Source organism: Cyrtonyx montezumae, unplaced genomic scaffold, assembly GCF_038088225.1.
Source record: "Cyrtonyx montezumae isolate F1298 unplaced genomic scaffold, pur_monq_1.0 scaffold_10, whole genome shotgun sequence".
NCBI lineage: Eukaryota > Metazoa > Chordata > Aves > Galliformes > Odontophoridae > Cyrtonyx > Cyrtonyx montezumae.
This window is the reverse complement of record NW_027071826.1, coordinates 12,672,938-12,745,026: the sequence shown is the minus strand read 5'-3', so window position 1 is coordinate 12,745,026 and position 72,089 is coordinate 12,672,938. Positions and strand designations below refer to the sequence as shown.

The 72,089-nt window shown below is 37.7% G+C and overlaps 1 protein-coding gene across 1 annotated transcript; it reads left to right on the top strand.

Moving 5' to 3' along the window:
* The first annotated feature begins 30,280 nt into the window (after window positions 1-30,280).
* On the top strand, window positions 30,281-59,889 carry VRK1 (VRK serine/threonine kinase 1). The gene is made up of 13 exons (XM_065750601.1): window positions 30,281-30,372; window positions 34,838-34,999; window positions 36,451-36,506; window positions 40,876-40,945; window positions 41,355-41,442; window positions 42,553-42,661; window positions 42,830-42,922; window positions 43,903-44,035; window positions 45,220-45,340; window positions 46,379-46,437; window positions 46,623-46,801; window positions 51,976-52,069; window positions 59,523-59,889. The coding sequence occupies exons 2-13, from the start codon at window positions 34,843-34,845 to the stop codon at window positions 59,603-59,605; spliced, it is 1,242 nt and encodes a 413-aa protein (XP_065606673.1). The 5' UTR covers window positions 30,281-30,372; window positions 34,838-34,842; the 3' UTR covers window positions 59,606-59,889.
* Window positions 59,890-72,089: the final 12,200 nt, after the last annotated feature.

Sequence of the window (72,089 nt, the reverse complement as noted above, 5' to 3'; positions counted from 1 at the left end):
ACACCTTAAGGAGTGCTACAAGCCTTAATAGGCCCTTACATGAGAGCATCTTCTTCAGCCTGGAGGAAAATCTACACAGCTCAACCGTGGTTTGTATTTTTACCTATGTTGGATTAAAGCTGAAAAGCAATGAATTAACCAAGGCAGAGTTTAGTCAAAGTGGTCAGAACTGTAAAATGTCCAGTCAGGCTGGAATTCCCTATCGTTTGTGTCCTTTTTTTATGCCTGGCCCCGTCACCATGGTATTATTAGCCTTTTTGGGATGGTGCTGATGATAGGTCCATATCAACATCAGCCACTTCCTTGTCTTTAGTTATGGCTTTTATGATACAACAACTTTATGATACAATTACCTTACCTTAAGTTATGACTTCATTGGTAAAATATTTTGTGATAGATTTAAGATTTACATGCTGTAAGGCTCCAAAAAAGGCCAGTACTAGAGTTTGGATACAAGTCTAATCCTGAGATACTCATGCTTGGCTATAAATTACATAGGCTAAACTCAATAAATGGTAAGCTTCTTCTGGAAGCATTCAAAATTCAAATGCCTATCACCGGTGGTGTTCTCTGCTTACAGTGAACTAAGGATTTCTGTGTTTGTGGGAAGCATTTAGTCAACCTCATAAGTATCTTTTACTGATTATGTGCCAGTAGAAGACCAACTTACCAAGCTCTATCTTTCACTGTCATCAGTCTTCACAGCTGCTAAAATTCATTCTGGCAAAAGAAATTTGGCTTGACATAATGTAGACATGTAAAGTGGTCATGCAAACTCTGAGAGGCACTTTTAGTGGTTACTAGAAAGCTTTTGGAGGTGAGGTATGTCCTGCTTTGAAAAGAGAGATGATTCCATGTACTACTTGTGGACTCTTGTCTGTAGCATTCAATTCAGTGAAGCAACAATCCATGTGAATTAAACATATCCTGCTCCCTCTCCAGAAAGAACATGTGATAGTGAGAAAAGGGCATCTTTTAATTTTCTCATATCCAAGTAAACATACCCTTTGGAATGATATCCAGTCCAGTGTAAATCCTGAATACGCACAAGGTAAGTCATCATAACTATAGCTGCATGGGCAGTATTTCCTGTTTCTCATTTTGTTGGACTTGTCAGATTTGTGTCTGAAATGATTAGTACAAATCTTAATTGCCTTTTTAAAGAGCAAACAATAGCCTAATGTGCTCTGCAGCAAGAGCTTATAAATAGGGTACAGTAATAATAATAAAAAAATTGTATTAATAAAAAAAATTCACACAGGAAAACATTCCACATAGCTATGTATAGACTTTATGTACACTGCTTTGTGGTTTTGGGGTTAAATGTGAGAACTTGAAGGCACCTTCTTTTAATATGTTCTTAAGTCTGCGTTATTTAAGCCTTGTGTGATTCCCCCTAACAATGTCTCTCCCTTCCCCCCTCCTTTTTCCTTTATACAATAAAAATAAGGTCTTTGCATTAAGAATAAGATTGACCACAGGCTATTTTAACATGCCTCAGCAGCCACTGTCTCTCCCCTTTACTTCCTGTCACGTATCCATTTCTGCTCATGTGAATCAATCACACCTCTCATTTATAAAACATGGCAGCAATGCAGAAGAAATTAATATAACAATTAAAGGCCATATTACTTGAAGATCTAAAGAAATGTAATTCTCACATTTCAAGTGTTCAGTCCAGTTAAAAAATTGACATCAAGGATTGTGCATGTTCCTTAGAGAGGGTCTTCAATACTACGTATCTCATGGGTGTCATTGGATGTAATTGTTGCCATGCTAAATATTCATGTATGAATAGTCTGGAATAAATTCTCTCGTAAATTGACAGAGGGCAAGTTAGAACTGTCCTTGAATCTCTCATCTGCATCCTCGTTTTTGAAAAACTGTCTATTTTGTGTGTGTGTGCATGTGTGTACTTGGTTAATTTAAGTGGTGAAAGCTTCTCTCTTTTTGAAATAGGCTGTGACTTCATATCACCTGTTACCAGCACTGGTTATTTATATCAACACAGTTGTGGTAAGGTAGAAACTGGTTAAGTAGTATTTATTAATGATGGTTGCTCTTTATTTCCTGTACCTGCTGGCCCCACCTGATGGTGGAGTCCATTCTCCTAGTTAGTATTACAAACACGTACAACAGAACCATTTCTGCTGTGTGGTACTTGACATCTGAATAAGTGGAATGGCGAGACAGAAAACTAACTTGGCAAGGGCAGCATGGGAAAATTGTAAGGAAAAGCAGAAACAGAATCTGTATCTCCTACTCAGTGCTTTCACTACAAAGTCATCTGGTTCTCTTTTTGGTTCAGTAATGCCTTGATGGCACAAATATTGGCAGTCAAGGCAGAGTATTAGCCTTTAGGCTAGGAAGGCTTCTCTTCTGAGTGTTGGCAGTCCTTGTTAGTGCATTTGGAGGCCTGGATTCATCTATCCTCTATCTGGTGTCACACAACTTTACTCCACCTACTTTCTCTCAGGGATCTGTGTATTTGGGTGTGTTGTTCTTCAGGCACCAATTTTATTAACTTTGCTAATTTTGCTCAACTTTTGAGAAGAATCTGTATTACGCTCCTGTGTGATTCTGTGTTTCAGTCTTCCCCAGGTCACTTCACTTGCCCACATTTCTTCCCGTCTTACGCTGTGCCCCATGCACATCCCAACCCTTCTTGTGTCACTGTGCCTGCACACAGAACCTGTGTTAGGTGTGTTTGCTGGGGACAGGTGGCATCAGTTTGGCATCATCTTGACTACCAAGTTCTGATGCTATGGGATTCTGTTCATCATTACTTTCTGTGTGAGTTTGGTGTTCGGAGTATTGTGTCATATTGTTTCAGATTGCATTGAGTGAAAAAAGAAAAGCAAGCTTTGGTCTTGTTGTGCCAAGTCTTACCTCTTTGCTGAAATAAACTGAGTACTTTTCAGTATCTCCCTCACCTGTGCACCCTCCTGGCTCTGCTTCCAGCCACGGAGCCAGGAAGTCTGGCAGCCAGTGCTTTCATAGTAGATACAGTCCTCAGTGGACCTTAAATTACTGTTGCTGTTTTGGCAAAAAGCAACAAGTACTTGTGCTGTTGTGGAGAAGCACAGTCAAACAATTGAGATAACTGTAAATGCTATCTTCCTGGACAGTGAGCTATATGGTTTAAGGGCAGAGCCCACTTCAGCAAAAGAGCTTACGCAGAGCTTTTGTCTATTTTGTAGATCTGGGAATGAAACCAAGGGATTTTCTGTGGAGATGCCATGTATTTTGACTGACATCCACAAGGAGGAAGAAAAGAAATGATACTATACTATGCTTTCTTATGCTTTTGGACTCCTTGCAGGTTACAGTTCTAGCATGACTGATGGAATTGGGTAAAACGTACTACATCAAATTGGAGGGCATGTATCTGGAAGGATACTGCTATGAACTTTGGCTGGTGAACTTCTAGACAGCTGAGAGGACATGTTGGGAAGCCTAGCTGTGCTGCAAGGTGCCTAGACTGGACCAAGTTGTGTACAGGGCACACTGATCACCTGGAAAGGCATCTGTGCCAACATAAACTGTTTCTTCCTTTCCACCCTCCATACTATCAAATTGTTTTATTACAGAAGTGTACTTTGCCAGTGAGAGGAAAAATATCTGCTATTGAACACATGAAACCCTGTGTGGGACCAGAGATGCCCTAGCTGGCCACAGGCTGGGTCTAAGTGTCCTAGCTTTACTGTGAGTTCAGGGCCTTGCAGAGGAAGAGGGAAGCATAAGAGGTGGAAGCATAGCAAAAACTACTCTGGAAGCCTCTTAGAGCAGGTTTTCTCTGCACTGTGTTTCTCAAGGCCATACTGGAGACAGCCAGCTTTTGGGGCTGTTTGTATTAGGGCTTTTGGATGGCTGGAGATGAACTAGGACAGGGTGTGCAGTTAGCAGTGTAAACAAGCTTGGCTCTGGTGGCGAAGTGGCAAGATGTATTTTTTTAATTATTGAGCTGTGTACACATTATGAAACCATTACAGAACCAAAGTATATAACATTCCAAATTACAAATACCAGCTTATACAAAGGGGTAATAAAATAAATAATACATTAACTAGCTCAAGTACTCTGTATTCATAGACAGTAATGGAACCATATACATCAGAGACCATAAAAATACATACATTAAACAGGGTGCACAGTGGTAACTGAGGGTTCATCTTGATGCTTCCTGACCACATGAGGGTCTATTAGTGCTGGAGGATGGGAACTATATTTGCCACTTAAGCAGTTATTGATTGAGAGAGGGAAACACAAACCTTGTGGACCAGCAGGAAAACGGGGGAGAGCTTAGCTTGACATAACACATCAGTGCTGGCAACAAAGTGGGCTTCGAAGGTGATCACTATGTCATGCAGGGTCTGCCTTGGTGTGGGACAGCAACAAGGAGAACTACTTTTTTTTTGCAGTCCATCATGTATGGAGGAGGTGTTTTCATCCATCCACAGTTACTCTGCAGATTTTATTAGGGGGGTAAATTTATTGTAGGAGTAACCTGACCCAGTAAAAATCAAGTGCAAAACTCTTACTCCTATAGCATGTAGCAGCATGGATATAGCTTAGGTATCCTGGAGGCAAAGAGAGCTGTGCAGTAACTTTTAATGTGCCAGTCTGCTCTGCGTGGACTTGAACTAGCATCCTGTTCTCCCATTGCTGTGGATGTGTTCAGTTATACCTCACTGAGTTATGAGAGATTTCCTTGGTTCCTGAACAACCCCATGCGAACAAGGGGAGCCTATGAATTTGTGATGATGGAGGACAGGATGCTTAGTCAGGGACCTAAAAGCCAACTCTACCTTCTTCAAATTAATAGTCCTTTACTCTCACTCTTGTTCCACCTGCCAAAGCCCCTACATTAACTTTTCTGTGCATATTCTGTGGTGACCACAAGAATTAAGTGTACCTGTGCTCTGTTGATGAGCACATCTTTAAGAAGCTCGTCAGTGGGAGAGTGCCATGCTAGGGTCTGTATCGTATAGCATAAAGAATCAATCTGTTGTGAAAACTTTGGGGATTCTTAAAAATGCTGGGGAAAAAAACAAAAACTGTAAGTCTGTCTCAGTGGGCAAAAAAAGCATGTATGTATATTAATATATTATGATAGCCATTTGACAACATCAGATTAGTTCAAATAAAAAAAATGAAGCTTATTTCTTTATTCTTGCTGGGTTTTTTTTTTTCTTTTTTCTTTTTTCCCCTTCTGAATATGGCATACAGATGCATGCCCAGAAATGTGTTTTCACCAGATCAGGAGGCCATTCTGAAGCAGGATCTCTTTGTCTACTTGACTTGAGTGATATGAATGTCATTATCCACTTGTTAGCACTACAAATCCATAGGGAGGGAGGGGAGAAGGGGAGTATATTAAAACCTCCTAATCTTTTGCTTTAAAATTTCTAATCTTCCGATGGAAAAGAAGGGAAGGGAAAAAGTAAGGCAAAGAGGAAGGCAGGTTTGGATGCTTCTCGGTGTACTTTCTACTTTCTCTTTGGTAAGACCTTCATCTGATGTGAGTAAACATCATTCCATTGATTTTACTGACTTATAATGGGATAAGGATAGAGCACTGTAATCGATTAATGCCGTGTGAAGCACACTTTACATCCTCATTTCTGTTCTGTGTACATACAGAATGTGTGTTTGATACCTAAACACCACTAAATGTAATGATGCTTCTCTCCCTTGCTCTGCTTCTGGGTCAGGCTCTCATGTCACTTACTCTGATACAAAGTTAATGAGTTTATGTTAACTTCTGGAGCATAATCTGTTCACACTGATGTAGCAAACACTGGAACTTCTGTCTCCTCCTTCTTCACTCACACAAACACTGATATAATCCATATGGGAATCTGTGTGTTTTAATAACTAATGGAAAAAAAGCTTCAGTAATAATTTATTTTTAAAAGTATGTACAGGACAGATGCAATGCTATTGTAAGTATACTGAGCTACTGTGCATCCTTTTCAAAAATTCTGTATGATTTCAGCTCAGAAGGATTTGGAAAGTCTTTTTTTACCCTTAACAATCACCCATATTGCAATTAAAGCTCATGATGTAGGTTTCTTATTCCCCCAAGAAGACAATAAGATTTGCTGTGTAACTTGAAAAGCATTTATAATACTGCTACCCATGTTGTAAGCTCATTATAAATAAAGTTCAGCACAATTGCTTCCATCAGAAAATCAGAATTCACAGTCAGATAAAGTGTACAACCCTGATGTGTAGTTGCTTCTAACTGCTACTGTACATAAATCAGATTCTGCTTAGCAACTGCTGCATATCATGTTTATTAAACACCTTCTGCTTATTACAGCAGAGGGTAATAAAAATTCTTCATGAAGATTTCTCAAATATATTTTCACATCTTGGATATTTTTAAAGGTCTCATTTCAGTGAACAGAATCCTTCTGCGGAAATGGTACTTGGGGGCTCTCAACATGTGCTTCCTGTTCAAGCAAGTCACATGGAAACTGTTCTCAGTTTACAAACCAGACAAATTGTTTTGTGTTGTTGCTTTGGTCCTCAAGCTCAACTCAGCATAAGGAGAGTTAAGTTTCCCACTTGAGATAGCACTGAGTATTTTATTTGGAGCAGTGCTATTTATGAGTCCTAGGAAGCACTCGAAAGACAATTATTTCATAAGGAAGTACATATGCTACAGAAGCATGCTGGAGCAAGTGGTAGTTCATCAGAGAGAACAATCTTTCATTGATCAATGATTATTTGGCACAAGCCACAGTAATCAAATAATTTCTCAGGGCTAGTTCACTATTTCATAAGTGAGATATGTTCATCACACGTTGGGTTTCACATTTACTAGCTACAGCGAGCCTCTTAAAATAGTCTCAGATGCTTCCAAGGTCTAATAGACTGAAAGCAGTCAGCTGAATACCCTGCCAATCATTAGTGTCACAGCATGAGGAACATATTCTAAAATGTCAGGCTCCATTTCATTGAGTACCTCACAAAAATAAAATAGCAATAGAAATACTCATATTTGAAATAGCTTTCAGTCTGTCTCTCATTCTCTGCTTCGAACCCAAGTTTTTCTTGTCTGCTGTATGTTTCTCACTTCTTGATCTTCATATCTGTATTTCAGACATGGTACAAATGTCACATCTCAGTCCTTGCATTACACTCTGTATCTTATGTCAAGCTGGCCACCAAGTGCTGTTGACTTGGTCCTGCAGTTAGCTAAGGTGGGAGAGTGTGAGGGTTGGCAAATCCCTCCCAGAGGAAGTCAGGACCATCAAGGCCATACACTCACATGGACTTTAGAGGTCACATTTAGAGGTTCCTGGACTTCTATACAATTATTTTTTTTAAAACACAGATTCATGGAATTATCTAGGTTGGAAAAGACTTTCAAGATCATCACATCCAATGACCAAGTTCACTTAACAAGTTTCATCATACGTTCCTCAGTTCTACGTCCAGAAGTCTCTTAAATACTGTGAGAGGTGGTCTCTTACTGAGTTAGTATCTCATGTGCTGGACTGTGCTGCTGCTGGAACCCAGAGGTTTTTATTGTAGTGTGTGTGCTATATGAATATACCCAAAATGCACTTTTTCCATCATGGACAGTACAGCCACTGAAATTAATCACGTCTCAAATGAATTTCCATGAAACATTGCGTGCAGAGCTAAATTGATTATCACTATAGAGATGATGGCTCTGCAGAACAGAGTGGTCAGCTCTTCCTCAGTACAGCCAAAACAAGTAGCAGTGCTGTGTGTCACCGCTCCTTCCAAGGTCACGGATGGTACTAGCTCAGGCCTCAGCTCATATTGCAATGTGCCATTGTCACAGATCAATTATATAGCTGGAACCTGAGAGAAACTCTACCTTGTTATCTGTTACACACTACACCTTAAAAGCTCTTTATCATAATCTATAAACTTTCTTTAAGTTGTGCAAGTTTCTTGGAGCTCCTGTCTGTGATACAAGGAATTAAAAATGTTACCTAGATAAGAATATATTTACATTTCCATGAACTAATTACTGTTTGTCATAACTAAAATCAAGGAATTATTACCTGAAACCTTGTTTAATTGTACACTGGTAGTGGAGAACTGCTGCCTTGCCCTATCTCAGAACTGGTTGCATTTGCAATTCAGTGATGTGCAAACAATCACTCAGCTAATGGCCAGATGTACTTTCTGGTTCAAGATCCTTCCCCTTCCCCTCCCCCTTCCCCTTCCCATTTTTCTGAAGTATTCCTCCTGATTTAGTCTAGTGCTCCTGTAGGTGGAATCTACTGCACTAGAATCTATAAAATACATTATACTGCATTAAAGGTGTGTAGACATCAATTAGTAATAATGACATTCTGGCACTTCAGGTGTACTTGAAAACAGTTGGCAGTGCTTGATGTATGCTAGAAATATGAAAGGACTTCTTTTGGGATATCCCTATTAAGTTAAACTGAGCTGCAGGAGTTTGGTTCAGCTGAGGATCTGACCCCTAAGCTCCAGACTTACCCTGACTGCAAGTCAGGACTCAGACACATGTGCACATAACTCCTTCTTTTAATTAAAATGGGGATTCTCTTCTATTCTTGGAAAGTTGTTGGGAATGAGGTACGGTTGACAGCTTGAGAATTCAAATTTTATTACAGACATGACCTGCAAGAAGCAAAAATGTTTTGACTATTATTCTAAGCAAAAGCAGGATAGATGTCACAGATTATCCTTCCTGCACAAATCCATAGTTACATGATTTATGCTGTTCTTGAATAGCTTTATTAACAAAAATTGACTGACTAATTTCAGTGCTTGTTTAGGAAAACTTAACAAGTAAATAGTGGTAAAGAGCACTGTGCTATTTCTCTGCAGTTTATTTTTTATTTTTATTCAGGTATGATCAAATAAAAAAAAATCCAAAAGAATTACAGTTAATTCTTGATTTTCAGAAGTACTGTGTTATGTATAATGCAGTGGAGCATTAACCATGCCAATGTGATTACAATAGAACATATAAAAGGATGATCTCTGAAATTTTCTTAAATCACTGTGCTCATAACTTCACTGCATATTCCACATAGAGAAAGTCAGTATCAGCTGTATATCCAAGTACCTGATGTGTGTTAACCCAACTCTTCTTTTTCTTCCTTTTTTTTTCTTCTCTCCGACCCTGCTCACAAAAGGCAATTTCTTTCCAACCATCTTTAATCTGATATTAGCCTCTTGCCTTCTTTAGTAGATTGTGATTGCTAGAAGCCAACAGCTCTCAATGGTCTTGGTTGTTTTTATGTAGTGTCAGTCTAGTTTGAAATAGGAAATACTGAGACTCCTTTCTAGTTATCTTGATCACTCTAAATGGACAAATTGGGGGTGCTATTCTTATTCCAGTGGAGATGTACAGGAACTGAGATCCACAATTTCAAGAACTATACTAATACAGTTGGAGATTATGCAGCTTACACATCTAGAGGGAATAATACTTCATTGCTGTTATTTCTTCTCGTGTTTTTGTGTTGTAGAAGGAAGGGGATTTTTTGTCCTTGTCAACAAACAAAGACTACAGTCTCGGTTAAGAATTCTCTAATGCTACTAGAAATCATATCAAAGCTACTTTATTAAGTGTGGTAAGAACACTTTTAAAACTAGAAACAAATAGAGATTCAGGCTAGGTGGCTGGGGGTAACATTTTCCATTCAGCTGTGGATTTTGTGCTCCTACAACTTCTTTTCAAGATTGGTCCTTGTGTCGAAGACCTTACAGCGCTCAGGCTGCGTACCTCAGTTTCTTTCTAGATAGAAAGATTATTCCTCATACCACGTACACATATAATATTTCTCTGACATTTTACAAGAAGCAACATTCTTTTGTACTTGCAGAGCAATTATGACAATAAAAGCCTTACTAAGCACAACCGTCCTCAGACTGAATTCACTGTCACAAACAAAAAGGAATCAAAACAGAAGGTATTTATGCAATCAGTGCTAATATATGATCCGATCTGTGCCTCTGTGTTTTTAGGCTTGCACTTGACACTTTTTATGGAACATTAGGATCGCTTGTAATAACATTTTTGCCTAGCCAGATTTGTATTGATATGTATAGAACAGCATGTTGAAACTCCCCTCCAAGAAGATCCCAGAGGTCACATGAAACAAACAAACAGGCAGACTTTCCTTCCCTAAGCTTTGTTGTGATCCTGGAAGATGGGGCATCCTTTTCCTCTTTGGTTATCCCCATTGACTATTAAAATCAAAAGCCTGCTATGTAAGTACACATGGACATTTAACAGTGTTTCTTTTTCTTGTAAGCAAGATGCTTTGGGCAAATTATCCTTTTACTGTTTACGGTTTTCTTTTACTTGGAAGAGATATTGGGGTGAGGGATGGTGGGGAGGGAGAGACAGAACCTTTTTTGTTAATCCTCTGCAGGAAACAACAACAATCAATTCCCCTTTGGCAGCTGTTTTATTCTTCAAATATACCATCACTTTTTAAACTGATGGTGAAGGAAAGAATGCGTTAATTTTCAACCAGATCAGGCGTCAGGAAAAAAGCAAGTTCTGATGCTGAAGAACAACATGGCATAATGTTGTTTTTCAAAACACCCCCACATTTGTCTTTCTTTTTAACGTTCTTCACTTTGCTTCTTAGAAAAGGGGTTAAAATTAGTAGGCACATTTCATATTAGCGTATTTCATGCAATAAAGCATAAATTATTTAAAATAACACGACCTTTTATCTTGCACCTTTTGAAGGAAGCAAATTAAAAATGTAAATTGGGAGCTAATTAATATGCAAATGTATTCATTCGCAGTTAACAATTAGCAATTAAACCTGCAGTGTCTACAAAGAGCACGGACAAAATTAGTAACTTAATTTATCATTAAAAAATGAAAACGTACACAAAATTTTAATTGACTTTCAAAATATTTCCCCTGCTTTTTCCCTTTATTTTTAATACAAAAAATCATATTGAGCTTCAGATATACAGATGAAACTTGCTACCTACAGCTTTCTACTGAAGTTCATTCCAAAAGACCGAGAAGGAATCACGTAAGGAAAAGTTTGTCTTTTACACGAGACGAATTAAAAGGACGATTGATTTCTGCTCGTTACTCTGTACGAAATGCAGTTATTCCAAAGCATACAAACACGTACCCTTAGCATCCAGCTCCCTGCGTAAGCATATAGGAAGTGTGCGTGCGTGTGTGTGTATTAAATATGCAGAGCCAGTGGAAGGTTTGTGCTTTGGTGTTTGATGCTTCAATAGAAAAACAGAAACACAGGAAATTAACAGACAATAAATAGCTGAAAAATCTAAATAAGATACTCTAGATAGATAGTCACGCGTGTTTATATTTAATGCTTGCTTTATTCCCCTTTTACCAGTTTTTCATTCCTTTTACTTCTAGAGGAGTTAAAAAAACCCTCTGCATATATTACTGCATTTTATGTCCATTTTCTCTGTTTTCTCATAATTAGAGCTGCTCTTTCTGCAGATGTGAGCCTGTATTTTTAAATATTCTCTTTCTAATGTCATGCAGCATACTGCAAACAAAATGCGCTTAGTCTCGCAAAGATATTCACAAACATTTGTTTGAAGAAGAGCCACGATGCTGTGATCATTCACATTTTTGCCCTCCTCCATACATCTTTCACAAGCATATTCTCCCCAGCATTTTCCTTGGGAAAAAAAAAAAAAAAAAAAAAAGGATATATCTCCAGAGATACACACATGGAAATTCAGCTCCATCAAGTCGAGGTGCCCAGCTTGTTTTGTGGCCCTTTCTGGAGTTCTTAGTGGCTGAGAACATCTCCAGCTGAGGGGCAGCTCCAGCAGCATATGCCTACACAGCCTTCGGAGCAGGCATTGTCTGCAGGGCCCGGGTTCGTGCTCTTGGGGAAGTACAGCTCTCACGTAATCACACCAGCAATTGCAATAAGTAGTTTGCAAGCAAGTCAAGAGCTAAAATGTGTATGTGCAAATTAATCATCATATCACTTTAAATATCAATCAAAACAGAACTTGGAGTTTGTCATTTGACAATCTGTGTACAACAAAAGAGGCAAAATAATCAAATAAATTAACTGGAGATGTGAAACTTTTCAGTCCCTCTTCACCCCTGCAAGACCCGTTTTTGCTGCCTTTTTGCAACCTTTTAAAAAGTAATTTAAATAGCATCTGCTGAATTCCACTTGCAATCGCTCTCTTGTTTGAATCAGTTCAGCGTTAACTTTTTGCTGAAGTCTCTTTTATCAGCAGAGCTCTTTGGCTGCTCCCTTTTCAGTGTTCTGTTGCTTCTTTTTAAACATTCAGATTACATTGTCTGAACTCGCATGTCTCCTCCTGTTTGAGGAAGCCAGATTTCACCACCACCACGACACCTTTGTGTGCCAGCATAAAGCTGAGAAAGAATTTCTGTTCCTGGGATTTGTTCTGGAGGTGCCCGGTGACTTCTGCCTCCTGAGCTCGGAAGTAACTGCGTCAGTATGGGCAAGAGAAGCCCTCCTCCTTCTTGGCCTCTGCACTCTAAAATATTTCCTAAGCAAGGTAATAACAAAACGGTTAATTTGGTTCGATGGGCAAGGGGATGTCTAATTCCAGGAAGATTTCAGCAGTTCAGTGTGCTGAATATTGTCACAGCTGACTTGAATTTTGAGTTTGTTGTCTTAACCCTTTACTCATTTCTCTGCTGGGATTTTACACATTAGAAGTTGATTGAAGGGAAAGGATTGTTTCACGTCTTGTAATTTATACATACATATACGTAGGCATCTATATATGCATTTGTAAAATAAGAGACTTTCTAGGACATGTGTGGGTGATAACCTTTTGTACAAGATCTGCTTGCTGAACTGGTTTCAGTCCTTTTCATTAAAATGAACAAAACAATGGGATTAGGATATCCTGAAAAATTATCCGTAATGACAAATTATTTCAGAAAGAACTCTTTTTAGCTTATGTTGATTATCTCCCATTTTGTGGGTGATTTTTTTGTTTGTTCTAATGTAAAAATGATCATCTATGTCTATACCTAAGTTGGAACATTGTTAAAAGGAGAAACTGAAATTTAGGAATTACATGGGATGGATTATACACACATGCAATAATAGTTCAGGCACGCAGGAAGATTCCGTGCCTATAGGCACACACCTACCTGTTCATCAGAAATGCATCATAGGTATTTCATGTAATTTCTATTGTCTTTTGAATTATTTTATATTTCTGTGCCAGAAAAATACAAACAATGCCATACTGCTCTCTTTTAAAAACATTTAAATACGTCTGTGTATATCTCCTGGGTCTTAGCTTTGCAGCTTCTCTAACTGTTAAATTAACAGGGATTTTTTCAGCATGCACTTGTAGGATTTTAACACATTTCTCCACTGGAAAAGTTATTTCATGGAAATAAAATCTGAAGATAGCTGCACCTTTTTATCCGGTGCTGTGTTTTAAAGAACTTAATAGCCTCTCAGTATTTTTAATGCCTGTGATATTACACAGCTAACAAACAATTTCAGAATTCAGTTACCACAATTAGGAATTTGAAGCAGGTGGCACAATAATGGGGCTTTTTCATTTCATTTATTAGAAGGGGGAGGAAAAAGCCCAGCAACGCAGAGCTTCATTTATTTTCATCAGCTCCACAGTAAGAGCATGGCAATTTGCAACACCAGAATCATTTCAAGTACAGCTTTGCATACATCATTCATTTCTTTAGTTTTAAAAGCTTCTTATCGCTCAACCAAAATTTGAAAAGATAATTTCCTGTCTAAAGTCCAATACGGTCTGTGCATCCCGCACACTTTTTAACACTGTGTTGGCTCCCTCAGGGAGCAGTTGGAGTGCTGCCTTTGCGTGACCCCAGGAGAGTGTAACTTTGCTTTGTGTGCCCACCTGGAATTGCCCTGAGCAGGGGCTTATCTTGGCAGCTCTCATTTCCAAGTTTGCTTTGGCTTTTGCTTGCTGGGAAGAGAGCTCGAGGTTAATTTTGCTTCAGTCCCAACCTCACTGCAGAAGCAGCACACTTGTAGCAGGAGCACAAGGTGGATGCAGCAATGCAGCCCTTAGCACATCAGTCCTGCACCTGCACAGGCACCGTGCCAGCTACATGTCACCTCTGCATGCAACCCTGCACAGCTTGAATGAGGAGGCAAGGCTGCCTACAGGGCTTTCCATGCATTTTCTGCTATACAGTGTGCTTTCTGTTTTGCGTGGGGTTACGACTGCTTTGTGCCTTGCCATGTACTGGAACAGGCTGCCCAGAGAGGTTGTAGATGTCCTGTCCCTGGAGACATCCAAGGTCAGGCTGCACCAGGTTCTGAGCAATGTGACTGAGATGTGTAGGCGTCCCTGTTCATTGCAGAGGAGTTGGCCTTTAAGGGTCTCTTCCAACTCAAAGGATTCTGTGATGCTCTCACTCAGGCCTAGGCACGGTGCTTATCGCAGGGTTCTGGAGGGCACCGTTGGCACATCTGCTATCCTGAGGGCTTTAAGGATCTTTGGAAGCAGCTAGGCCCTGTTGCTCTTGTGCCAGAATACAGGTGTTTATTACACCACACAGATCTAGTAACAGAATCATAGAATCATAAAGGTTGGAAAAGGCCTCTAAGATCATTTAGTCCAACTCCAGTAGTATGGGGCCAAGAGATTTTTCCTCTGTGTTGTGTTAGAAGGGTGCACAATTTTAAATAAAGCCTTGACACAGTGTCTTGGCACTGCTCACACCCCACCAGCTGCCTCACAGCTCAGAAGTTAATTCTGTACTTCTACAGCAATCCCTGTCAAAGACCATAAGAAAGCTATGGCTTTGCAATGTCTATTTGGAAGTGTGCAGCCCATTCTGTTCAGTGGAAATCCTTGGTAGGAGATGTATGCAGAGTCCTTGTACCCTGCTACAGTTCTGGCTGCACATTGAGCTGGTTTCAGACTTCTCAGATGACTTTGTCCAAACGTGTTCAACATCATGCACAAATTTTGTAATTCATAATCTGCATGCAACTTGCCATACTGAAAAAAAATCTCCTTTTGCCCAGAACTTTCTGCTTCTGAAGAGGAGAGGGAACACTGGTGGTAATATAAAAAAAAGAAAATGCACAAGGCCCTTTGCCCTTAGGAGCCATCTTGTCCAGAGACATGGGAGGATAACTCCGGCAAATAGGAGTTATCTAGGTAATAGATATATACTGCCATGTATATTAATATCATAATCCTCACCATTTTGGAATTAGCAAGTGACTTAGGTGGCTTCTCTGTCTCTTTGTAGCAGTTCTTTGTAGCAGGATCAAGATGACATTCTGAAGACCCAAATGGATTTCTCCTCCAGGACACAGTGCTGTGCAGGAGCACAAGGACAGTAAGGAGGGCTGATGCCTTCCAGCAATGTTTCAGCTGCAGACATCAGCCTTTGCAGGCAGAGATACAGTCTTGGGCAAACTTCAGCCCTAACCTGAAGGAGGACCCCAGGCCTCATTTCATTTCCCATCTATAAAACAGAGATGATTTTACCAGATATCTAATGACATGACGTGTGAGTATCATTGAAATTAAGGGATATGCTTTTAAGATAGACAAATGGACAGACAGCTCACAGTGTCACCCTGCCCACCTGTTGCAGAACATAGCTGAGCTACTACAGCTGGGTTGAATTAGTAGCAAAGTATAAAGCCCTGGTGAAAATGCAATGACACCAGTAATTATGGTACCTCACACATTTGCACAACAGTCGTATTTCTGAGCAGCTCACAACTATTTCAAAAAGCTGTAGGTATATTTAATTGATGGAAAACAGAAGATCAGTTGTAAGAGCTTCTGAAACCCTGACATGCTCTTCTGCATTTGGTTTCCTCCAAACCTTGACTGCCTTCATAAGAAAAAGCAGACTTCAGGATTGCATGTTGTGAGGTGGAGTACACCTACATCACCATCTGCACATTGTATTGATTTGCTGCCTTTACTTTAAAAAGGAATTGTTGATTAGAGATTAGCCAATCTCCAGAACAGAACTATTCATTTTTCTTGTGCGTCTTTCACTCTTTATGATGCCCTGGTTGGAGTCAGATTCTGCAGTGTTCTGTCTCAACACTGAGCACCGAATCAGTACTGGACTCCCATAAAGTCTATGGTCATTATTAATTATTTATATTTTGAAGGCTTCTAATGTTATTAATAGTGTTTGTAGTGATTTCCAAGGTACATTTCAAAGTTTGGTCCTACAAAGTAGATCCTAATGTTATACAAAATATGCTCAGAATAATGCTTTTTAAAGTAAATGTTTTCCCTAAAACTAGTGATCACTGTGTTTTATCAGAGAATAGCTCCTCTTCAACATTTTGAAAATAAATCTATCCTTAGTTCATGGAAAAAATAAGTCTGGATAAGAGAGAGTTTTACCCCCATTGAAAAACACCTCTTCAGAAAAAATTAAGCCTACATGTGTTTTAGGTATGGTCGATTGAGCTTTCATATTCCCTTATATAATGTGTAGGTGAGTAACACTTGTCATTAAGGGTGGGCAAGCTGTTACTGCCGCTTTATCTTCTTTTAGAGGACTTTTACTAGAATGATAGATGGCTTTCATTGTTTTTGTGATCAATGAAGCTTTTCCTTATTAACCATGGATACCAGACACTTTCAACCCTGTCCTTTCCTAGGTTAGTTCAAAATATTGTTCCTTCATACACAGTTTTTATTTGGCACTGTTATTGCATCCAGTACATCCGTGGTAAGTTACAAATCAGAATTAATATTGTTTAACTTAGATTGTTTCTTGTGTTGCTGAACTATGAATCGTCTTTCTGGCTACTTTCTTACGAACTCTCAAAAAGTTCAGAGGAGGAACATTGTTGCAGCCTCACCTTTATCAGTGAGAGCTGACACACCTTGATGTTGTGCAGAGGGGTTGGTTTTATTTAGGAATTCAGAAATTGATATTTAATTAAATTTTGAAATGAAATGTTAAAACCAGTGGGTGACAGACTGTCTGTAGGCGTGTCCCCTGAGGTGCTCCCTGTTTTATTTGCTAATGATCTTTCTTCTTTGCCCATGTTAAGCCAAGCTCAACCCACTACTGCTATAGCACTGTTATTCAGCAATTATTTTGCTCACAGTCTTTTAAAATATAAAACCCACTCACACTACACTTAATTATTGATCTCAGTGGAGTGGTTTTTGCCCCCAATGGCATTAAAGCCATCAGTAGTTGGATCTCTGCTTCTATATATAGATACTTTTGCTATTTAAAATACTTAAGTATTGTTTGGCAGTCACATGAATGCAGCATTGACAAAAGTGAGGTGATCTGAAACAAATTAACCAAATTCAAACCATTATGACAAGAATTTGCAAGAGGTCAAGGACTGACATCTGATATTAATCACTGCAGGTAGAGAAGTATGGGTGTGTAAAGAGATGGCTTGAGGGCAGATGACCTAAACACTGAATCTGAAACTTGGAATTTTTGGAATTTTTCATTCAAAATTTTATTTATATCCATTATTGCGACAAAGATGCCACATCAGGACTACTTACAGATTGGTAATTAGATGGGTATTGATGAAGCTTATAAAAACCTCTGTGACTCTTTTCTGTAGGACTGACCTGAGGGCAGGGCCCTGATGAAGTTAGTACAGATTTGGGTGGAGTAAGGGCATCTTGTGTGAAGCAAAACTGCCATAGAGATTCACTTGATTGGAATTAGATCATGTGCAGGCAGCAGCAAGGACTTAATCATATTATATTATGCTATTTCAACTTGTTTGTTATTTTTTCTTGAATTATACTACGTGTTACCATGATGAAAAAAGTAAGAGACTGCTTTGTAGGTAAGAAAGAATGGGTGACTACAGAAAGATAGATAAAATAAGATTGAATAATGAAGTTGAGATATGCTTCTCTAAAATTAGAGAAGAAAGCACCATTTAATTCTAGATGAGGTGAACTTCAGAGGCGTACAGAAGAGAGACAAACTAAGTCAGAGGATTTCAGAATATTATTTAAGCCTAAATACATTTCATTCTCTTCAGAGGTAACAGAATGGACCAGGATGCTGCCTGCTGTCATTATCATGAGTTAAAAGCCTGTTTTCCTTCTTTTTTTCCAACCTTCTTCTCTATCAAATCAATGTCAGGAGACCACTACTGTTCAACTGTAAATGATCAGAAACGTTTATTCCTTTCAGTTCAGTTTACAAGAATCACTAGACAGGTATATAATTGTTGTGGTTATTTTTTTCTTTCATAGTCACTAATATAAATCTGATATAAGGAAATGACTGCAAAAATGTATTAACAAGCACATGTAGTAGTTTGTTTCAGTCTGTGCCACTGGATGGCTCAATGTGTCGTAAAATAAATCTCTACTAGCACTGTGAGTTAAATTGGGGTTGTGAGGAAGCTGTTTCTCAAGGAGGATTTGAATGTATTCTGCTATGGATATGAAGTGGTTGCAACAGTCATGTTATTGAAATGGTTGAAGTTTTCTCTGGAAACAGGACTATAACATTGACTCCTGTAAAAGATAGAAGTAAACTGTTTGCTGTAGAGAGCAAAAATGGCTTTGGGCAGCACAGTATGCTTCTTGGTGACTGAGAAACTAAAAACAGGGAAACACTGATTTGGTCATTGCCACTACAGAATCTGCCTTCTCACTGTGTTAAGGAGCAGCTATGGACTGTGGCTATTCCTTGCCACTGGCTTAACCAGACCAGGATGTGTGCAGGTGTATGCTGTAGCACATCCCAAAGTGAAATTAAAACAAAAATATGTAGATGCCTGAAATTTCTACCTGCTGTAACTCTTGGAGTTACTCTGGAGTAGTGTTGGGTTCTGAGTCACAAATGTTTGAGAACTGATACAAAAGGCTGTATCATGCCACGGGGGTGTCACAGTTCATCACTGACTGTTTGGCTGCTCTAAAGAGAGGTGGCAATTTTATACACAGTATTGCAAGTCAGACTTAAACTGTATGGTAACAGGCAAAAAACTGCTCTTCTGTGTGGACTGAATTTTATGTGTACAATTCACTCTTTTTTTTTTTTTTCTTCAAGAAATTGCAGCTTCACCATATAACCTTCTAAATTTCATACTGTGTGTAAGCGTCCCAAGATCATCTCATGCAGTGAGAAGGGAAGCAGTGCCATTCTGAACCATCACAAATGGTCAGCTCAGCAGGTGCCAGCCGGCACATGTGTGGCCATGCTAAACAAACTTGGCTGGGAGCTTGAAGCTGGCAAGGATCTTCTACCTGCTGCTTTGTCTGCTTTAGTTTCCCTCCTTCCTCAGCTGGAGAAATCCCTAGTTGCTAGAGTCGTGGAAGATCTCTCAGACAGCTGTATCATATTCTTCTCCTCCTCTCCTGTCTGTCCTTTTCTTCACTAATCAGTGCTGATTTGTAAAGGCTTTCCAGTTGGTCAGCCCTTCTCTCCAGCATTTTCAGCTCAGTTCTCTTTGCCCTTTTCTGTCTGGATTTTCTGCCCTTGCTCGCTGCTTTACCTGCTTCCCACCAACTTGAGTGCCCAGAAACACCAGGTGCAATGCTTCTCTCCCTGCCACCAGACCAAACCCCTCAGCTGCCCACTCCTACCTGCTGTCACTGCTGTCACTCATCTGTTAAATCCACAGGATTCCTGCATTTCTAGGCAAATGTCCCTTCTGGTTCTTTCTTAGAACATCTTCGGTGGGTTTTGTGAATCTTTCTCTGAGATATTTTTCATGATAGTTTTAGGGGTTTTTTTTGTGTGTTATTTTGTCTGTTGGAATACAATAGCAAGTTGAATTATTTTAACGTTCTATTGTGTTTACTCACAATTCACAATGAATGGCAAGGGCATAAACATTATTAGATCACACCTTTAGTGGTTTGTATTCACTCTGCATTCACATTGCATAGTAAAACCAACCACATTAAAGATAGACAAATTGATTTTTACAATGCTAGGTTGTTAATTAAAACACAAAAACAAAAGCTAACTTGCCTAAAAATGGTGTTTTGTAAAAAGCTGTTCCAATGCCTTACAATAAATAGCAACCTTTATATTATGTTTAACTTCACAGTGGTGGAATGGATGATGAAATTGATTGCAATTGATTTCATCTATCTGGTAGAAGTTCTGGTGATGTAAAGAAGTAAGAAACAACATTTGAACGAAAAGGTTTTATACCTTATTTGACAAAATGTATACAGAAAGGAATGGTGGGGTATTGATGAAGACTTAGCAGCAATCTAGCATCTTGTTTGAGAGGTACTCTGTGGCTAATGACTACGAGGGAGCTTTTAGTGCCTGAATGAAGGTCTGTGTAACAGCCTGCACAGGAGGCAGAGAGACGTGATGTCTGCACTTGGGCTAGTTTAGCTATCCCTGTATGCACTGTTGAGTAAGTGGGGCCAACACATCCATGCCTGAAGCAGGCAGACCTGGCCCCTTGCTCTGAAAACCATAGAAATCCAAGTCAACGGCAAACACTTAGGAAATATTTTCAGCTTTAAAGAAATAACATAGTAAAAGGTGAAAAACACCTGATGAGGTAATCTAATACATGAAAAAGCTGTTTCCTCTTGAGTTTTCTGAACTAGAAATGCAGGCAAAGCAAGCTCTATTTTGGGGCTTTGCAGATAAATTATGTATTAAAAATATGCTATTACTTTAATGATCATTCTCAAAAGACTCTTAGAAAAGGCAGCAAAAGCAAAGTTTACATTGGTGAAGGACGCAGGACACAATTCTAGGAAATATTCAAGAATGAGTTATACAAAATTCATGAATCTGGAAGATTTACTCTTTTACCCATCAATTTTGGCCCAGCTCAGTTACTTTCATCAAGAGAGCTGGGATGCTTTATACTTACAGCCTTTCTAGCAGTCAGTATAGTATTGACTGTATCGCAGCCAAAGTAGCCAATGTGGTGATGAGATACTGCAGTTTTCACAAGCTTTCTCTAAGTTTGCTGTGAAATGCCATGTTCTCATATTAGTCATCCTCCCTGCTTTATATCTTAGAAGATGCATTTCAAACTGTTTTTAAAGTAGGATATTATTCAGCTGTTCACCAAAATAGACCAATATACATTATAATATGTTTACGAGGTGGCAGTCTTACAATTCAACAATTTAAAAGTTACATTCCATCTAAGATAGCTACAAAATTGTTTCAAATGGCGGTGCTTACTTTTTGGAGCAAGTAGTTCTAAATGAAAAGGTCGATGGCTGCAATTTGATTATTAGCAAGTAAAAGAATGCAGATAGAAAGATTGTAGTCAGTATGTTGATATTCCATGGAGAATGAAAAATGTTTAGTGGACAGTTTAGAATATTGTCAGTATATGGTGCCATAAAACTGCTGAACTTGCTTCTTTATTTATATTGTTGAGGTAGGCTTTATACCCTTTAAATATCTTCAAAGCCAGGTCTTTACTGACAAAATTAGCTGTTTCAACAACAGATAGCAAACACTTTTCTCCCCACAATTTATAATTTAATACAAGCTATAAGCAACTGGAAAGTGACAAATCTTGGCATCTCCTGCCAAAAAGCTGACAGTCTGCAGGAAATGCAGAACATGGAACATGCTCTGTGTCTTTCATATGTGTAGATGGAGCCAGGTTTAGGTGTGTGAAGGAAAAGAGGTAATGGCCTGAGAAAGAAGAAATTTAACATATTTTTAAGCTTGAGGCATAAAACAGAGAGAGACCATATCAATTCATCTTCTCTTAGTGCCCTGATAAGTTCATTGTGGCAGAGGACAAACCTCATTAAACATATTTTCTTAGTTGCTACTAGTACATTAATTAATTCAATGCTTTCAACAGATGTCTGCATGAAAATACGGGAACTCGGCTAGAAAGAGAACAGATCTCATAAACAGAGATCTCAGGAGCTGTGATGATACCAAAGTAAAACAGTACTTCTCTGAATATCAGGGCCAGTTCCAATTTATTTAAAATAAGCAAACGAGACCCTGAGGACAGACTGAACATAGAGAGAAGGAGCGCATTTGTAGTGTACTTCTTGAGGTCGAGGTTGGAAAAATGCTGGGATTGTGTGTGAAGTTATATGTGTGCCTCTATAACTTCTTAAAAGCCTTACATATGTCTCCACTGTAAAATTTGTTTGGAGTTAACCTCCACAATTGGAAAGGAAGAAACACATTATCAATTTGCTATTGGATAAGAGATGGTCTTAAGCTATCTGAAGACAGTTATATCAAGTTACCTTAGTCTTGAAGTATCCAAAAAAGTGGCTTTAAAACCAGAAATCACTAGCTGTGTGAAAGATGTTTGAATTAACAGCTCTGTCCGTGGTATTGCAAAACTCTCATCCTCAGCTCTCTCCGTGCTGCCAGGAGAACGATCTCCTGCCTCCAGCCCATTCATTCAGAGCCCTTGCTGCTGCCAGCGTGTGTGACAACCCCTGCCAATTGTGACAGTTGTTTTTGTGAAGGGGGACATCTGTCTACATCAAATCAGGCTGAGGTCTGAAAAGTCATTCACAGAAGCCATGAAATAGTCATTAGTTGGTAAAAAATTACCTCCTTGGTTCAGACAAACCAGTGTCCCAAAAGCAAGAGAAACTGTATCAGCTCTGTACCTACCTAAGCCAGACTGCAGCCTGCTTTGTGTGGTCAGGTGAATCCTTCTAATTGCCCATCTAAAGAGCTTTTTACCTCTATATGCACCTTGAATGTTCTGAAGTGCTAACATAAAAAATATACTCCCCAACATACTCCAAAAAGCAGGAGTTTTTAAAAAATATATCGCTATGTCCAATGACTGTCTCATTGTAAATGTGAGCTGTTTGCAACCTTGAATGGAAGCTCTGGGCTTCTTTCAGGCTTGAGAAGAGAAGGCTGAGAGGGGATCTCATCCGTACTATCAATACCTAAAGGGCAGGAGGCAACTGGATGAGACAGGACTCTTTTCAGTGATGTGTAGTGATAGGCCAAGGGGCAATGGCCAAAAACTGGAATGTAGGAAGTTCCACACAAACATGCAGAACAACTTCTTTACAGGGAGATTGATGGAGCACTGGAACAGGCTGCTCACGGAGGCTGTGGAGCCTTCCTCTTTGGAGATATTTAAGACCTACTTTGACGCCTATTTGTGCAGCCTGATGTAGGGAACCTGCGTTAGCAGGAGGATTGGGCTTGATTATGCCCCAGTAGTTTTGTAGACTCCTACAGATGGGGCTGTCCAGGAGTAGTTTCAACATGAGCCCAACTGTATTCTTGGCATCTTATTTCTCTGTTGGTTGGTTCTCTAAATTGTTTGTTTACCTTTAAGGCTGCAAGGCCAAAAGTTAAAAAACCCAAACCCATACAGTTGGTGCCAACAAAGCAAATCAAAGATATAGATTTTTAAACAAAGATAAAATGACATGGACAACATTTAAGCATTTAAAGCATGACAAGAATTAGTACATTATTCAGTGAATGGGAATTTTCATTAACTCTTGACTGTCTGACTGATGCAACGTATCTGCAGAATAAATGCATTAGCAGTTCAGTGTTTCTTTAATTTTTGCACAGAAGCATCAATTTTTTTTTGTCAGATCACATTCTGTAACACAATATCAATCTTGCCATATCCATGTTCTAGACGGGCTTTTGGGATTCTGCTGTAATTATGTAAAAAAAATGAAATATTTCAAAATATGATTGACAGCTTGATTACAATAATGCATGTGATTAAATTCAGGGTGTGCTGGTGTAACGAAGGAGGGAATGTCAGTGGTAATTAACTGTATTTTTGTTAAATTTTGTTGAGCATTTCTTGCTCTTGGGGTGGAGTATACTGAAACCAATGAGACACCTAGTGGTAGCAATTTTTTAGACCTTCTCAGTACCATTAGGGACTCGGAGAAAACAAGTTCTTATGCAAATCATATATTTTGTTACATGTCATGTAAATTTTATGTAGATTAGTGTGGTCATGAACACTAAGAGTATACTGTGAAGCAGCATGACAGGAAGAATTCCATGCTATGTCTGCATACAGAAGAGCTGCAGTGTTTTTTTTCCTTCTCCAGACAGCTAGTTCTGGATAAAACAGCTTGCCAGAAGACAGAAAAACGTGGATTATAATTGTATTCAATAGTTTATTTTTACTTCTCATGATATGGTATTTTCTCCCGCAGAAATACTAAATGTCTTTCACCATTTCTCCTCACTTTGCCATAAAGAATGTTTGGATGAGGCATTTTGAAGCATACAATATGAACTGCTTTCATTATTCGTTTTCTCAGAACAATAAACTCCTTGGATAAAAACGGTCATTTCCAATCTTATGAAAGATCTCAGGTATTTAGGGTGTTGCCTGGATTTAAAAGAAAAAGATTAACTATAGGTTAAATCTTCTCCTTGTAGCGTCGCTCTTCCTCCAAGTATTAGATAAAAGCAAAGAAAACAATTTGTTATTTCCTTGATTCAGATGATTCCAGGCTGTGTGCACGAGAGGACACAGCCGTGCGGCCCCACTGCTCTGCTAATTGCTGACACTGCTATTCCACTGACCATCTCTTCCAGAAGTTTTATTTCGAACTGCCTTCTTTACTACTGCAACTCTCATTCCAGGCCACTATCTTTCCCTCTTCTCCATATTTTATTCTTTTTTTTGAAGGTGCTGACATGTCAGAAACCAGGTTACCTGTATTCCTTCTATTTTTGGGGAGTGAAGAAACAGGTTAGAACTAACAGAAAGTTTTAGAATGTATTTACTATTTACTGATCGTAAACTCTTTGAACAGCTGTGACAACATTCTCCTCTGTATCTGGGTACCACTCAGTAATCCTTGCTTTCTATAGTAAAAATACGTAAATAAAATGCAATATAATATAACAAAGTGAAGTATAAATACATAAACTAACATCCTCATTTATTTTATGCAAAAGAAAACGCCAAGGAGATTGCTAGAGAAAATTATTGCTGCAGTCGTTTAAAAATTAACTGTGGAAAACCTATGCTAACCTAGTGATCTTGGAAGCAATGGCAATGTCTTTAAGCAGTGGGAAACGTGGAATTGCAGATCAAGAGTAGTTATACAAGGTCTCGCAAAACATGGAGCTCTGCCTATTTCCATCAAAAGAGAGTTTAAAAATACATAGCCTCATTCTTCCCTGCATTTTGCTAGAGCACAGTCGCCTTAGGAAAACATTATTTGATCAGTAAGTCTATTGCTAAGGGTAAGCTCACCTCATTCAAGAGTTCTGTATCCTCTGAGCTACAAAGCATAATAAATAATAAGTTTATACATTCCTAGTTTCTTATTTAAATAGCACACAGTGAGAACACCACTGCAATTTAGCAGAGAAGTGTTTGGAGGTATGCTAATGACCAGAAGAAAATTTCAAACCTCCATAATGTGCTTTAATCACCAGCTGGAGATCAAAAGCCACCATGTGATTTTATACAGCATGGGCAGCTTCCAGAACTGCCTTACATGGAAAGAGATCAATGGTAAAATTGGTAGATACAGCAAAGCTTTTGCAATAAAAGCGTTTTATGTATCTTGTTCAAAGCATTTAAGTGCCTTTTAGATCACTGATTGAACCATAGACATTATAAAGTGGAACCTTTTAATACCAAAATAAATTTGCAGAGTAAAATTCCATTATAGGAAAAAGCATTGCACTGCAACAGGATAGATAATAATTCTTTCACATGTAATGTTTGATGATAAACAGAAGTTCTTTGTATTATTATAGTTAGACTCCATGTACTGCTGTTTGTCTGCGTGTGAACGTATCTACATTGTAGGATATCCACTGCTCCCCAGATAAAACGTGTGCGTACCTATAAATATAGCTTCTAAGATGAAGGCGCTTCACATCCAAGACAGTCTGGTTGTTTATTTTTAAGTTAAAAAAAAACTGCCCATGCCTATGAGTTTTGGACCTTGACCAAAGGAAACATAGTTTAGAAACTCGTGGAAGTCCTTTAATTGGGATTAACTTAGTGTGCTTCAAACAAGATTCAGTCTCAGAAGCTTCAAGTTATTTAAAATGATTCCCTTTAACAGCTTCAAATTATATGTCTGCTAGCATCAGAAAACTTTAGGAAATAAAGTGAAACTTCCACCAGATCTGACTATGTAGCATTCTTTCCACAACATTTCATTAACTCCTCTAATACTCCATCTCTTCTTTATTAAATTTGTGGGTAATCGGTACAGGCTGGACCTCTTCTTCCCCATATTCAATTCCCTCTTTGACAATTTATTTAATATGAGGAATGAATACAGAGAAAATTTCCAAAAGGCTGCAATATTTACAAACACGTTTCTTCCCTCTGCATCTTAATTTTGAACTTAGTATGTTTTCAACAGTATAATTAAGAATGGCCTTGTAATTTGTAATACTGAACTGGGAGTCAGGAAATCCAGGACTTTGGCATTTATTAAAAATCGCCTTTGTTGCATCAGGCTAAACAAACTTCAGCCAGCATCTCCATGTCTGATTCTTTATTTTTTTAATTGGATATAAATAGGTATTTGCTTTATTAAGTTCTTTCTTACCTTTCTTGAATGAGAAAATTGCAGGTGTCAGCCCTATCTCACATAGAATAATTTAGATAGTGGTGTAATATCTGTATCGATCAAATGAGTTTTCTCTTCAGATGGATTGAACATAAAAATTATAGCTGATTCTCTCTGGTTTCTTCTTCACTGCATTCTCAACGAATTCCTAAACAAAAATTTAAATGCCTATCTAATCAAGTACAAAGATTAGTTCAACTTGTAAAGATAATTGGAAAGGTTTTAAACCTGTTATAATCAATTTTATTTCCAACTAACTTTTAATAGTGCTCCATACAGTAGGATGTACCTCTCTGCTAAAATATACATCGCTCTGACGTAACCGGGCAGACCTCCTTGGGTGCTCTTAAATGTATATTAATGGATGAACAAAGACAACTCTGGAGTGTTGTGCTGGTACTCTTAGAAAACAGCAACTACCCTTTCAAATATTAATAAAGATACATTAAAGCAAAAAAAAAGCCCACACCTTTTGTTTTATTTTTACATGTCTTTCCACAAAGGAAAATACTGTGAAATGTGAATGAGAGAAAAAAAAGGAAATAAATTTGCAGTAACCACATTCTTCCCTGGTGTCAGTATAGTCACACACAAGATTACACTTTGATGTGATTGGAAGCATAATTCTTTGTGCACTGTGGTGGATGGCAATACAAGGAAGGCTACTGAGTCAGGATCTGCTTCTTAGTAATTAATCATGCCACTGTTTCTTCTGAAACGGTTTGTGACCTCTACCCATATTTTTAGCAAAATATTTTTGGGCTTATGCTTCAAAAATATTGCTATTTGAAGCAAATATCATAGCAATTTTTAAAAACTCTTGTCTGTGCTCCTCAAACCCACATGAAGAAATGTGAAGAACATCAAGTACAAATTCTATTGCGCCATTTATAACTTTTTAAACCCAAAAGTCACTTTGTCTTTTTATAAAGATATGAACAACAATTTTGAGGTTTTATGGCAAAAAATTTCAAGAATATTTACTGGAACTATATTTTCGTATCTGGATTGTAGCTTGCATAATTGTATTTGTATATGGAAAAGCACGTGTGCATCTTTTACTCCAATATGCCCTTCCTGAAGACCTATGGTCCATGAATCACAGCCTGACAAGAGCTACAATAAAGCAGAAATCAGCCTCACTGAAGTGTAAATAGTGTATCTCTCTAGCTCTCACTAGCTGCAGACAATTTTCATTTTCTTATTTGGTGTTTTTCCTGGAACTGTCATATCCTCGCATTCCTATATTGCATTCTATCCAGCTTTGTGAGAAAGCACTGAAACAACTTAAGACACATGAGCTAGACTTTTATTTAACATTGCCTAAAATTCTCTGTTTTCTTCCTGTAGAATGAATCTATGAAGTCTGTATCAGTTGTGTAATTAACTGAGGATTTTGAGTCCACTGCAGGAATAGTCCTAAATTTCTCCCTGTAATGGGAATGTGGAAACGTAACTCACATTTCTTTTAGAACTGATGAGTACATGTAGCTCTCGTGCAAGAATAGCCATTTGAGAGAAACCTTAGTCTGGAGATTCATCAGCCTTCTGAAAACTGTCAAAGTTAATCAACCTGGTTATTTTATGAGATGCCAGCTTAGAAGAATTCATGCTATAGTTCGATCTGTATCACTTCAGACACTCTTGTAAAACCATATTTGAGATGTGATTCTTTATCTTTCATGGCTAAAGTATCCAACTGCTTATATAATATAGTCCAATATATATTGGATATTTAATGCAATTCTAGAGGTGCATTTGAACCTTTAACTGCTGTACTTGTAGTGCACACATACATTGGATTGCTCATTTTGCTTAAGATTAGAGAACTTTTATTGAATGAACACCCTTTCTGTGGAGAAGAATCGAACACAATTACCAAATCTAAGATAATTTTTAAAGCACACTTGAAAGTTGTAGTCAGTGCATTCCAGGAATCCTCTTACTACACATTACAGTGAAGGATGATAATGAGAAACCCACACTACGTTTTGATAGTTTGGTCAATACCTGCTTGTTCTGAAATCTAGTAAAAAAATTAGTAGTATGTAGTGGTCATCCAAGAAAAGTGGTGGCCACTTTGGATTCAGTTAACTCTTGAAGAATCTCCAGCTATAGCAGTATTTAAGCAAATGCATTCGCACTGGCTAAACAAAAGCCCAACCCTTTAGTGCATGGAAGCATAATATATGAAAAGTCTCTGTTCAGATGGTTTTGATAAAAAGAAACAGGATTTGTGAGTCATATCTGTAGCTTTTGCTTAAAACTGAACTGATTTTTCCATCCAAACAGGGAAAAATCAGAGGCAGAGTGAGGTCAAGGCTTCTCTCTTCATGTGAGAAAGTTTTCTGGACCAACTTCAGATGGGATAGCATAAATTATTTTAGGTCTCTATGGCCTTGTTCTTAAGACTGTTTTCAGAATGTCATTCTGAAGATCAGCTTTTCTCTGTAGTTCTGATAATTTTGTTTTGGAACTAGAACACTAACTTGTATTAAATTAAAATGGGATTAGTGAGTAGAATTTGAATATTTATTAGATTTCTCATTTTATTTTCCATATTGACATCTTCAAATGTTTTATGAGCTCAGTAGTCCTGATATTAACTAGAAAGGATGGTCCTTTGACTGAAATACTGTCACAGAATCACAGAAGGTGACTGGAAGTGACCTCTGGAAATCATCTAGTCCACCCTTCCTGCTAAATAAGGCTTCACATAAAAGTATCTGGGTGGGTTTTGAAGATCTCCAGGGAAGTCCACAACCTCTCTGGGAATCTCGTTCCAGCGTTCTGTCACCCTCAAAGTAAGAAAGCTCTTTCTCATGTTCAGATGGAATATCTTGTGTTCCCGTTTGTGCCCATTGCCTCTTGTCCTGTTGCTGCTCACCACTGCAAAGAGCCTGGCCCCATCTACCTGACACCCATCAGTGTAAGTTTTGATAAGATCTTGTCTCAGTATTCTCCAAGCATGTGTGGTAGCAGCATCTTCTACACCTCTTGAGCAGACTTTTTGGCACCATCATATTCAGAACAGCTCAAATTCTCGAATGTCTGCAGGACCACTAGTCCAGATTTCTATCATTCCCAATATAGGCTAGGCTTTCAAAGGAATCTTCTCTGTATTATCATGCTTAATGTACCATGGAATGATAGCTTGGTTTTAAACTTTATGCACTAAGATTGCACCATGTGGAGATGGTGGCCGTGTCCTTTTATTTTCTGCCTCATCCTCTGAAATCCCCTTTTGGGAATGCCTCTAAGCATATTCTGTGCCTGTTTAAAGCTACACAGCTTGGCAGACCAGGTGTGGGAATGCATGAATTTGTAGCCAAAGAACAACAGCTGTCAAGTGGGTCAGCATCACTGGGTAAACCAATACTTTGTGATTTGACTTAGATGCGAGAAATGGGGTCAAGCTGGGAAAACAGAGCGATCCGAAGTGAGCATGGGGTCTTGGATGACGGCCTCTCGTTGAGCACCTCTGTTACAGAGGACCACAGAGATGGCTGCCAAGGGCTGCTCTGGGCTGATGTGGTGCTTGATCCTCTCCAGCAACCGTCCCACACTGTCTGCTGTTAAGGTCATCGCCTCACAGTATGAGCCTGACAGAAGAGCCACAAGCCCAGCCCGCTCACGGACTACACCTCCCAGCGTCCCCCGCGCGCCAGACTGGGCGGACCGGCGGGCGACAGTAGCCAATAGGAGCGAGCGATGCTGGGAGGCGGGCTCGGGGGGCGGGCGGCAGCAGCCAATAGGAGCGAGCGATGCTGGGAGGCGGGCTCGGGGGCGGGAGTGCCGCCGCAGAACCGCGGGCAGTGCGGGAATTTCGGACGACGCGGAAGGAGCGGCGGCCGGGCTCGGGGTGCGGAGGAGGTAGTGGGAGCGGCGGCGGCGGCTGCTTCTGGGGCTGCTACGTTATCTTTTTTCTTCCTTTAGGCTGCGAGCTCCGGGGCGCCTTCTCGCTTCTCTTTCGGCCTGCCCTGCGTTCTCCACCGTTCCCTCTCTGGTGGAGTTGGCGCGGTGCGGGCCCTCCGCCGCTCCTTCCGGGGCAGCAGAGCCGGTCCCGAGGGGTGGAGAGAGCGAGACAAGGCGGGCTTCGCTCACGTTCGCTGAACGCCGCCACGAAACCGTGGGTAGTGTGTTTCTGCAGTGGAAGCAGTAGGTCACTTCTACTGGCAGTGTGGAGTGCAGGCTCTTGTTCCTTGCTGGCAGAAACTCACTGGAAAACAGTCCTTTAGAGCTGATCATTTGCTCGATCAGATGAGTGGTGCTGTGCTCATCGTGTCTGTTGAAGTTTCCATGGAAATAAATAGGAGGCATTACTTTCATAGTGATCTGTGTAGCATTCCCCTTACTTACAAACCCCCAAGTCACTATTCGTTGGCTTTAGGATTGGGATAGTTGTGTAATAAGTGGGTTAAGCTGGTTCTGGCAGTGGTTGTGGTTTTCATTTCCTGTGTCTTGCTCTTTGCATTTCTTTACACAATGGCAGATATGTCTAACTTGGTTGCCTTCTTTGATTTTCAACTTCAACTTAAGGCTTTTTTTTTTTAATTTAAATTTCATGGAAATGCATAGGCCTGTTGTATCATTACCAATAATATAAAAACTTTTGTGGGACTTCCTGTAGTTATTTATGGGTCAGGAGACTGGTACCTTCTTTGTGTACCTTTAGTTCTAAGGATAATCCTGCAGTTAGGTTGCCTGTTTCCTTTTTTGCAGGCAGACCTAGAAGCCTTGCCATGACTAATGAGCATTGTTAATAACAGATGTTAAAGGTGAATGGAAGCAGAGGTCACCAGCATGCTTTCTCACTGCTGAGAGTGAAAATGGGCCCTGTTGGGATCAACAGCCATAAAAATGACAGGAGGATCAGGAAGAAACCAGTCTGAATTGCCACACAGCAGAAATATGTCCATCAAAATATGATTTATAGTAATTACAAAGTTTCACTGAGAATGGACGCCAGTGCAAACTGGGAAGTGGCTATGTGTGTTTCTTCTAAGAGTTCAATTATTGCAATTGCTGCAGACAACATTTGTAAAATTAACAGTACTAATGGCACTACTGCTCCAAAATTGTCTGCATAGCTCAAGCAGTTTATTCTTAACTTCTTCCAACATGCTTTATTAGGCAGAAGAAGAAAAAATAGCCTTCGTGTTACTGAGAATCTTTCATCTGTTTACGTTTGTTAGAAGTCAGGTCTGTCTGGAACGTAGTGTAACTCCATAAAATGTTGCTGTTTCCAGTCTCACACCTTGAAAATTGTTCTTATCAGGTACCTTAGCTGAGTAGGGTTCTATCTATTTGATGCTTGTGTGGTAGTATAATACTTGATGTCTATGGCGCTCCTTCCAGGGAATTCAGGTGGTTGCTGGCACTGATGAACTGAGCTTCACAATGCCTCTTAAATGGAAAATAAATGCCTCTTAAATGGAGGAGTGATTGAGATGCAGGAAAAGTAAAGGTAATAATAATAAAAAAAAGTAATTTAAAAGATGATTTTAGGGAAAAGTAGATGTCTGTATTCCAGCTATTGAAAGCAAGTGGGCAGTTGTACATTAGGTTTACAGGTTCATAAGTTTCCTGACAAATCCCTCATGTTTGCTGTTTTGTGAGCGGAAGAACACGTGGAATGGCAGAATTTGTACTGCAATCTCAGAATCTGTTTTTATTTATTTATTTATTTTTGCTATTATTTTTTTTTCCGCTTTGTACTTTAATGTAGAAAGGTTTTGTAGTCCAAAGGTCTTTCAGCTTTTGATCGGTTGAGTATCTTAACTGATTTATCCAAATAAACGTGATCATTGCTTAAATATTCTCATGGATAACAGCTTTTTTATTATTATTTTTTTAAAAAGAGTGCTTTCATAGTCTTGTGGATGCTGCCCATTGAAAGTGATCAGTGTTTGGCACCTATGGCCTACTGATAGTTTGACCAACTTGTAAGTAGGCACACTGCCATCGGAACAGATGGATATGAATATAGACAGCCAAGAAACCATGTATGTGTATCTAGTATATTTGTTAAGGGCAGAGATCCCAGCTGGGGATGCTCAAACTTATGTCCATTTTCAATTTTTGTTTTTTGTGGGTAAAGAGAAGTCATTGTTAATTTTTTTTTAAACTAAATACTTTCAGGCTTAGAATTATTGACTGCATTGAATGACAATAACCAAAATGAGAACTGACAGATCCTTCCTTAATACCTATTTCAAGTGAGCTTAATTCTCTTTAAAGGGAATCCACTATCAACTGTGAAAGTCAAGGATACTAAATGTATCAAAACTTTTGTTTGACTGGCTTGCTAACTTTACTGAAGAAGATGCTGTGAATTTTGCTTTTACTGTACAGTGTCTGTCCAGCATTCAGGCACCCTAATTACATCTATTCAAGTCTCTCTGGAATTATTTGTAGCAACTCTGAAGTCATGTTGCAGTCTCTTCACTCCTCTTTATGTCCTCTTCATATCTCTCAAATGGTTATCTTGAGACCTATTTACTCACCTTGTGTGCTTTTTTTCTACCTTGTAGAATATTATAGTGATCACAGTCTTGATGTGTATCTGAGTCCATTGGGTTACTGCTGATTTTTGCACTTTTTTTTCCTTACCTGTGTCAGTCCTAGAGTTCCAAACTTTTTATTTTCCTGTTACCTCCTTTAATGGCTTCAGTCAGTGCTTTCTGATATTGTCTTTTCTTTCCTGATGTGGATGCACTGAGAAGCTGCTGACCTTGCTGGCCGGTGTCAGTGCGTTGCCATTCCTACCTCTGTTTCTTCTGGTGCTTTGTATCACTTTCCCATTTTCATGATCTTAGCTGAACTTGCATCTGATGCTTGGAAGTCTCATTTTTTCTTTTAATTCTGTAGAAAAGCTGGAGGGAGAATCTTCCTCGAAGACAGTATGCTGTATATCCCATTGGAAATAGAAAAAAAACACCAACAGAGAGACAATAGAATATGAGTGAAATTATAGGTTCATAGGTTCGGTGACAGGCATTACTTGGGGAAGGAAAGTTCCTGATTGTGTTAATAGGTGAGAGAAGACCCTTTTAGAGGATGTAACACTTTCAGAACAGCTGCTACAATTATGTGATGTTCTTTATTTGGAAAACTAAAAGAAGTTCTTTAAGATATCGTAAGAAAGTTAACAAAAGTTTTCCTCTTCTAGTCCTATTAAGAAATGCATTTACATTAGGGCTGTAGCATTGATTAGCTAAACTAATGAGGGAAATTAATGAAGATAGACTTTTCTATCCAGACATTTCATGAATTGTGTGTTAACATTCCTTCCTGCTTTCATAAACAAAATCAAATGAAAATCCCAGCAGTCAGAGCTTCATCTTTTATGAAATGACTGGAGCTCTTTGCACACCTTTCATTTTCATAACGTAGTTGGAAAGATCATGTCTTTGTAATAACAAATAAAAGTACTTTCAAGTAAATAGAGCTAGTACACACCTTACCTTGGTGTGCCCTTGCTTTCAGCAGGTTTTTCTCTGACTCAAAGCTTTGTGAAAAAGCCCAAACATGTTCTTGCTTGCAGCGAGGTCTGCTTTGCCTTGTTCATTCCAACGAGCTGTTACTTTACTTCTAGGAGTGCTGCTTATCTGGAACCTGACACTGGGACGTCACAACAACGTTAATTTTACATCTGTAGTGTCCAGATATGTAGTTAGGTACTAACTTTTTGGTGATTAAGTACTGTCCTGTGAATGATAAGTAGATTCACTCCTGTTGCTTGCAGTTCTATAGGAGAAAAACACAATTAACTGTTTGGATGACTATTTTTTCTGATATTTTCATACAGATAGAAGGAATCTCTGAGAAGTGTTGATATTACTGCTTTGTTTGTTATGTAAATGTTGATACCTTTCCCTATTATTACTGAAAACGTGGACTGTCTGTTGCTTCATGAATAGACATGTTAAACTCTGGGAAAACTGATGAGCTTTGTTTCCTTAGTTTACTTTTTTTTAAGTTCAGAATTACAATCAGTTGTGATCAGTTTAGTATGATGGATTCTGAGGGTTTTTTTTATTATACAATGTCTTCTAATAGGTTTCTTGTGAAGATTTTTGCTTTCCAATTTTCTTTTTCTGAAGCCTGGAGAAATTTGTTGTTTTTGTTCAGGATTCACGCAAATGAAATTACTAACTGTATTTCTTCTAAAGCACAGTCATAGTAACAAATTAAACAACGTACATAGAAAGCTATCAGAAGCAAAAACAAGCATAGAGCACTGTCACAAGAAATAACATGAAAATAATTCTAGTCAGCACATAATCCTTGCTTTTTTCTGTTTTTCCTTCCATTCATTCCTCCTCCCGCTCTGCAGTTAAAATGCCATATATTAAGAAGACTGCTGGAAAAAAGGCCCCTGCAAAAAGGAAACTTGCTGAAGTGTTTGCTGTGGGGGAAGTTCTAACAGACACATCAAGAAAAGAATGGAAATTAGGTGTTCCTATAGGGCAAGGAGGCTTTGGACGCCTATACCTTGGTAAGTCTGTTGGTCTTTGGTATTGCTTTGCAGTGAGATATTTATGCTTGTTTAGTACAATAAATAAGACCCTAAGTTAGAAACTCAGAGTATCTTCAACTTATCTTTTTGGCTAGAAGCACGGCTTGGTTCATATTCTTGGAAAAATTGACAAAAGTGGGGAAATGGACATTGTAAACACTGAGTTTTAAGAGGTCCCAATATTTTATTTTATTTTTTAGCAGTGAAAAGACAGTTGAATATTCAATATTATAGAGTTTTGGTCAGGCTGGAAGAAATGATACTTACATGGGTGTACTTGTCTTGTGAACTGAAACCTCCTGTGCACGTTCTGTGGACACTACTGATAGCATGGTTTCTGGCTTCTTCACTGCATTGTAAACTCCTGATGTGAGTTGGATACTTTTATCAAGTACTCGATGTTTGGGACAGATTGTAGGGTTGGACCTTGCTGTTTAAAGCATCACCACAAGCCCTGTTTTACAATGTTTATTGAATTCAGTGTAAACTTTTGATGAAGAGTGTTCTGTAATTAGTCTGTTTTTTGAACAGATGAATAGGGAAAAGAGTTCTTGAGGATAACTCAGGGAATCAAAAAATCTTGTTTTGCTCTTAGTCATTTTTTGAAGAATTCTGAAGGGAGAAAATGTAGGTGATCCTGTTAACAATCCTTCCCCTAAACATCTTTACTTGTTACAATAAGATTGCAGTCAATTCATGCTAATTTAAGACAAGGTGCATTATTACTTAGCATCTGAATGAACAGAATGTAGCTTAAGTAGATTAAGAGATAAAACAGAACTAGTAGATGTTTTTTTGCCAAAGAAGCCTTCCGCTTACTTAGCCTTGCTCACTAAGCTACTGAATTCAGAGACTGGAGTTAGAGCTCACTCAAGTTATGTAGATCCTTGTGTTAAGAATGCCTGTACTGTTCAAGCCAAAGCCTGTCCACTATATGCTTAATTATGATTTGCACAAAGCTGTGCTCTTGACTCCTTCTGTGTTTGGTACTTGCCTAACTTAATATCTTTTATACCTGTTTCCCCTTTGTGACAGCTATCAACTGCTTTGTGCCAACAGTCACTTTTGGATATGTAAGATGACAGAATTAGAAAGAATGTTATTTCTGTCTTTATGCCCTCGACTCTGTGTTCATCAAAGTCCTAGAAAATGAAGGAAATGCTATTGACTGGGAAAAGATTTTTAAATAATAGATGAAGAATGCCTTTATTTAGTAAACGGCCTGTTCTCAAATAGAAGGGAGAATGTGAGACCGTGTCCATACAAAATAGTCTTGCCTTTTATAGTAGCTCTCTTGCCAAAGTCTAAGGTACTGATACATGCTTATGTCAGTACTTAATTGCTCAGTCATTTCTTCCTGCGTAGCAAATAAGTACACGTTTTGTGACAGCTTCCTCTCATATTACTAATATACCCTTTCTTTTTTACAGCTGATGTTAATTCTTCGAAGTCGGTTGGTGGTGATGCACCTTATGTTGTAAAAGTGGTAAGAGAGCATTTGAATCTTTACTTCACAAACTGAAAATGTTTTAAATTACACGTTATTCTGAAACAAACATCTTCTCACTAAAAATAATAGTTTCACAATTTGTTGTTGGAATGTGCTTTAAGTCTCAATCAGAACTGTGGTGATGCAGAGGAATTCTGAGACATGGAATTGTTGTTTATAGGAGGAAAACAGTAAGACATCTGCAGAGTTGAGAAGAGTTCATGAAATGGGTCAGATCCTGTTTCGTTTGCTGCGTATTATAAATAGCCCAAATATGAAAAAAAAGCCCAAAATCTGGATAGCTTTTGGACAATTTTTGTGATTCAAGAATAAGTCTGTGTGAACTGTTGCTCACTGGATGTTGGGAAGCTGACAGATGGCTTGGGAGTGGAAACAGCAAAACGTTGATTCCCAGTGTCCCTACAGATATAAAGTTGTTTAAACACTTTATCATAAAACACATACGTATTCTATTTTCTAGTGAATTAACATGATATGGAGGCATAATTTTTCAATTTTTGATCAGATAGAGGAAACAGCAATGTTGGTTGGTAGCTCGTATTTTAGCCTGCTGAAGTAAATCAGCAAGCCCTTTTTATAAGATAAAATTTTCTTTTGTTTAATATTAAGCTAACGGAAGGCTTGTTTAACTTGATTTAATTATAATTCTGTCTTCCTAAGGTAAATGTATAAATTATTTTTTCTTCTATTTTGTTGGATTATTTTGCATAGATCCTGCTATTGTAAAATAGTTGTTGTCAAATCAGTGTGGAAAAAAAAACAACCATGTGGGAATGGACATAATAAATGGTCTGGGTCTACAGTCTTGGCAGTTTTTGGCCCTGTGATGAAAGTAGATATCAGAAAGCTTTACAAGAACTTCTCAGTTCGAAAAGAAACACAGTTCAGAGGTGTGGCAGTTTAATCTGAAATGCTTTACTGTGATAGCTTGCCACTTCCAAATATGTAAATATTCCTAACTTTTTTTCCCCCAAAATTAGAATATGGGGTTAATTTAAAATATACTTTAGTTATTATTTGCCTTTAATCGTGGTATTTATATAAGCTGATGACAAGGAAAATTGTGGGGTACTTTTCTTGGCACCCAAGGTTCTGCTGGTGGTGACTCTTTCTGAAATGTTGTAACTTATTTAAGGAAAAAAAAGGCACCACATAACAATGCAAACGTCAAACTGCAGTGCTTTCAGTGTCCCAAGGTGGGCTACAAATATGGTGAAAGGTCCAGAGGGAAAGATGTATGAGGGGCAGCTGAGGTCTCTTGGTGTGTTCAGCTCAGAGCAGAGGAGCTGAGGGGAGGCCTCATGGTGGCCTGCAGCTCCTCACAGGGAGCAGGGGAGCAGTGCTGAGCTCTGTTCTCTTTGACAGCAGCAGGGCCCGAGGGAATGGCATGGAGCTGTGTCAGGGCAGGCTAGGTGGGGGTTAGGCAAAGGTTGTTCACCGGTGGTTGGTTGGGCACTGGAAACTCCTGGGCTGTTGCATGGTGCTGTCCCAGCTTCCACGCATCCAGCCTGCACTGTCAAAGAAAGAGTGTCCATTCTGTAAGAATTGGCTATTCTCCAAGGAGCAGACACTCAAGTTATCAGCAGTGGTTTGCCTCTGAGTGGCATTGGCCCCAAATGCCAGGCTCATGCTGAGTTTTGACAGTTGGAACTGAGTAGAGAACCAGTTTGACTTGCTTGTTATAGCATCAGATACACATTATTTTATGTTGTGCATGATTACTGACACCTTCTTTCCCCAAGGTTCAAACCTATTCATTTGTTTTTCTTCCCTCCACTTTGGGATCTGATAATAAGAAGAGTTATGATAACTTCTGGTTTGATCAGAGATTTGTAAATACCCCCATTTCTAATCTCCCCAACGACCACTCGATTTTAATTTGTGTTTTATAGTTTTGTGTTGGTGGCAATAAAGAGTAGCCTAGTTTTGTGCTGCCCTCACAAATGACACATAACATACTATGCCTCTACAATCTACTATAACATGGCTATGGGTAAGGGTCTATTTTCTAATGCCTGGGTGATTCCTACTAGATCCAAAGCAGAGTGGTTAACAGCTTTGAACAATTATTAGTGTTTAACAAAATATGTGCTTCTGTAATAATGTTCTTCAAATTAAGCTATTAAAGCAGGATGGAAATTGGCTTAGTCTTTGACATATCCTCATAGTATTGATGTCTGAGCAGTACAAAATGAATTACAGCTTTTATTTCAGAAGAAATGCTTTTTAAACATGTGGACCTTTCAGATGTCATTGTTCAGGAGTGGATGCAGAGTTTAATAACACTATTAAATTGCTGACTTACAGAGATTGGAATTCTTAAAATACTACCTGAAGAAATTTGAGTTTTGACTTGTTCTCCGTAATCTCTTCCATTGTAACTTTTCTAATTAGAGCTTAATTTCAGTTCTTCAAGGAGTGTGTTTTGAGTGACTGTGGGCGTAAGTTGTAGAAATCCGTGTTTGAAGTTTTTCTGGTCTTCGTGTGTTGTAAGATGAGTAGTATGGCAGATAGTGGGCATCATCATCTGAGCCCTTTTAATGTGCATTTATTTGTCCTTATGTGGACCTAACGATGTTATAGGAATCAGTGTAATAGTCAGCATGAATGTCTGTTTTATCAGTAAATAATTTCCTCAAGTATGACAGGATTCCAAATTTTCAGCATTTGCTCTGAGTAGAGACATTTTTTTTTCGGCAGAGGCATGATTTTTTGATGATTTATTTAAAGATAACTATTTTAAGAATTTTTAACACCTACAGTTTTTTCACTGTATTTTAGTAGCAATAGCATTCTTCAAATCATATGTAGACTTTGTTCTAGTTAAGAGTATTAACTGAATATACTATGTGGATACAAGCAAATGGGTTCAGTATCGTTCATCCAAGACAACCAAAATAAAAATTCAAATGTTTAACTCTTCTCCATTGTATGTAAACTGTTTATAACTGATAAGTATCCATAGAAGATAAGAAAGTGAAAGTAGTTATGCATGCTTCGAAGTTTCTGTGCATATATCAGTAGGTTGAATTGGTTTTTTTGGGGGGGTTCCTGGCTCAGGTCTAAAGCTTGAAGGAGGGGCCAGAAAATGTCTGTCTTGGTTCCTCTGTTTCTGGGGGCAATGCTGCTGCAGAAAGTGAAATGGAGACAGGCTTTTTAATTGTGTTCAGGTCTTGGACTCGTGACTAGGCTTGATATGTAGTCTTAATTGTGACTGATTTTCCTACTTTACCTGTAAACCAATAAATAAGATGCACATTAAAGGCCTTGTTCTCCAGTGTGTTTGATCTCTTTCATTATTTGTTACTGTTAGACAGTAGTAAACCTTTAGTTGCTGTGGTGCAGTCTGACATTTAATGATTTTCTGGATTGCTGCATCTGCATTTAAAAATTATGGCTTTAACCATTTAAGATCAATGTTATATATCTTGTTTATGTCATGTGATTTCTGGTTGTTATTGCTGGTAATCATACACTTTGTTTTCTTTTCATTTTGGAATATCAAATGTTTTCACTGAGAAGGAATGAGTTTGGACATCATTGAGTAGCCAGACTAACATAAGTTGCTGAAGCTTATCTGAAAATCAATCACTTAGAAAGTGCAGGTGTTGATTTCACTTTTTTCTTCTTCACTAACTTCTGAAAATGTGTAGTTAAGGTACTTAGATACCTGCAATTCTTGCAGTATTTCAAAGCTTTGGTGTTTTCAGACCAATTTCTCTCTTGCACTTCGCTTGTAATATGCAGCTGCTATAGCTTATCCAAGGAAGCTTAAACTCAAATTCATTGCATAAGTATCTACCTTGCGTTTAAGCTAAAGTCAAAATAAGTGTACTTCTTCAGTTAGAGAGAACTTAAGAAATCTTATGTAATTTTTACCTTGATCAAGTGAAGTATGAAGGGAGCAAAATACCTTATGTTCAACAAGAATTTAACTTTTATGGAGATTTTTCTTTCCAATTGTTTCAGATGTTATTTAAGCTCACTAATGAGTACTGCAGCTGTGGCAATTCAATGTTAATTTGGAAAATCTGAGATAATAAATGTTGCTTAATGTTTATTCCTAAACTGTTATTGCCAATTACTGGTAATATTTCTATATGTTTCAGTTGTTATTTTTTTTTTTATTCTTCCTTGTTATGGGAAAGAATTTTTTAGGTACCTTTACTGTTAAGCAGTTTGTAATAAAAATAACTTTTTAGAGCCATTCTTACTTTATAAAAAAAAATCTATTGAATTTGTCATTTATATGCTTTTAAAGGGGGAAGTTAATTTTTTTTTAGCTCTTAGTGTTAATGCCTAATAATTACAGAAATTTTTAAACTAATTTTAAATTGTCTTAAAGGAACCCAGCCAGAATGGACCTCTTTTTACTGAGTTAAAGTTCTACATGCGAGCTGCTAAGCCAGATGAAAGTAAGCAGTCTATTAAAATGTTATTAATGAACTACAAGCATTTAGGATAATAGAGTGTATAGGAATAATGTTGATCTTTAAAATTGCCTTTATATAGTTTTCAAAATTATTTTTAATGATTTAAAAATGTATGGACATACAATCTTAGACATTCAGGCATATAGTAAGACTAGAGGATCTGGTAATACATTAGTTATAATTGTGTCAGTGGCACTGGCTAAATTGAAACCTTAGTTGTATCTCTGTCCCTGTAAATGATGCATTATTTAATTTCCAGTACAACTGGCATAGTAGTATCCATAAAATAAGCAGCTCTCATGTATACAGAAACTGAAAGTGACAAGTACCCTCCTTCTATGTAAATCCTTTTGATGCAAATTCATGAATTTACCTTTATTTGTATTTTCAGTTCAGAAGTGGACTAAGTCCCATAAACTGAAATATTTAGGTGTACCAAGATATTGGGGTTCTGGCTTGCATGAAAAAAGTGGAAACAGGTGACTATATCTTTTGTTGGCGTATACTAGGATTAATTTTATCAACACTCACCATATGTTTTAACCTAATTTGGTTTAAGATGTGCTGTTCACTTATCTTCACATTGTTCACTTCTGTAGTAAAAATTCATATTCATAACAGGGTATGTATTAGGAATAGATGAATAGATACACTTTATACTGTTTCTTATTCATTTGTGAATATTAGTTTTCTTTTGTCTCAAATACTGCTGGAAAAGGTAGAGCTTACATACATATGTATGTGAATTAGAAGCTTTTCATATGTGAATTAAAACAAAAATTGTTATATATCTGTGGTTACTAAGACTAAAATTATTTAAGAACAATTTTTAGTATTCTTTTGTCACAGAGTTTTTAATACTTGGTATTGAATGATGTGCCTCTTCATAAAACCTGGCTTCCTGGAGGACTTTTTCTATAGCTATGCCACAAAGAAGTTTTACTAAGTTTCACAGAAGTTTTACTCTGACAGTGTGTTAGGCTTCATCTTATGTAAAAATTATATTAGTTTTGAAAGTCAAAAGTAAATATAACTATTTTTGGAGTGAATTTCTGATTTTATTCCCAATTGAATACGTGAAACTCTTTTGTATGGTTACTGTGAGCTCTTACATTAACCACTTTGTCCTGACATTCCCCACTATAGCCACCTTTGGCAAATGAGGCTTATTTTTTGTAGCACAAAGAAAGGTTGTAATAGATTCCAAGAAACTAACTCTTTAAAGTAACTTTATGTAGTCACTTGGTGTTTTAGACAGCCAAAAAAAATTCTGTTAATTGGTGCTGGGTTTTACTGTGGTGAACTGCAGTATTTTCCTGTGTGAGTATGGTGTTATGTAACCAGCCAGGCATAAGAACAGGCACCGTTCTTTTGAATGGACAGACTTGACAACCTTTTGCAGAAAAGTTATTAATTGATATATCACTTTATGAAAGAAAAAAAGAAAAAGTTTTTCCTATAAATTTGCTTTCTGTGAACCTGCAGCTTATCTTTTCAGACGTTATCATTCAGTTATTTGTATGATTAACACATAGACTACTTCATAAAGAGCAATTCATTAACTGTGCTGTTTTTTCCCTTGCATTTAGCTATCGGTTTATGATAATGGACCGTTTTGGCAGAGATCTTCAGAAGGTGTATGAGGAGAATGCAAAGCGATTTGCTCATAAAACTGTACTTCAATTAGGCTTGAGAATAGTAAGTTAAAAAGGACTTTCTTTTTGTATTTGTATTTTTATTTTTTTTATAATCTGGCTTCGTTGTGTAGCTCTTTCAGTTAGATCACTTTTTTGTGCTGAGTACAGGTCCTCTGCTGGGTGGAGCTGGGTACTGCATTGCATTTATATTACTGTTTTGTTTTGTTAGCTTGATATTCTGGAATACATCCATGAGCACGAATATGTGCATGGAGACATCAAGGCCTCAAACCTTCTTCAGAGTTACAAGAACCCTAATCAGGTATTTCTGATGCATTTTATTCCTCATGTTTTAAACCTTCTGTTTGACAACACATGGAAGTGCTTTGAACCGGTGAAATCTAGCAGAAGCTCATTTTTAAGAATGTATATAGTAACATTATTTCTGCTTGACATTTATATCTAGTTAATATTCTACGATTTTTTAATGCAGTTTGCTGGACAGTTATCAAATTGACTATTTGCCCTAAATAATAATCTAGAGAAGCTCTCAAGATTAAAAAAAAAATTGACTCTCAAATAGGTATTTGCAGGTGGAAGCTTAAAATTATATAGCACACCAGTAAATTATGTTTGCCTGTCTGCATTGTTACTTTGTTCCTTTGTTCAAGGAATCCATCAGATAAATGTTCTGTTAGTTGGAAAAATTGGTCTTTAAAGTACTGGTTGTTCCACTTGATTTACAGAAGTCTCATTTTTCTGCATTTATAACTTTTTTCACTATTCAAAAAACACATATCAGAATTTCAGAGATGTTTGTATCTTCTTACCCAAATTTTAGCTCATGTGATAAATAATATCAGTTCTCTTAAAGTAACTGGTGTCAGTGAGGGATATGTGAGAGGTATATAGCAGTCAGTATTGTTTAAATGGGGCAGCTAACTTAAAAGGAGGTAGGACAGTAAGTAAGAGACAGAATAAGTCTGGATGCTGAGATGTGGTAGTTTTGTTTTTTGTTTATTTGAAATTAAGCTTGTTGGTTATAAGTGACTGTTTGCTGTGCTTTTCATTTTCATTGTCAAGAAGTGATTATTAGGTCAAACACTGCAGTATGGTGGGAAAAAAAGATGTATAGTTTAAATTATATGTTGTGATCTCAATAAAATGAGCACTGCTTAAATGAAAAAAATGTAATTATCACATCGTTTTAAGAACTGGGAACAGTTGGAGTTTACATTTAATTTTTGTGTATTTTTGTATTTGTAATTCTTTAACCTTGGATTTCTTTGTGTAAATTACTAGGTGTATTTGGTGGATTATGGGCTTGCCTACCGATACTGTCCCGAAGGAGTTCACAAAGCATATAAGGAAGATCCTAAAAGGTGTCATGATGGAACTATTGAGTATACCAGTATAGATGCACATAAGGGTGTGGGTAAGGACATACAACCTTTTTCTCAGTGATAAACATTTGTGCATCCTTATAAAAATAAATACCTAAGACTTTGCTGCATTGTTTTTAAGTGACCAGTTTTCTGAAGCTATTAGAAATTCTTTGTGGGCTGTATGAACAGACTGCTTTTTCTAAGCTTACATTTGATTTGAAAGTAGTTTTCTGTAGTTTTTAATGCATCTTTCTTAAATAGATTCCCTTAATTTATGAGGACGATTAAGATATTTAGTGTCCTGCCTTTTATTAACTAGGTAGAAATGGAGTAGTGCTTAAGAGATCTTGTAAGGCAAGCAGGTCCTGCTTTCAGGGGAGAAATCTTCTATCATTCCTTCATATTTGTAGAGATGTGCAGTATTCTTTATAGATTAATTTTTAGATGATGTTAAAACAGAACTTTAATATGGATATTAATAATTGTGCCTATAGTCATTGAAAATCAAAAGGCAAGAATTTCAAAAACGTTGAATATTAAAATGACATCTGTGTGAATATATCTTGTTGATTTCTAGCAGACATCAATTTTCTTCTTAATTTTTTGACTTAGCATCAAAGTGTGTCTTGCACAGATGTCAGATTTTGAAAATTACTTACTTCAGGATGAACTTTTGCTCCATGCTTGAAACTGAATATGGACAGAATAACTTGAATTGCTTGTTTATCCTTTTATAGTATAATTTGTATCCAATATATGAGGGATTTGTTTTGTTTTGATGAGACTTAGCGATCCGATATCTTTCTGCCCTGTATTTGGTTTTCAGGCCACATAAAATATTTCAGCACTGTTACAGAGAAAGAGAAATAAAAATTGTTTTGAACAGAAAGTCAGTCACTTCAGTAGCTTGTTCAATTTTTTCCACAATTGGGGTACTTAGAAAGCTTCCCAGATTGGGATAACTGCAGCTTGTCATATCCTTCAGTAGAAGAAAGAGGTTGATAAAGGACTTGAAAATGAATTTGTCCTTCCAGATGGAGGAACAATATTTTTTTCTTCCTTACTTTTGCACTTAAAATATCAGATCTGGTAGCATTTTGTTGTTGGCTTTGGCTTTCTGTTGTCTTAGCACATAAACAAATTTTAACTGTTGTTCAACTCTGCATGTTTTTCTTTTTTTTTTTTTTTTAGCTATTCTTATGGATCTTTTTTTAATCTGTGTGTATCTGTTTAGCACCATCGAGACGTGGGGATCTGGAGATCTTAGGTTACTGTATGGTTCATTGGCTTAGTGGCCATCTACCGTGGGAGGACAATTTGAAAGATCCAAATTTTGTCAGAGACTCGAAGATCAGGTGAGGGTTTTTTTTTCCTCTTTTGAAATTAGAAATAGAAATCAAAGTGTCTTAGCAAAGAAATACTTGGTACTCTTTAGAATGTTCCCTTGTGCTCAGTACACAGTCTTGTATACACCTCAACTTCATTGCATGTAATATATCTTTGATTTGTAATAAAATTTTACTTGTACTGTTATGCTCTTTTTGTCTTCTGCAAATAAGATGCTTATTTATCCACCAGTATTGTTGCTTTAGGATACAGCCATGGTAGTAGCATAAAGCATTCTTATCAGTATGCATGTTACCATTAATTACACTTAAGAAAAAAAAGAACTGAAGCGTGAGGTATGAGTAGCCTTAATAGCATCATACTTTGAAATCAGTGGCAGAAATGAGACCTACAGATGGAGCTTTGAGATCTTTGAGCATCACTCCGGCTACAAATCTACTAATGTAGATTGTTTTGTCTTTCTCCCTTGCTCTTGCATTAGTTTTTTACTTCCCCCACTAACCTTCCCCTCAAACATCTCATATAAAGATGGTTGTCCAAGCATAGCAGTTTCTGTCCTGTAAACAAGTATTTGTTACTTGGCTTCCTCGCCCAATTTTCATCAGTTTTTTGCTTCCATCAGTGTTAGCAACGGTTATTTTTTTGTCCTCTGCAGTTCTGCCCCCCTTTTTCATTACTGCTTTGGCCTGGAGTCTGCTTTGAATAGTATTAAATAGAGAAATAGTTCTCCAGCAGGAGGAGATAAGGGCACTGGTATGTGGGATTTTAAAGTGGAGCATTGCTTTTCCTTTCCCTTCTACTTGCTGACTTCTATAAGAATCGAAACTGGTGAAGAAAAACTCCAGATTTCAGATAGCCTTTGTGGCACTTGTTAGGTTCTCAAGCCTGCGCAGCTGAAAATAGCTGTACTAAGTCAGACCGAAGATTTACCTAGTAGTATTTCCTGTCACTGCCAGTGGTCCAAGCCACATACTTATGAAGTGTGTCATAATACTACATTTTGAAACGTGAGAGAAATAATAGTTTTGAATGATTTCTTTTTTCAGATGTAGAGATAACATTTCAGAGTTGATGGATAAATGTTTTCCTGGGAAAAATAAACCAGGTAAGAGGAGCTATTTTAAATTACAGTGCTTAATTTTTTTCTGAAATTTGTTGTGATGATATCATAATTATGAGTTTATAAATAACTTCAAATAATCAGCATAGTTAATGCATTTATAACTTTTCATACTTAATGGTGGAAGTACAGAAACATACGGAAATTAACTGGAGGTACCATTTCTTTAGATGAAATAAGGAAATATATGGAAAAGGTGAAGCAACTGACCTATGAAGAGAAACCTGTGTATCCAAGTTTCCGAGAAATACTTCTACAAGGCCTCAAGTCCATTGGGCAGAAAGATGATGGAGTGCTTGACTTTGGCTTGTCAGAAAACGGAGATGTGCAAGCGAACCCTGTGCAAAAGGTTTTTGTACTCTTAAGAATTTGACAGCATTTTTTGAGCTAACTGAAAGTTGTAGTCATATTGGAAGTAGATGTCATTACTGCATGAAGTAGGAAATAAGCAAGTAGTAAAATGTTGTTATGGTTCTATGATATTTAACTCCCAATAGTTCTATAACTATTTAACTCCCAATACTCCACGTAATGTTGTGGAATATTAATAATACAACAGAAATCATAGAACCATAACAAATGTTTATTTAAGTTATGCTCATTTCTCTAATTTAACATCAATAATTGATGTGAAAAATTAATCCAGAATGACGTTTGTATGTGTACTTTCATATTAGATAGTATCTTAGATAATGGAACGTGTATGTGTAATCATAATGGCAATTGGAAAAATGAACATCTAGTTACTTTGCTTAAGTTGGTGAGACTCTTCAGATTGGTCAAAATTCACGTAAGGTAAAAGAAATCCAGAAGGACACCTTTCACTAGACCAGGTTGCCCAGGGCCCCATCCAACCTGATCTTGAACACCTCTGATAAACCTATTCCAGTGCCTCAATGTACTCTCTTTGAGTTTAGAACTGTTACTTCTATCACTGCATGCCATTGCAGAAAGCCCATTATTCGTATAGGCCCCTTTAAGTATGAGGGCTGCTCTGAAAGTAATGCCTCCTATGTTATTGTGTTGGCCCACGATATTAGGGCGGATGTTGGTGGTTTGACAGTAGAAACGGAACCTTCCCGACAATATTCCGTTACATTTTGTTGCCACGTGACAGATGTCAGCAGAGGGGCAGTCTGACATAATGGTGTCTGACGTGGAAGCACGTATGAAGCAACGGTGCATAATTGAATTCCTCCATGCGGAAAAAATTGCACCCATTGACATTCATCGGCGCTTGCTGAACGTTTGTGGAAACCAAACTGTGGATGTGAGCACAGTGAGGTGGTGGGTGGTACGTTTCAGCAGTGGTGACAGTGACCTGAAAGACAAGCCACATTCTGGATGGCCGTGCACAGCTGTCACACCAAGAAATGAAGAGCGTCTCAGTCAGCTCATCCAGTCAAATCTGGGGATTACAACCAGGGAACTGTGTATGGAGCTGAATGTTGGTTTCAGTGCATTGGAAACAATGGTAGGTAGCTGAGAACTTGCTCTGTCAGTAGTGTTATTGTGCTCTTTGTATTTGTTGTAGTTGCAGTGAAAATAAATAGGAGGCATTACTTTCAGAACAAGCTATTTAAAGGCTACATTAAGGTCTCTCTGGAGCCTTCTCTCCAGGCTGAAAAAGAAAAAATCAAAGCTCTTCCAGCATCTATTAATTGGAGCTTTGCTCCAACTTTCTCACCGTCATCCTGGCCCTCCTCTGGACCCAATTCAACAGCTTTGAGTTCTTTCTGAGCTGGAGGCCCAAGAACTGAATGCATTTTTCCAAGTAGGGTCTAAAAATGGCAGAGAGTGAGATTCACTTCCTTTGACCTACTATCCCTTCTTCTTTTTTGATGTAGCCTGGGATATGCTTGGCTTTCCAGCCTGTAGCTGTGTGCCACTGGCTAATTTTCATCCACCAGAGCCCCCCAAGTCATTTTCTTCAAGGGTGCTCTCAATTCATTCATCCATCAGTCCGTACTTGTGGCTAGGATTGCACCTCATGATAGTAGCTTCTTTTCCGAGACTAGTCCAAAAGTTTTTTTTGAAATAGAGTTTTTTATGCCAGTTCATACTGATACTTAGGTATTGAAGACAAGATATAATGTTATTTACGAACCCAAAGTATAATGGTAGATTGGGAGTATTTTATTTCTTGCATTTAAGAAACCTTTAAAATCTAGATTTGGACTTTAATTTGAATGCATTGTAAAAACTTTTTAGGATATGACTTTTGCATGACATAAAATGATTTTAATAAGGATAGAAAATGGGCAAGCAGTGGAATAATAAATATCCTGTACTCCAAACTGTATTTATTAGCTTTCTATCTGCATTTCTTAAAAAGTGGCAGTTTATTAGTTTCTCTAGCATGAACCAGGGAGCTGAGAATTACAGTACAGGACAATACTATGAGCTGCAGTGAAAGTAATGCCTCCCATTTTATTATACTGGCCTGTGACGCCAGAGGCAGGTGGTGTATGGCATTCGAGGTTGAATATTCCCACCAATATTCCTTTACATTTTGTTGCCGTGTGATAGATGGCAGCAGAGGGGCGATCTGACAAAATGGAGTCTGAAGTAGAAGTGCATATGAAGCAAAGGTGTGGAATTGAATTCTTTCATGTGGAAATAAATGAAGCCATTGACATTCATTGACGCTTGCTGAACATTTCTGGGGACCAAACAGCGACAGTGAGAGCAGTGGGGCAAGTGAGTGTTGCGTTTCAGCAGTGGTGGCAGTGACATGGAAGCTGTGCCACGTTCTGGACGGCCATGCAGCTTTTGCACCGTGAAATGAAGAGCATCTCAATCAGCTTATCCACACAAATCACCTAACGTTGGTGACTAAGTTGACAAGTAGTGATTTGTGGTCGAGAATTTGCTCTTAACAAGTAGTGTTATTGTGGAGTAAATAGGAGGCATTACTTTTGGAGTGACCTGCATACAAAAATTCTGCCTGTTTACCATTGTTATTAGGGACGAAAATGTTGGTTCTTGGTTTTCTAAGGATGCATTTCCAGTTTTTCTTTCTTCATTTTTGCCCAGTGAACAGCTCAGTTTACTGTGGCTAAAATTTTACAGCTTTGGTCTTAATATTTTCTGTGGAATTAAGTGTAATGATTTGTCCAAAAAGAGAGTTTATTATTTCTTTTTCACTTGTGGATCAACGTGACTTGAGTGTTTTGGAAAAAAAAAAACAAAAACCAAACCTGTTTAATGGTTGACTGAGTTCTTTGCTGAATAAGTTGGTCTGCTGCAGAGCCAACATCTGTGACCTTTAATGTCCTTGTCAAGCAGAGATGGCTGGTGAACGTTTCCATTGGAATAAAACTACGGAAGTCTTATTTTCTGTAACCAGTATCAGTCAAGACCAAAAGGTGTAGCAATAGTTTTTCCATAGGTTCCTTCATGCTAGCATTGGTTAGTGTTTTTACGTTGGACCTCTTTTAAATCTAAATTGGAAAAGAAAAATGGAGTCTGGCTTCTACTGTTGAGAAGATGTTAATCTGTAGTGTAGAGTGTTTTTGATGTTTTGGCTGTACTGATCATTCAGTTCTGCCAGGTCTTAGGACACCTACTCTTCAATTCCTTAAGGGCAATCTACCAAAGTGTCATTTGGTGTTCTGAAACTTTAGTAATTTCTAACTAGAAGAGAATTTCTAGCTTCTGTCTAATTGTTAGGATGTAGGATTCTCTTGTGTATTCAGCTCATATATCTAATTGAGCCACGATGTGCATTTTACATCACATATAAGCATGGTTTTTCTGGAATCTCATTCTCCAGCACTGGTATCTGGCTGAGGCACACAGAATGCCTGCTATATTAAGAAGGTAATGTTTTATTTTCAGTATCATGACTCTGACTCCAAGTTTCCCAGATGTTTAAGTAAATGAAACACAGTTGTGAAACTCCAGCAGTTATGCTGGAGGATTTTTTCTTTTTGTTTCTGTAAAATACATGTATGTTGGTTGTGTGTGTGTGGCACTTTATAATAACTGAACAGAAAGCTAGCAATCCCAGGGGTTGACGGAAGTATCTGGAACTCTATACTAAATTATTCAGGGTAACAACCACATCTTTTGTTCAGTTCTGAAGAGTGCTGGTAAATACTGGAAGCCAACTGAAAAATACAGTTTTTAATTTAATGATGGGCCTCAGATACACAGGTGTGGTTATTGTTAGATGAATGCAGCCTGATTTCTATTACTAATTCACCTGCATCAAGATTAAGAAACCATTTTTATTTAATAAGCTTGGAAACAAGATAAATGTATTTTTCTTTTGTGTGGCATATATTGGATATCTGTTTCTCTGATGAGCATTTAAAATGTTTTCTAGTACGTTTTGGAGGAATGCATTATCTCCCATATAAAAGCAGTACAGCACTGAAATAGTCTTCCTTAATTTTGGTCAGAATGAACAAAAGTGTCTGTGTTTATTCCTGCCTAATGCATCACAAATCTGCTGACATGCTAACCTTGGAGTCTTGGCTGGCAGTAATCAGGCCTGTGCACCGGCAGGAAAGATGTACCTAATGCACTCCATCAGTGCAGTTTGCATATGGAAGTTCTCACAGGGGAGCTGCCCTGTGCCAGCTGAGGGTTACCTGCCCACTGCAGTTATTGTATGTAATTATCGAACCAATCTGTTCAGCCCAGCAGGGTTTAGATGGTAATCATGAAGCAACACTTTGGAAAGAAAAGATGTAATGCACTCTCCCCTTCTCTGAGGAGCCATGTGAAGTTGTAACCACTTAAGAAGCTGTATTAGTAAAGCTATAGTCTTACACAATTTGGGGGAAAAAAAATTAAGTAAACTCTTCTAGTGTTCCTCAATTACTGCCAAATCTCTGCTACAAATTTAGGTCAACTCATCCTTTGCAAAAATGATAAGGCTATTGAATAAAACATTTTCATAACTAGTTAAGAATAGTTTGCAAAAGTAAGATTAATTGTAATGCACAGATAATAAGGTTTCTATCAATTTTGAGATTTTTAGGTAAGGTACCTCGAGTAGAATTGTCCTTGTCATTGGAAGAGAACCCGTAGTTACTATTGGATTAAAAAAAACAAAAAAAACATGTGCAGTTAGTGATGTTAGCAACTTCTAAGCTGTGTAAAGCAAGCCTTCAGAAGCTAGGATCCTGATAAACTTGAATTTAATGATGTGTAATTGCTTAAGAAAAAGCCATTAACATACACTTTGGGTAAAATGTTTTTCTGTATTCAAGATTTTTTTTCCAGATGAATCAATTTGTAACCATTTAGCCAATTTAAATAAAATAGATTCTTATCAGAAAAACTTACATTTTCATACATTAAACTTTCAACTGATGTAATCTGTCGATAGGGGAACTGAGTTTTTAAATTGTTTATTGCCTAGTACTAGTATTCTTACATTGTAGAGAACATTTATTCATGTATCAATGGACAGCTTAAAGTATTCAAGGGAATGATAGTTAAAATAGTGGAATACCTTGTAAGGGTACTTTTTTTTCTACTTTTTGAGTTCAATTGCCATTTCTTTTCCAGAAAAAAAGAAAGGCAGCAGATGCAGCCATTGAGAGCAGTGAAGCAGAACTGGAAGATGCAGGAAGTCCAGAAAAAAAGAAGCCTACTTCTTCTAGTAAGTCAGAATATCATTCTAGTACTCTAAAAATAATAAAGTGATTGTAATAGATTCTACTCGAAACAAATCTCCTAATTTAAAAAAAAATAATCGAAGGCACATGGCAGAATGGAAAAGTGAAGCATTTCAGAAACATTGATAGTGTTAAGTTATGAAATTGCAATCCAAATCTCATCACCTATATGGATGCTAAGATTTTTCAGACTAATTAATGTTATCTGGGAGGGTATGGGTATTTTCAGCATCCAGTATTTAAAGCAAGTGATGGACATACATTAAATTTCAACTTTCTCTTGATAATTTTGTAGATGCAGTGGTTTTAATTTCACCTTTTTGTGCTATTCAGTTTAATACTAAGTGGGGGTGGATGGATATACCAAATGATTTCAGGTTAAAAAGAGATGCATGCACTTACTCATTTTGTTCTCTTCAAATTTGGCATTAAAAAGTTCCACTTAAAACATGATTCATAAATCTTTATTGACAGTAAAGGCAACTGTTTCATAATCTTACAATTCTGATGCTTTTGACAAATTAAAAATAGCTGATTGCAAAAATATTTAGAACTGTATTTCCTAACCTGACTAGTTTTATATTAGCGTGGACTTGTTTCTCTCTTACGTGTTAAGTTTTGTGACTTACACATGCCTTAAATTTACTGACCATTAATGTGGGTAATTTCTTGATGCATCTTTATTGTAGAAGATAAAGTCATGCAAGAACAATTAAAATTTTTGAAAATACTATTTTATTGGTTTCTAGCACGTGGTGGGTATGTCTGAGGTTACTCATAACACCTCAGGAGTAACCCCTGTTCAAGTATTTCATGAGTATTTGGACTTAAAAGTGGCAAAAAAAAGTGGCAAGAAAAGTAATGCAGCTTGTTTCTATTTAGCTTATTAATGCTATCTGCTTCTTACTGCTTGTAAAACCTGAGTTGTCTAATCCAGTCCCAAAAGATCCCAATCCAGCTGTGCAGAGGTTTGAGTGCACCATGCTGCTCAGAGGTCTGTGAGGAATTCCGCCTGTAAAGGAATTATGTGGTGTTGTGATCAGGGAGCCCTAAGCTTGGTGGAGATATAGGCAAGACCAGAAGTAAGGAAGGTTATGCAGGTTGAAGTCTTTTTTCATCTATTCCGTTTGGTCACTTCAGATAAGTACAGTAAACACCATTTCTTTCAGTATGTCAGCATCAGTCTTTCTGAAACTGTCAAGAAAGAGTTGCAGACTCTTCAACTGATTTTCAGAATGATCTCAAGAAACAGGCTGTGCTGTACTGAAATTAATAAGGAAAGTTGTTTTTTTAAAAAAGCTAAAATAGTGTATTATGATCAGTATCTTCTTTCTTTTCTATAATGAGAACTCATATCCTTCCAAATCCTCCCATATCCTTCCCTAAAAGGCCGGAATTTCAAGATACTATGGATAATAATAAATTAATCTGTTAGTTGGTCTCTTTCCACCAGTAGAAGTACTATCAAAAGAGATGATTTCAATTTAAAAGAACAGAATGTAAAAAAAAGCTTTCGTAGTTCCTTTTTTTTTTTTTTTGGTATTAGCTGCCTTCATGTTTGATAGTAAAATATGCAGACTTAAAAGTGATGATACTTTTAGAGCAAAACAGCAAATTTTGGCACATACTGTATGTATGCACCACTGCTTCTGCAGGGATGTACTGCATAATATTAATAGTTCCAATTTTTTTTTTAAGTCAGTGTGTATGGAATAGGCAGCTACTACTAGGGAACTTCTGTGAAGGTAGCATAAATAAGAGTTTTATGAGAATTTGTAAACAGTCCTAGGTTCAAAGCAACCTGTGGAGTTCAAAGCTACTGTCACTGGGAGTTTTCTTTAATCTTGGGGTTGATAGATTGGATTGTATCAAATAGATTTTTTTTTAATACAATCCCTTTCATTTTTTTTCTTTTTTCAAACAACTTTGAATATTGTTAATTGGAGTAGAGTGAGATAGAGTGAAATTCTAAAGCAGGCATGAAATTGAAAGTATTTTTAAATGGGATATTTTAAATAAGTAGTACTGCTAAAGGTAGGAATTCTACATGAGCTGTATTGCTTTACAACTTCTAACATTATAAGGCCTTACCTGGAATCTTCAGCTCTTTCAGTGAATAAAAAAACCTACCAAAAAACAACAACAAAAAAAAACCCATATGAGTTTTAATAGCATTTCTTAATTAATAGGTACTTAGCTTTGTGTTTATTTACATTTCATAGCTTTGCATAAATCAGAGTCTGGGTTTTTGTCTTAGAAATCTATTTCAGCAAGATTTATTATTTAATGTTAGACTGAATCTATACTTGGATTCCATTTTAAATTTAGAGAATTATTGGTCTTGTCATCAGATTTTAGGAGTAAGCAAATAGTAGGTTCTTCTGAGCTTTTTTGTGGCACTACTTGTTACTCATCTTTGTACTTCACGCCCAAACACACATTACTGGTAGATTTCTACCCCCTAATCTTACACCTTAGTTGTAAGCATTTTCAGCAAAACCTGTTCTTTACAGTAGTTCTAATTATCTGTTGTTCTTCTCTTCTTTCACTTCTATTATCATGCTCTTGGTAATGATAATAAGCACCAATTTTCAATTTCCTATATGTAAAATACAGGAATACTCCTGTATATGCCTGTGTGCCTGGAACACAGTTTTCTGTGTAGGGTTCCTCCTTATCTTAAGCTTATTTCTTTGCAGTCTCTCCAGACTCCTAAGACTTTGAACGCCTTTAAAATACAAAGTATATTAAATTTCCCTATTCTGTCTCATGGAACTTTCCTTCATTTGCTGCTAAGGAAAAGTATTAAATGTAAACACTGTAAACACTTTGACACTATCTCCCACAGTGTTCCCCTGCAGAAGCTGGCAGCCCGTGGCTTGGACAGGTACACTCTTGGCTGGATAAGGATCTGGCTGGAGGGCCGGGCCCAGAGAGTGGTGGTGAATGGAGTTAAATCTAGCTGATGCTCAGTCATGAGTGGTGTTTCCCAGGGGTCAGTACTGGGGCCTGTCCTCTTCAGTATCTTTATTGATGACGTAGACAAGGGCATTGAGTGCACCCTCAGTAAGTTTGCAGATGACACCAAATTGGCTGGAAGTGTTGATCTGCCTGGGGGTAGTGAGGCCCTACAGAGGGATCTGGACAGACTGGAAAGTTGGCTGAAGCCAATGGGATGAGGTTCAACAAGACCAAATGCTGGGTCCTGCACTTTGGCCACGACAACCTCAGGCAACTCTACAGGCTTGGGGCAGAATGTCTGGAAGACTGTGTATAGGAAATGGACCGGGGGTATTGCTTGATGCTCAGCTGAACATGAACCAGCAGTTTGCCCAGGTGGGCAACGGTAAAGCCAACGGTATCCTGGCTGGTATCAGAAGTAGTGTTGCCACCAGGAGCAGAGAAGTAATGGTCCCCGTGTACTCAGCACTGGTGAGGCTGCACCTTGTGTACTGTGTTCAGTTTTTGGACCCTCACTGCAAGAAAGACATTGAGGCCCTGGAGAGTGTTCAGAGTTGTGTTTTGGAGCCTCTTGAGCAAAGCTGTTTTCACATTTTTCGCATTCTTCTGCTTTCTTGAAGAGCAGAACCCAAAACTTTATACGTTGCTGCTGGAATTCTTTTGTATAATACTTTTCACACGACGAGGATCAGATACCGTAGTAAACATGTCTAGTAGTTCCTCTAGAGCCTGTGGGACTCTTTATGCCACTGCTGAACTTTGTTCCAGTCTCAGAACAAGCTGTGCAGTGACACTGTCTGGTTTATTTTTTGCCTATATAATTCATTCTCATTTAAATTGCTGTTTGAACCTAATTCAGTTTAATCTACTGTATAAGAGCCCTCTCTTTTACTTGTAATAGCTTTGTTTGCATGCTCGCTTGGTGCTGCCCACACAGGACTATTTCTATTTTTGGAAACTGTTGGCATTCATACAGGACAAGTTTGTGAGGAGGGGGCAGTATTTGTGGGCTTACTAACTTTGAAAAAGCTGGTGGGCTTCTTGGTACAGATCTTCAAATCTTCTGAAATAGCTACAAACTTTGAAGCTTAAGATGTTTTGTGTTTAACCTGAGTTAATCAGATAATTTAAGACAATATTGCTGCTACTTAAGCTTGAAAATATGAATAACAGGACCGAGTCAAGGATTCTTTTTTTGTTTTGTTACTATCCTCTTGGAGATTCTCCAAAAGCATGTTTGTTAAGAAAAGCTTTGAAAATAACTCATTAATGCAATAAAAATAAAGGAAAAATCAGAGGCAGGGTGGCTGTCATCTTCTTTTTGGTGTTCCAGCATGGGCAATTAGAAATGAGTAAGTTCTTATTGAATTAGAATCATAGAATCTTTAGAGTTGGAGGGGATGTTTAAAGGTCATCTCGTCCAATTCCCCTGCAATGAACAGAGACATCTACTGCTAGATCAGGTTGTCCAGAGCCAGGTAAGGCCTGGCCTTGAAAGTCTTCAGGGACAGGACAATCCACCACATCACTAGGCAGCCTGTTCTAGTACCTCACCACCCTCCCTGTAAAAGACCTTTTCCTTAGATCTAACCTAAATCTACCCTCTTTAAGCTTGAAACCATTTCCCCACATTCTATCATACCAGACCCTGCTAAAGAGGATTCCATTCTTTCCTGAAGCTCCCCTTCAGATACTGAATGGAAATTAGGAATTATTAAGCCTTATTTGCTTGTATTATCCTTGACTACATGTGAAATACTGCTCTCCTGGAATACCAATTTGGAAACTAAATACCACATTTTTTTTCCTGTGTAGACAAACAACTGTAAGATCATTGTTTTCAATGATACTTCCTAATAACAGAGCATGAATTTGGTCTTTCTTTGTAGCATTTGCTTATATAATCTATAATCAGATGAAAAGAAAAATCACGGTTACTTTCTTCTAAACTGAAGAAGAGTAATTAATGGAAAAATATCAAGTTACTGAATTTTCTTGAAAAGATCACTTTGATCACTTCTTTTTTCTCTCTGCTTTCTGTTGCAATGCAAAGATTCCAGAGAAAAGTCTCAGGAAGGAGAGTGAAAAACCAATACCATATATGTAGTTGTCAGTAGGGTAATTTAGCGTGTGTGCCACTGAAGCTACCCAGTCTAAAACCTTAGATATTTCTGTTGCTTGCTAGAATTTACACTTGTACTTGAGAGCATGATGTAATTTATCTTGGTAAAGGAATATTTTACACAGTTGAGTTACTTTTTAATCTCATACCTATTTGTGTCGCTTTTAGTTACCAGTACTTCAGTATTTGTAATGGTACCAAAATAGATTTGATTTTTAAATAGCATATGTGATTGGAGGGTGTATGGTGTTTTGCCAGAATAGATCTTTCATTGATAAAGCTGCTCTGCTCAATAATAAACCATTGTCATAACTGTCAGGTTTTTTGAAGTGATTTATTAATCAAAGATGCATTGTCTAACAAAATCTATTTGTAGTTTTGTGCTGAATGGCAGTAAATGTTTCTAGCCTAAAAAGAAGGTTGTTTTTTTTTTTCCTCCATTTCAAGAGTGGAGACATTCTTCAAAGTTGATTTTTTCATTTCAAAGCCACATTGTAAGAGCAAATTAAGTTACGTAAAATGAGGCAGGAAGGCACAGTAAACAATAACTCTTTGCTTTTCTTGATGTGGTTTTGGGTGTACTCAAGGTTATTTAGGTTTGTTGTGCATTGTTCTCCACCTTGTTTCTTTCCTTTGTATTTACTTGTTAAGCTTCGGCAGTTGTTCATAGTGCTCAAAGGTTGTTGTCTTGTATAAGAATCTTCTTTGTAAAGGACTTTTGTGAAACTCAGTCTTACATTATTTCTTTCTCAGAAACAGATGAGGAAGTTGACAGAAACTTTAGGGTTATATGTAGATTGACAAGCAAGAACTTAAATAATTAGGCATCCTGTCTTTAAGGAGGAAGTCAATCTCATAGGTAAACCTGCCCACAGCTGGGGATTGGAACTAGTTGATCTTTAAGGTCCCTTCCAACGCAAGCCTTTCTATGAATCTCTCAAGATCAAAAAGTAATCTGAAAAGTACCATGAATAGATGATGAAAAACATTTTACGGAGTTACTGAAAATGGTAGCAAGTTTTACGATAGTATTATTTTATTTTCTCAAAAGTGACGAGATGAATGTGATTGATGGAAATGATCAGGCTTTTATTGCTGTGTTTATCTATGGTCTTGTTGAACAACCTGCCTTTCAGATTTATTAAGAATCTTATTTTAGATTGCAGTCTTGATTATGTTTGTTTTTTTATAATGTTGTCAGATAATAGGTTTGTCAGTAGTTTATGGGCCACTTTGGCCCAGTTCTGTGACTAATAGGGTGGGGGACCCACAGACCCACACTCTGGGAAAGGGGGAAGGAGGAAAAAGATGAAAGGGTAGGGAGATGAGCCTAAAAATAAAACAGCAGCAACGATCTGAGAAGGAAAGTTAATTTACTAAATATGATATTGGAATGCAAAATAACAGAATGTAATAAAAAATAATTGGAATTGAGGCTAATAAATAAAATGAGAGTGTCCAGAACTTTAATGCTGAAGGTGAGGTATCAAGGGAGTGTACACTGCAGAGACAAGCAGTAAGAGAAGGGGATGTCTTGTGACTTGTGAGCAGATTTATCTTTCCCTCCAAACAGAAAATAGAAATGGAATAGTGGAAGTCTTCTTGGAGTTGTAGTTCTTCTCATTTGAGAGCCAGGTACTCAGAACTTCTGACAGTCCACAGAACTGGAGTGTTAACTCTTGAACTCCCAGTGCTCTACATGATGTTATGATGTGGAATGCCAAAACAGAAAATTATGAAACCATGACTGGTTTAAATCTGAAGACTAAGTTGCGCTGATAGCTGAGCTGACTTAACAGCTCAACCCTGCCAAACAGGTCTTCCTCTTTTCTACCTGCGTGCCTTCTGCTTCCTCTTGTATAATCTTAGTTCAGAACAGTCTAAGCCACTGCAACTCATTAAGCTTTCAGAATTATAAGGACCCTAAAAAAGTTCTTCACCATGTTACAAAGCTCGATCAGCTTAGCACAAGATCCAGAGAGCACCAGAAATGACTCATCACTGGGAGGGATCACAACTGTAATTTAGCACATGGGGAGAAAGGAGGAATTTAGGATTTGAAGAGGAACTGATTCTTCATCTTTTGCTGAAGGTGGGCTTTTACATTTGCTAAACTATATGTAAATAATTTGAAAAAAATGAAGTGTATAATGTGTTATTTTCAGGCTAATGTTGGTTCCCAGAAATTGTGGTAAATTCCTGTTTTCTTTTTCCATCCTTGTATAGATCAAAACTAAATGATTAATTGGAGTTGATCTATTTTCTTTGAATGCAACATTGTAATTTATTCTGTGTCATTACTGTTATTTTACAGAACATCTTTTTTCTTCCTTTTTTTTAATATGAAATTACAGAAGCTGTAGCTACCAGAACACGAAACATGACGTCACCAAAAGCCAAGAAAGGTGCAGCAACCAGGAAGAGAGTTCAGAAGTAAATACATGGAGCAACAACTTAAGTTGCTTTTCAGCTCATCTCTGTTTTTTCAGTTACTGTAGCACTGGAATCTATTTCATTCCCTTTTTTACATAATTCCTGTAAAAAAAAACAAAACAAAACAAAAAAACAACTTGGACTGCTGTTTGTACCTGTTTTTTTGAAGAATAAATGTTTTAGTAAAACATTTGCATAAGCTATGTGTGCTGTAGTACCAATGCAAAATTTTGCCAGCTTTGAAGTGAGGGTGCATTTTAATTTTTTAAGGTGAATTTGTGTATATAAATGCAACTGAGAGTGTGACTTTTTTTTCCTGCTTTATAATGTAGTTTTGGTATCTTTTTTTAAGGAGCAATAGTGTTGCATTTGATTTCTTCTAATTTTGAATGAATTTGAAAGAGTTCACTTAGATGTACACTGAAATGATTAAAGTCAGGAGTCTGAAATAATAGAGACATGTTTTAAATATTTCTCAAGTATTTTAATTGAGATAACAAAAGAGCAAAAAACACCCCTCTATTCCAATTTGTTATAGAATGCGTTTAAATAAGTTTTTTTTTATAGGTACTGAATTTGAGTGTGAGCTCCTTTTTCTTTTTTTTTTTAATAGCATTTGTTTCTGTATCATTTTCTCATTATTCACTGTTCTTCCAGAAAAAAAATAGACCAGAATTACAGACATAAGGACCAGAGCTTTAAAAAAAAACAAACAAAAAAAGGTGGGGAGGAAAAGAACAATAGCAATCCTCAACTCACCCCTCAGGGTTTTGTTTTGTATCAGTGAAGAGCCTGAAGAAGTTAATAAATGTGAATAATAACTTTTTAAAGTATCTACTTCCAATGAAGGCTTGACTCACGTGCACATCTCATAACAAAATTATGGTTTTCCTTTTTTAATAGCTAAGAAATATACAAGCTCACAAAAATCTCCCTAAATGCACTTCTTTGAGTCTTCTCTTTGGTGTTGTAAGTATGAGAAAATATTTAATTTCAGTGTGAAATACCTCTACGTTTCATTTACATACCACAAAAATGCATGCAATTAGGGTGTGAATGTAGTTCTTATTAGAGAGAGTGCCCTGTGAAGTTTGATAAAAAGGACTCCATTTGAGCCAATAGTTTTTGCGTGGATGTCCAGTGTGCTGCATGCTTGATGGTATGATGTCTGAGTATCTACACGCCGAGAGAAATGCTGTAGTGTAAAATGCTGAATGAACGATGGGGTAATGTTTTGAAAACAAGGGGATTTGTTGTTTTCAAATAAAACTGGAAAATCATATTTAAAAGGTCTAGCGCCTTGTTTTTGTTCAGGCTGCTCTATGGGCTCATTTTCATGGGAATTATCAAAGTGTCACTGATGGCTCTTAAGTGTAGCATTCTATTTCAGAAACAGAAATATAACTGATGAAGTCCCTCAAGTGAATCTCCTCAAATCAAGCTATTATTTTAATGAACTCATTTAATATTTTTTTTCAAAAAATGTTAATCTGGATATCTATTGTCAAGAAAGCATATTTTATTCCCATTGTACATACATCACTTTCTTTGTACTTCAGTTGTTTCGTATTTTAGTATTTTTACTGACTTATTTACTGATAGACTTGATTTCTTTCCAAGTTTTTAGGAGTGTGTTTTCTTTTCATGCTACCAAAATCAATTGCAATAAACAAACTTCTGCGTCTTTGAAAGTAATGTTTTGAGTAGTAGATTTCAGAAGCTGCCCCAGCTCTTCCCACTCAAGATGTTTTGGAAGAAAGCTTTTTTGTAATTAGCTATCTTAGTTGGCTCTTAAATTTTAATAGCCAATTGAAGCTACATTTTAGCCAAGTTCCAAAATTTGTTTACTGGGAAGTGCTTTCTGTTTAAGGCAAATGTTTCAGGTCTTGTTTCTTTTCACAAAAATGCCTGCAAAACTGCAGACTTCAGTCAAGAATGTTTCTGGGCTCGCTGCAAGATGTTCAAGCTTTGGGTTGGTCGGGATGGACCAAGTGGAAGGCTGTGATCATATCTGCATTACTGCTGTATGTATTGCGGTGTGTGTGTCTGTACGTGTGTTTTGCAAAACAGCGATGGGGAAATGCATCATTTTCTAAGAGGAGAAGAGTGCAGTAGATTTTTGTTGACATCCTATTTGAAAGTAAAGCCCCTGACACAAAAGAAGCAAGCTGCCTTTAGACTGCATTTACTGCTCTTGATGACTCCAGTTGTGTGTAAATATTAGAAAACAGCAGGGTCCTGCATTCCAAGCATCACTTGAGCAGTGCCATGAAGACAAGTGTCCTTACTGGTATTGTAGTCATACTCCCAAGCTCTCCTGCTGTTTCTAATCTGTGTGCACAGCCGTGAAAAAACTGGACTGACATTTACAGGCACAGCAGGGAGACACTTGAGTAGGGAATGTTAAAGACTCCGCTACCTATGTTTCAAAGTGGCCACCATACATGATAAATCTTCACAGGAGAACTAGTTGGCACTTCAGCTGATGGTGTAATGAGGATATTGATAATGAAGCGGAGAATGCTTCTTATAGTGCTTGAACGTTTAGCAGACAGATTGTTTGTATTTTTTTTTCTTTGATCTAAAATATCTGGAGAATCAAATTCACATAGGTATATTTTTCAGATGATACTGGTTTGATAATTTTTTCAAGAATATTTCTGAGTAAGTTCAAATAATTCCTCGTAACTGGTACAGCTGGCATTAAGGGAGGGGGTTCAGTTGCTTTCCTGAGTAGTTTGACAGACTTTACTCACTGTTTTGTCCCAGTGAGCTGACAGATTTGGGATGCCATAATACCAGTAATGCAATTAGGTTTTCTGCACGTTGTCTGGTTGACTTCTCAGTTAAGAGTTTCTTTCCCTTTGGGAATAAGACTAGACAGACTGTCATTTGCTATTACTAATTCTGCTTAGCATTATCACTGGAGCTTTTTTGTAATTAGCTATCTTAGTTGGCTCTTAAATTTTAATAGCCAATTGAAGCTACATTTTAGCCAAGTTCCATATCTAAATTGCATTCAGTCCATTAACAAAGTTGGTTAAAAGGCTATTAAAACAAAAGCCAATATATGGTGGTTAGCACTTACATGTTTCCAGCAGTAGCAATACCAGCCTCCAATGAATATTTTCAAGAAATGGTACTTCCTTCTAGCAAAGGAAGTGCACAAAGAATGACCAAACATCATTTTAGGAACAAAGGCTGATTAGGCAGTATACTTTCAGGGAAAAAAAAATGATGCATGTCTTTTCTTGAAGAAAGTGGGAGAGGCTGGTGGGTGATGCAGAAGGGGGCAATTAATAGCTCTGCTCAGATTTGACAGGTTCTGGAAAAGCCAAATAAAGTGATGTTTTTCTCCATTTCAGCTGATCAAAATTATTAGCAAAACCATCTGAAGCACCTTCTGGTGGAATTGTCATCTTGCTGAGTTTAGTTTGTAAAACATCCTGCCAGACATTAAAAAAACTGTAAGCATGCCAGCACATAGGCTCAGAGCACTGCTTCTCTAATTGATAGACCCTGTAATTTTCTTTTTTTCTGAAGATCGTGGCTGGATACCTCAGCCTCCTGAGTAATTTAATGTAACACCAACCTGAATTTTTTATTCCTAGTAGCACTAATCTAAATTAGATTTTTCTCCTTTTTTTTCATTCTTAAGGTGTAGACAGGAGACTAACAGACTTTAGAACATCCTGTAACAAATATCATCTTAGACATTTCTGTTTCTTAAAAAAAAAATAAATCTTTAGGATGCTAGACTCACAATGATAAAGGCTACAGTTTTAATAAGAGAGTCTATGAGTTGATATTTGCTTAAAGGGTGATTTGCAGTGCCCTGTATGGGTGATGATCCATTAGTACTATTTGCTTCACTGTGAGTAGTGTGAAGCAAACTTCAGATAACGTCTGAACAAGCAGTTAGGTTACACTTTTTTCCAGCATGTGCAGTGAGACATCTAAGTTTGCGTTTTTGTAATGCACCAGCTGTTGTTAAACAAGAGACAGAGCTGGTACTCGAATAAGAGGGATCCTGCTGCTTGAAGCTGGATTGGAGCATCAAACTGGTTTGAAAAGCTCTGGCAATAAGTGCCTGCTCCTTCACTTCCTGTGCTGTTTGTGGGTGCTGGGCTTTTTGCACCAATGTTGTCAAAAGGGAGAAGGAATCTATTTTTGTCTAATTTTCTTGGTGCCCTTTTCCATAGACAAGGAACAAGCAGGTATGATGGGATTTAAAGTTCTGATTTCTAGATTCCTGCTCAAGATCTCTTAGACAGCTTTAAGGAACTGCATGCTAATTCACATTCACTTTGATTTTCTTCCCTGATGTTTTCTAGATTGAGTTGCTGAAGATATGGAAGGATGATCCCATGAATTCTTTGCTTCATTTTAGGTCTTCTTCATTTCTGTGGATGGCATCTCTATATCAATGTTTTGTTTGTTTGTTTTTCTCTTTTCTCCTGAAGGAATACATAGAAAAATGAATATATTTTTCCTGTGGATGGAATTTTCCTTCCTTGCAGAGCATGCCAGACGTAAAAAATGCAGCAGCTCTAACTGGATGGCACAGATTAGTTTTCTCTACACTGACGTGCCACACTTTTAAAAATGGACTCATGGGCAGCATCACATTTGTACTTATTTCTCTGTATTTTCTCTCATGCCAACCTAACCCAGATTCTTTTTGAATAGAAACATATCTTGCTCATGTCAGCTTCCACATCAGATTTTAAACATTTTTTAATTCATTTCTTGCACCTAGGTCTACTACTCAAATAATACTTCAGGTACTTTGAAATGAACCTCAAGTTCTGCAATGGCCCAAGCTGCTGACAAATGAATCCAGCCAGCTTTTTCTTCACCTCTGTGAATACTTCAGTAAGTCAGCATTGAGGGTTTGCATTTTCTCACAGATACTCCAAGAGGTAAAAGAGATGAGGAATTGTCAATTGATAGGAGTAGAAATGCCTCCCATATTTCTACACCCCGTTGTGGAGGGTCAAGTTTCCAGCTCTTCAGACATTAGTGGCTGTTTTAGGTTTGATGTAAGTAATGCTTGAAGGAAAACTGATGAAAACACAAGGGTACAGCTGTGACGTATGGTAAAGTGAAAAGAGAATACACATTTTTATGAATGTGAACTTTCCTCAACTAATTATTTTTACCAGAGCGCTCCAGACAGGAAGAAACCAGCACAGTGGAAATCCGCATCTGCAGCTTTGGAGAGAAGAAAAATGCTTCCTTGGCAAATGGAACAAAAACCCTAGAAAATTAAGGATTAATATGTTCATTTATACAGAAGCAGTACGAACAGAGTAACATGAAATACAACCAACAAGGATTCATTTAGAAGACAAAAGAACCCTGGAAGAGAAGGTACTTAGCTTTGTTCAGAATGCAAACTATAACATGCAGTTCTGGGAATTGCTGAATTGCACAGCAGAATGTTAAAAGAAATTACTTGATACCACATGAAATGCACGATCTGTGCCGTGAGAACCTGAAGGTACTTTCTTTTCCTTTCTGCCAGGAGAGGAGTGGAACACTGGATCTACATTGAAGTAAGTAACCCTCCAGCTAATTTTTTCGATCTTCTGTTAAGCCTGAACAAAAATAGTTTTACTAATAAACCAAGTTTCTTTCTGAAAACAAATACATCCATAAAAATAGGAATGCCTTTACAGTTGACTGATCTCTATTATGAGGCTATTTACTTGGAACGGTGAGTGTGGGTCTGTGATGGCAAGTGTGCGGTCCCTCACTTGTGATAATGGTTGGTGGTTGCCATAGTGAGAGGCGATGAGTAAACAAACTACCATACGTAGGAGAGCAATATGATGATGAAAATATCAGAACAATTACTTTCTTCTGTCAGTGATGGCACTGGTCATCAGTAACTTTTGGGGTTTCTTTTGGTGTTTCCAAACCTGGAAGGATGTGAAATTTGAAACTCATCCAGACCCACGTAACACTTTACAGATGGAGCCAATTTTTTGCCTCTGTTACCTTCTTTCATAGCTAGTTCTATATGTGACAGTGAGTTATCTCATGGATCACTTCTTTCCCTTTCTCAAGCCAAAGCCCTCCTAAAAAGAATTTTTGAAACTTGTCATCCATTTCTGGTGTAAGTGCAGCACATTTTCTCTAAATCCTGCATTTAACTTTGCTACTGAAAAGGAAGGGTAAAAAAAATTGAATTTTTAGAGTTTTTGTGAGATGATATACCTTTCTTATAGAACTGTTCAAATTAGAGCAGATAAAACGTAGATAAAGCATATGAATGCTACTTTATCCCCTCACGAGAGAGTAATTTCTCCCTTTATTAAGAGTAGGTAGATTTAAGTATTTTTGACGAGAATACTTTTTTTATCATTATTTTTTGCGAAGGAATTGTTCTGTTTTGGGAGTGAATTCAGTTCTTTATAAGTGAACTTGACTGGATAGTGCCCAAAGAATCATCTGAAGCCAGTAAGGGCTGCAAAAAAGATAATTATACCTTTGCCTGTTTAGCTTACATCTGAATTCTTCTTTAAGTGTTGTGATAGAAGCAAGAAAGGCCCAAACAGGACGTGATAATTCATAAATGAAATAACACACTTCAATATGTCAGGAAAGGAAGGACCTGGGAAGCAACAAGAAAATGCACATGCAGTGGAAGAAGAGGCAGGAACTCTGGCTGGAGTATAGGGATGCTACTATGCTGTGTGGGGAAGGGGTCAGGAAGGCCAAGGCCCAACTAGAACTGAACTTGGAAAGAGGTACAAAGAACAAGAAAGGTTTCTACCGGTATGCAAGCCAGAAAAGGAAAGTCCAAGAAGGAATACCTTCCTCAGTGAACGATACAGGCAGGCAAGTAACAACAGACAAAGGGAAAGGTGAGGTACTCAACAACTTTTTTTGCCTCAATGTTTACTAGTGACTGCTCTACACATACCCCTCAAGCGGATGATTCGGAAGGTGGGAACTGGGAGAGTGAAGCGATTCCTGCTTTAAGCAAAGACCAGGTTCACAATCACCCGAGGTACCTGAATTTGCCTAAGTCCGTGGGTCCCAACAAAATACATCTTATTGCTGAAGGAATTGGCTCATGTAGTCATGGAGCCACTCTCAGTGATGTTTGAAAAGTCATGGTGTTTGGATGAAGTTCCTAGTGACTGGTGCAAAGGCAATTTCACACACATTTTTAAGAAGGTAGAAAAGAAAGAATTTTATGGAAAGTGTAGTGAAACACTGCTACAGGTTGTCCAGGGAGGTGGTGGACATCCCATCCTTGGAGACATCCAAGGTCAGGCTGGAGTGGGCTCTGAGCAACCTGATCTAGCTGTAGGTGTCCCTGTTCATTGCATAGGAGTGGGACTACGTGACTTTTAAGGGTCCCTTCCAACTAAAACAAATCTATGAATGTGATAATGCTAAGGTAGCCCACAGAACTTATACTTGAGCTGAGCTTGACATTTGTTGATTAACTACGGGTACTGTAATGAAGATAATGAGGAATTACAGAAGTAAGAAACAAATTTATTGAAATGTGTTTTCACCATGTCCTTCACAAATTTTCTTGTTTGCTTGCTTTGTTTTAAGCTCTTTCATGAGGTGCTTGGCTTCCTACCCATCTGTATAGCACATAGAATGTGAGATTTGGAGTCCAGGATTAATTTTCTTTTATTTTTTATTTTACTTACCTCATATCAATCAATACACTTTGTCCTTTTGCTTTGCGAGGGAATTTTTAGGTTATTCTAAGTATTTTGCTTTATTAGACTAATTATTTAGCTTCATCAGTCTAATTATTAGCCTTACTGAAATGTACATTGCCCCAAAGAGTAATGAAAATGAGAAACCAGAGCAGATCTGAGGTATTGGTAGACACCGGTGCAGGCCAGTACAAACAGATTGTTGTGCTTATAAATGAGAAAATGGGAATGCTGCCCTGGACAGGCTCTCTGCTTCTTGCCTAGTGTTGGAGATTCAAGATGTGAACCTTTCCTGCAATAGTAGTAGGCCTCACTGCCTCTCCTTTATCATATCTCCCTGGCAAAGCAAGATAAAACCAACCACCCTGGGTCTTCCCTTCACCTGTTACTTTCAGTCCTACTCAATCTGAATACTTTCCTGTTTTAAGTGAAAAGAACTCTAATTGATATCACAAGTGCTACTTTCATTAGAGACATGTGTGCGATCTTCAAAGCTCTGGAACCAGAAGAGTCCTGCACAACTGGGGAAGTCACTAGATCTCTGTGAGTCAGCTGGGTTTCACTACTTGCTAAGGTCTGTGTTACTGCAGGGAACCTTCGAGAGGTTGGGAGTAGTACTCACACTTTGCCTTAGTTTCTGTTCTGTTACTCTCTTCCACTCCAGTATCTCCTCTGTCCATCTTTTTGCAGCACCTGCAGACAATGCTTTCCCTGTTCCATTCTATTTTTCTTCAACTTTTCGCTCACATCAAAGAAGTGTACAGTTCACTGTGTTTTCACAACATCATGGTATCGCTTTCTGCAATCCCATTAGTTTTTCTAAAAGGCACTCAAACTGGGAACAAAAGAGTTGTGCCAAAGAAGTGATGTCTTCTGGAAAACAGTTTTATCCAGTTGCTGATTGACATATTGTTGTCTAATGTTCAAGCACCAGAGTATTCCTTCACTTTGTAGGCATGATAATTTTCTGTGTGGATGTATTGGTTTGGTATGACTTCACAGGAGTGTTCGCAAATCTTAATGTCTTAATATTCCCCAAGGGAGAGGCAACACAGATTATAAATCCCTAATTATTTTATGAGTTCTGAAGTAGCTAGATTGGAAGGTGGACAAACATTTCTATATATCATCTCACGTTCCACTGGGAGCTTATTTACCGTGGAAATCAGCCAAATGCACAAATAGCCCACGTAGGTCAGCAGCAAGCAATGGAGGGTATCCAACATCTTAAAACTGCAAATTTTATGTCTAAATGTATGAGTTCTTCAGAACAGTACCAGGGGATATGGTGCCTAACAGTTGATCAGTCTAGTGGAACAACAGCGAAACAAGGATCTGAACCTCTGGTGGCAAAGGGACTTGCATCATTTTCTGTCTTGAGTATGACTGCCTGTTCATGAAGTGGGGCTTTAGTGGAGAAACAATGTGCTTTAAATAGGTTGTTCATACAGAACTGAAACGAATCTCTGATAAGTTATTTTCATTCTTTTGTTGCCTTTGTCAAGACCTGAAGAAGATATTCTTGTCTGAGCTGGTACATTTCAAACTCTACCCTAATTGGGACATTCCAGTTATGAGCAAGAACACACCTACTGTTTTATCTGTTTATTTCTTGCCTTGTATTTCTTCAGAGAATGATCACTGCTGAATGTTCTACATGAGATTTCATTGATGAGATACTTCTGGTAATTAATGAAGCAATTCTAGATGTAGTAAGACAGACTTTTCTAACCTTTCCAGTAGAGTCCTTCTTCGCCTGCAAAAGGCCTTTTTTTGATCTTTCTGGAGTATCAGCCCAGTCTAATCAATGAAACAATATGGGAGGATAAAAACACAGTATCTTTTATCATTTAGACTGGAGAAACTCGGGGCAAATCATTGCTGCTTCTTTTCAGAACAGATTTTCTGAGAGAAGTTGAGTTCAGCATTTACTATTTTGGAGATTGAAATGGATCACTAAAGTGCAGTCATCTTTTTGCTTCCTCCTCATCGAAGTATTTGATTAACATTTGATGGCTGGAGGTCATCACAGTCAAAAACCCTTTGCTTCTCAGTGTTGTATCCTTTGCAAAGAAAAAGCTGAGTTCAAGACCTGCCCCAGAATTCATACCTATTCTCTACCTCTTTTTGAGAGGTTGAGGAGTATTAAGAGTTGAACATAGCTGTACTGAGGGCATACCCACAAGTGATGCCAGATGGAATTGAAATAGTTTGAAAGTGTCTAAGAGTACCTCTGCTGGGAAACAGTTCTTTAAAAAATTAGGACGTACATTTACTGTACAGTTCTTTGCTATGGCAAAAATGATAAGTCAGTATATTAAATACGTAAAACTTGTATTTAGTTCTGCTTTGCATTAGCAATGATGGTATCCTGCATAGGAATTTATTTTTACATTCAGGATTTCTTACAGAAGGCTTGTTTTAGAAGAGTTAAAATTCAACCCGTTCTCTTTCTGACTTTTGTGTCCTTATCACCAATCTTGACATTTTATTGATGAGATATAAATATGAAAACCTACAAGCTAAAACTCAGAAAGAGAGCTTTTTTAAGGCTTTTTTTTCTCACTGTTAAACTGTTCTGTCCTCCTTACCCTACAAAACAAGCAAGCACTAGAAGACAGGAATTAATCAACAGCAAACCAAGTAATATAAAGAGAGACATTATTTTTCACCTGTCCTTTTCAGAAGGGTAATTGAAAGAGACAGAAGTCAACTATATTTAGTATACTAAAACAATGTACAGTACTGTGAGTTCCCAATCCTAATGAATCAAATATAGTTATTTAAACCCTTCCCATTGCAAATCCAAAGGGCAGTAATAAACAAAGGGTTTATTTCCAGAGTTGTTATTTAGTAAACTGTAAAATAATTTCCAAAGATAAAAGGATGTCTTTAATGCTCTATACATTATGGCTTCAGGTTGGATTTTTTCTGTTCCAAAAGTTTTCATCACCAAAATTTCTTTCCTTCATTGTTCAGGCATTTAAAATGCACATTTAGACCTGTCAAGTCCTATACTCAGGGAATGAGACTCATTCAGTTGATTCCTGTCTTGCACATTTCTATAGATAGTCAGAGAGTAAATTCACATTGCAGCTGAGCCAATCATTACATTGGTTACATGGGGTTCATAACACAGTTCCAGTTCCTTTGTTGCCCTCTTTGCTGTGCTGGTGGTGTTGCTCATTTGAGCCTCTGGTGAGCTAGCTAAACTTGCAGAGTACAACCTTTTTCAAAAATTAGGGTTTGTGTTTTTTCTGCTTGTTTTGTTTTGTTTTGTTTTTGGACAGAAAAAATAAACAAGACCTTTTTCATCTAAGAAATAGCAATGTTTTTTCCTGGCCTCTATTATTTTCATTTCATCTGTTACTGAGTTGGATGGAAATCATTCAGGTGCTGATCAGAAGGAGCTGATGGGCAGCTCTGCATACCCCTCCCACCTTATGAGTCGAATATTGCTTCCTCAGAAGTTCCCTTCTGCTTTCAGACTAGCCAAGTACTTGATCAAGTCACGTCACTGATATTTTCCTATTGAGAAATATACATAAGTAGATCTGAAAGTCAGTTATGGAAAGCAAACTTTCACAGGCCAAAAGGAGAAATGAAGAACTACAATAATCTCAAATTTCACAATTGCTTCTAGTAGTGGAGCCTCAAGCACTGCTAGGTGCTGTCACTCAGACTTGCACTTGTGCTACACTTCAGTGTTGCTCTCATTACCGGTTAAAGCAGTCACAGTGTTAATTCTAGAATGTCCATTTCAAGCTGTTAATTTTGTAATGAGAAGAAGTGTTGGGTTGGAATGGGATGAACTGATTTAGAATAGTTTCCAGAGTTGGTGAAATGTGTTTGCTGGCCCTGTGAATCCAAGAGACATGCATTGCAAACTGTTTATATGGAAGGAACAGTCACTTTTCTCATAGGCCACTCTTTATGGTTCTTGCACTCTAATAAAACTACGCTCATACAATAGGTGGATTTGATTGTTCATGAAATGAACAGGTATTAAGCCTATGAAGTGGACATGATGTTGTCTTTCACTGTAAAATTGAAAGAAAACAAAATACCCATCCTTCCATACAAAAGCAGTGGCCCCCAGGAAAGTATCTTTGTGTTGGAAGGATAATGAGAGCCTTAAGAAGTGGAGGCCTTTATCTAAAACGTGCATGTCTGAAGCTTTGCGTGTTATAATTATGAAGGGAAGGTATTCTTCCCACAAGGATATTACCTGTTTGAGACAAATTACAAAGAATGTGGAAGATAAAATCAGCCCTGATGTTTTAACTATTATTGATTGGGGTTTCTAAAGATTTCCATGGACTGCTTGATAAAGTAGAAAGAGACAAAGGAGAATTTTCTGCATGCTGGCTTTGCAGAACCATGTTCTGTATTTGATTGTGCTATTGAGTGCAGCAACATAGTATACAAAACATTTGGGATCAATAATGATTTTGTATGTCTTTCTTCCAAAGAATTCGATCTGTTCTACAAACACTGAGCCTCACAGACTCTGTAGGAGGAGCTCATATCTAGAAACTAGGTACTGTCTTCCTTTAAAGACAGGAAAATGGGACCAGAGATGCTGTTCAGCTTGCTCAGCATCACATGCTAAGTCAGATGCTAAACTGCATATAAAATCCCCAGCCATTGCATGTCACTTTCTCTTCTGGTCTCTCGTATAAATCTTGAAAAGCTCCCGATTCATCATCCAGCTAAATAATTAAGGGGCAATTTTAATATCTTACGGAAGCCCTGTGAAGTAAAACAGCCTCAGTCAATTCAGTCAAATGTAAGGAT

What these genes read in the sequence shown, in the direction of transcription:
- VRK1 (XM_065750601.1), top strand. Translation starts at nt 34,843, where the DNA reads ATGCCATATATTAAGAAGACTGCTGGAAAAAAGGCCCCTGCAAAAAGG. An exon ending in GTTACAAGAACCCTAATCAG is followed by an intron (nt 42,923 to 43,902) that starts GTATTTCTGATG and finishes GTAAATTACTAG; the next exon opens with GTGTATTTGGTGGATTATGG. An exon ending in TCCTGGGAAAAATAAACCAG is followed by an intron (nt 46,438 to 46,622) that starts GTAAGAGGAGCT and finishes CCATTTCTTTAG; the next exon opens with ATGAAATAAGGAAATATATG.